Source organism: Schistocerca piceifrons, chromosome 8 (genome assembly GCF_021461385.2).
Source record: "Schistocerca piceifrons isolate TAMUIC-IGC-003096 chromosome 8, iqSchPice1.1, whole genome shotgun sequence".
Lineage (NCBI taxonomy): Eukaryota > Metazoa > Arthropoda > Insecta > Orthoptera > Acrididae > Schistocerca > Schistocerca piceifrons.
The window spans coordinates 117,318,240-117,390,328 of record NC_060145.1 but is presented as its reverse complement, the minus strand read 5'-3'; the positions used below and the strand labels follow the sequence as shown (position 1 = coordinate 117,390,328).

The 72,089-nt window shown below is 41.8% G+C and overlaps 1 long non-coding RNA gene across 1 annotated transcript; it reads left to right on the top strand.

Annotated features, from left to right (window-relative positions):
- The first annotated feature begins 18,402 nt into the window (after positions 1–18,402).
- LOC124711832 lies at positions 18,403–66,144 on the top strand. The gene is made up of 4 exons (XR_007005526.1): positions 18,403–18,451; positions 46,021–46,134; positions 56,888–56,978; positions 63,717–66,144. It is a non-coding gene; the product is annotated as an uncharacterized LOC124711832 (long non-coding RNA).
- The last annotated feature ends 5,945 nt before the right edge of the window (positions 66,145–72,089 follow it).

Here is a 72,089-nt window from a genome sequence, read left to right as displayed (position 1 = left end):
TACCATAAATTTTCTACATCCCCAGATAGAATCAGTACTTCTTCGCCATCAGCTATTCGATCTACTCATCTGGTTTTCAATAATATTTCAAAAGGTTCTCCTGTAATGTGGTCTGAATTGTTCACTTCGATACAAGACTATACTCCATACAGATATCTTCAGGAAAAATTTCCTGACACTATAATTTATATGCGATGTTAAAAAACTTCTATTTTTCCGGTATGCTTTTCTTATTATTACTATTCTGATGTTTGTATTATCTCTAGTTGTTCCATTGGCAGGTATTCTACTGTACGAACAGCGAAACTCGCGACTGCTTTAATGCCCCTTTTCCCAGTCTAATTCTGTCATCTCCATCTGGTTTAATGCAACTACATTCCATTATCCTCATTTTACTTTAGTGATGTTCATAGTATAATCTCTTTTCAGAATATTATTCCTACCGATCAGTTGTTCTCCCAAGTCCTTTCCGGTCTTTGACAGATTTACAACTTATCGTCATTCCTCAAAAGTTTTATTTCTTCTCCTTGAACCTTAACTCCTTATCCGAAGCTCTCCTTCGTTTCGTTTACGCCTTTCCCAATCCGCAGATTGAATAACGCTGGGCGGAGCCTACAAACCTTCCTCACTCTCTTCTCAACGACTACTTTCCTGTCATGGCTTTTTACTCTTGTAACTATAAACTGATTTCCGTGCTTGATACCTGTTATCGGCAGAATTTTGAAGAGTGCATTACAGTCAAAACTGTCACAAACTTTCTCTAATCTAACATGTTATAAACGTAGAGTCGTATTCGTCTCTAAATCTTCCAAGGTATGTCGCAGAGGCAGCATTGCCTCACATGTTCCCACCTTCCTCCGGAGCCCCAAGATTCCATCCCGCAGTTCATCGTGTAACAGACTTTCAGTTTTTCCATAAAAAACGTATCAAGGTTTTGCACCTGTGACAGATCAAGCTGATGTTTCGAGTATATTCAGAGCTGACAGCACCTGCTTTCTTTGGGATTTAAGTTATTACTTTCTTCTTGAGTTGAGAGAGTATTTCGCTTCCCTCATATATCTCGCACAACAGATAGCAAAATTTAGTCATGGCGGTCTTTCCGGACGATCTCAATAATTCTACGAGTATGTCGTCTTCTTTAGTAATTTTTTTTCGACTTACGTCTTTCAGGGCTCAGTCGAATTCGTCTTGCAATACCATACCTCTTATCTCATCTTCATCTACTTCCACAGCTTCTGTTCCTATGACATCATCTTCAAGGTACTTTCCCGTTCTTCCTTCCACCATGCAGGCTTTCCTTAGGACTTTCCACATGTGCTCTTAATATTCAAGTAGGTGCTTCTCTCTTCTCCAAGTCCCCCTTTAACTGTCTTATAGGCGGCCCGTATCTTTCACTCCGTTACAAGTGCTTCCATTACCTTTCTTGAGCTTTGCCAATACTGAACTTCCTGTCATTTTCCTCTTTTGGCTGTCTGTATTACCTTTTGCTGCTCATTTCCTCCAGTTATATATTCTATCGTTTCGTGATCTACATTCAGTACTTCCTGTGTTAACGACGTATTTCTACTGGGCCTTTGCCTTTCGCCTGTTTAATCCTTTGCTGTCTTTTCTACTTCATCTCTTAAAACACATCCACTCTCACAAAATTCGATTTCCTGCGTAGTGGTCTCCTTGAAATATCCAGTATTCTATCGCTATTTCAGTTTATCCATGTGTTTCCTTCTAATTTAATTTTACCTTTCTGCAATTTTTTCGTTTCAATTTGCATTCGATAACTAAAGAAATTATGGTCAGCGTCAACACCTGCTCCCGAAAATGTTAGCAGTTAAAAATCTAGTTTAGCAGTATCCAAGTTAAGGCCATCGGCAAACAAGAGTAATTAGTATTATTTAACTGTTAATTACGAAAATGACTATTATTTTTGTTCCGCAATCTAATACTGACAAGATGGTCAGTCCAAGCATAGGTAAATATTTCGGACTGCTTTATGCTGCTGACGCACTGGCGTGGGTCACCAAAGGCCGAAACATGTTCATAAAGCCAGGACAGACTGTTATTTGTTATTGGAATAACTGACGACCAACGTTTAATTGCTGAGTCTCGTTCATTACATCCACCTGGTCCCTCTCACTGCGTTATGTTGTTGAAATTGGAGACAACAGACACCAAGCGAAATTATTAAAATGTGCGTCTAATATTTATTGACACGACAGTACATATTACCAATATTCATGTTAATAAGACAAAATAGATTAGGGACAAGTACTGAGGAACATTTGCAAATGTTGTTCCTTCGGTTCATATAAGCGTGAAATGTGACACTATGGTATATCGTTAACATTGGTATGAAGTACCGTCTGCCATGCAGTCTTCAGTGGACAGTTCAGTATATTCTCAGGTGTATAGAACGAATTAAGCTAAGTGTTAATTCCATGTCATTGCCAGTTCTGTAAATTTTCAAGGCCGCGCGGAGTGGCCGCGCGGTTTGAGGCGCCATGCCACGAACTGCGCGGCCCCTCCCACCAGAGGTTCGATTCCTCCCTCGGGCATCGGTGTGTGTGTTGTTCTTAGCATAAGTTAGTTTACATAGTGTGTAAGTCTAGGAACCGATGGCCTCAGTGGTTTCATCCCTTAGGAATTCACACATATTTGAACTTTTTTTTTTAAATTTTCATAAGTTTAATGTAATAGTGAAGAAAATATGTTTCGTGTTGGTTTTTAGGGTTTCGGAAAACAAAATTGGTATTGAAGTTTATTTATTAGCCCTCTTTTTTGAGTGAATGATAATTAATACATTTATCAACAAAATTTACAAACATAAAAAAATTAACGAACATACAAAGTTTTTTTGCATATATGTGGTACTCTGTTGCAAGAGTGTCCATTTTCACCACCTGGAAATAATCGCTTAGCATGACAGCATTCCATTTCCCTGTATATCGTTGCTTCATAAGCGAAGTATCCTGCTGGAACCGCTCATCAAGTTCATCGCTCACATCAACACAATTTGGCGAAAAGAAATCTAAGTGTGATTTCAAAAAAATGCTATATAGTGACATATTACACTTAAGCCGTTCATAGGATCAAATCAGGTCATCCACACGTTATTTGACATTTTCAGCGTCAAGTTTCCCAGAAAGATTCTCACATGACTGTCATGCTCTTTTCTAGTTACCATTTTGTACTAATTCAAACTTGTTTCACTAAAAAAGTTGTTTAATTACACCTACTTTCAATTTTTTGAAACTGAGCGTAAGGAACGTTTATAATCACCACTGTTATATATAGTGCTGGTAGCAAACCTTGTTTTCTCTCTGCCAATGGTTCATACAATATTTTTCAGCTCAGGAGATAATGACTGTGTCATGGCCCAACATTACTGAGAATATTATATGCCTTTAGCAAAGCTATCTCATTCACAAAGGGTAGTCTGTTTGCGTCCCTAATAAAATGACAATAACTTTAAAACTTCCATCTACTTCCAACTACTACTAGTGTAGTCTGGTCCCACCAGGATATTTCTGATATTTGTACATGTTTCTTTTGTATTAACAGCAAACGTGGCAGGAATGGAAGGAAACTCGTTTCCATCCCGTAGAAGTATTTCCATTAGACTTGCCTTAGAAGCATCGGTGAACAGTCCCCATTGACCAGGACTGCGTTTCTTATTCAGTGCCTCCATCAGACCACTTTTGTCTTTGCAGTACGTGAAGTGTCCCTTAGTTTTACAAAACTGTTCAAATTCTATATTTTTAGCGAGTCATGTTGTCACTTTGACAGAGTCGTGTAGATAATTCCACTGTTGTAATGTGATGCCTTAGTTGTAGATGCCAGATGAGATCATTGAGCTCCCAAGGCTTTATCTTGTAAACTGAGGATTATGTGCTTGGAAGGAAGTATGCATCTCATAAATCTGATGACAGTTCCTCTTCAAATTCGGTTAGGGAAGCTCTGCTGTCTTCATAACACTTCACAAAAGCATTTTCTGGGGGTTCAGGAAGAGGATGTTTGTTGTCGCGAGGTACAGGTCGCATTGCAAACGTTGTTGTAAGGTATAAAACTATTGATTTATCCTTCGTAGTGATTCCTTTGTTTATAGTGGAACCGTTCAGAAATAACAGTCAGTAGTGCGGTTGTTGGGAACTCTTCAGTCGACCGTGACGACAAATACCATATGACGCCCTTTTCTATTCAGTCCTGCATTCAGATCTTACGAACAATTAGTGCAGCACACATGCGGTCCAAGTTTTTATCCTACTCCCCAATCTTACATCCAAAACACAAGAAATATACCTTTCATAAAGAACACATCACTAAAGACCTTGCAGAAGTAAGTTAATTCGCCGCGAAAATAGCAGAAGTCATTGGCATTATTTATGAGATTTTTTGCTTACCTGTGAATAGTAAATTGTCATTTGGAAGTATATCGGAACACAACTGTCACGGAAGCACTTCGAGGCACGTCAAAACAAGACCACTATCTTATTTGTAATACCTGTCATAATGACCTGTTCTAGTCACACAGCTGCTGACAATGTGATGGAGATCTGCACAGATTTAGCTGATCACGTGACGATACCGTTCTGTGAGAACGATGACACGCAGCCAGTTGCTTACATATTTTATGACAAAAAGGGTTAATGTAGGTAATGTTTGCAATTCGAAAGGTAGAGCAAATATGCGAATTTTAACGTCTGTTTCGAATTCAATGGCATCGAATCAACAAAGCTCAGCTCATTTAATTTTCATAAGATTTTGTGTACAGAACAGTATAATTTACTGTTGAAAAGAATCGCGATAACGCATGTGTCAACGTCCGGTACGTTGCATTTATTTTCATGCAGGCAGTCGCTGAGGTCTGCCAATGGCCTTTCCTCAGTTGTAACATCGTTTCCCGTCAGATCACCGGAATTAAGCGCTGTCGGACTTGGATAGAACTTGGATGGTTCACCGACCGGGTCTACCAAGCCGATAGAGATTGTCATTTCTGGACTTTGTACTGGACCAACCAAATGCAATGCTACATTTTAATGCAGTGCAGGTTGCAAGGGTGGTCCGTTTCATCCAAAAAGGGTGGACTTTCGATCGTGTTGCGGCAGATACCAAAGCCTCTCTATGTGTCACTCATAAACTGTCGACGAGCTACAGGGAGACATGTCAATGCACAAGACGAGCAGGACAGGGTAGCCAACGCATTATGACCCCAAGTGATATGTGGGCCATCTCTGCTTTGCGGCTTCGCAGCCGGACCACTGCAAGACGACCTAAGAAAGTCCACTGGAGCCACCATGACAGATTGCACTGTATTTAACTGGTTGCAAGAAAGGACCTTATGACTCAGACGTCCTGTTCGAATACCCCGCTTGGCGTGACATCGTCTTACAGCTCGCCCGCACATCTGCCGTGCCAATGTCAACTGGTAACCTCGTCACTGCCAAACGCATTATTCACATACGAGCACAGATATTCTTTGACGCAAGGTGATGGCCGTGTTCGTGGGCGGAGACTCATAGTGAACGGTACCTGATAATGTTGACAAGGGAATCGACATATTTATGAGGTTCTGAAATGTTCCAGGGAGGCTTCAGGGTTGAGAGCCATTAGGATCTTGTCGTTGTCGATGGTCGCCTTATCGCTAGGTAGTACCACAAACAGGTTCTGTTGGACCAGCTGGTAGCAGCTGCATACGGTGCTGGCCCTAAATTTCTTGTAACGCCGGGGCCCGTGTGGCGGGCGTCAGGTGGGATGTCTTGCGAAGCCTGCACATTGATGCAATGGAGTGGCCGGCAGTCAGTCTCAACTTACGCCGCATTGGGCACATGTGGGACGTCCTTGACAGTCGTGTTCATCATCGTACTGCTCCACCACAGGTTCTGCAGGAACTTTCCTGGGCTCTTGCTGAATGCTGGGAACGGATGCCACAGGATGACCTTCCTGGAGTTTTACGGAGCATGCCACGTAGGTGTCAGGCACTGATAAACGTTCACGGGCGGCATACACGTTACTGAAGCTCTCAAATCCCAATGAAAGGCACCGAGGATGGCGAGATGAACGATTGTCTCCACTCTGCTTTCGCCACTTCCTGGACATTTCACTTCATTTTACGTAAAGGATCTGGGGTATAATAATGTTTTATCGTATTTATCTTATAAAAACTTCTGGAAAACTCATCAGCCAAGGTAAAAACGTGCAGCGCTACAGTCTGGAACCGCGCGACCGCTACTGTCGCAGGTTCGAATCCTGCCTCGGGCATGGATGTGTGAGATGTCCTTAGGTTAGTTAGGTTTAAGTAGTTCTAAGTTCTAGGGGACTCATGACCTCAGAAGTTAAGTCCCATATTGCTCAGAGCCATTTGAACCATTTGTTTTCACATTAAAAGTCGAAGTCTAAGTGCTGCTAAATTATACGCTCAGTTGAGTGCAGCCTACTTGTATTTTACAAAAGTACTCAAGGAGAGATTTTCTCTTGTAACTATTAATTTTGCAGTCATCCAATCCCTGCCTTTAAATACCCCAAATATGATAATCGTTTAATTAAAAACAAATTTTTAATGTAGAACTTTTTAAATGAAACTAAAAGTAACAAAGAAATATTTGCCCTACGCTCATGTAGATACCAATTCCCATACAGGCAGTTTTGGAAATTCGTGACTGCGAATTTTTAATAGCCATAAAATTACTTGTAATATTTAAAATGGAAAACAAAGTGCTCATGCAGTAGATAGCAGTTATGGGGTCAACTGTTAATTAATCAAGTAAGCACATGCTCAAAAGTTTCCCTTATATATATTTTTTCATTTTAAAAACTTAGTATGTTAACGAACATTTAAGTAATTATTGTCTTCTTCATAGTCTTGTGTGTGGTTCTTACGCCCCTTGGCACCTTGATGAGCCAGAAAGACTTATGTCAAATTTCGAATTTATTACAGAGATTTTTCTACCAGAGCACTTCCGAAGCCGAATGACGTCCTATCTGCCTATTAATAATGTATTAACCTGTTTGGTTGATATTTCGCTAAAAAATATAAATCAGAAAGCCAAATTAATCTTTTGTAATTTTAACAAAAAAAATTGTTTAATTTTGGCAGATTATTGCGATCAGAATCTGGGAGAGACTAGGAGCCACTCAAAGAACGAAGAGAAACTATCCAACGGGCCAGAGGCCTTCAACAACGGTTAGCTGCTTAGCTAATGGTGAACAGGAGGAAAATAATAAGAGGAAAACGGTCAATGGAGACGGCATGGCAGAATAAAAAAGAGCAAAACTCTAAGACTTAGTGAAATCCGAGACCAGACCACTTTGAACCAAATTTTTAAAGATGAGCTGTGAGAAACCGGCACTAATCGATACATACGCCAAAACGAAATTCGGAAGTGAAACAGGAATCTGGAAGGAAGTGAAAGGTCTCTGTTGGATTCCTTTCATGTTTGATTTCGTAAATCTGTTGTCATTTATGGAGTAAATTCCTCTCCTAAATTTACTGTGGCGTTTCTGACTATCTGGGAGGAGACTGAGTAGTGGAACGTGTTACTTTTACACATAAACAAGAACGATCTGTCACACTAGTACACTTTAAAACACAGTTTATATGTAATTCATGTCACACAGTCTCATACGGAACCTACATCCGCTTTCTGTTATATACTGTGTATGATAAGATACTGTCATCCCCCTTCCCTTCTGTGTGAGAGGATGAATGAGCAAATGTATTTGTAGTTGCATGCTTGAGGGTAGCAGACAAGCCTGTCTGCTAGAGAACAGTAGGACCAACGTCGGAACAGGTAGCTACGCTTCCTAAAAGCAAAGAGGTTTCTATCCTTAGTATGGTTCTGTCCGTCCGTTGTCATGTTGGTATAGGAAGCTGCCCCTCTGGCCACTTCCGTTGGTCTTTGTGAGCCACCCTCAGGAAGCACAATCGGCAGTAGGGCAGTTGCAGGGTGGCCGTGGCGAGCGTCTGAAGTGGTAAGATCTCCGGCTAAGCGCGTGTCTGCTAAGTCCATAGGACAATGGATTTGTTAAGTTCAGCCTAACTGAAAATTTAATCATCTTTATTTCGGTTTTAACTCTAAAATATCTAAGGTCATCTTAAATTGCAGCGTAGTGTAATTCTCGTGTGAAGTTCATATTATTTTCCGGTTGTTGCTTTGTTACTACTTTGTGAGTAAAGTGGAACCACGTGTTGATCAGTAACTCTAACTAAGTTCATCAATCTTAAATGCGAATGCTTGTGTGATTATAACGTCTCGTCTTGACTATATTTTCAATATAGCAACTTTTCTTTATGTTCAGCCCACGTGGGGTGTACTTTGCGAGACCACTACCACGTGCTTATATAACTGTTTGACCCATCAGGTTAATAGTAAGACGTTAGTAACCAGTTCAAGGTTTTGCTTTTGTCAATTGCTTTTCGATCTAATGTATTTTAATTATCAAAATTATTGTGGAGTTGTACGCTTTGTGTAAACCAAGTTGACCACGTGGAGCATGTGGTGTAATCATCAAAGTAGCCCTCAGCTATTCTTTTTGCGAAGACTTCACAAAGAGTTAATATGAATTTAGTATACCAGTGTGTGGTAATTACATGACGGACAGGATTGTGGTATGAACGTAATTTCTTTGGGTAAAAACTGAATCTGTTGGTTGTGGTTAATTTCTTCTTGCTTATGTTTCAATGTTCTTCGTGAGTTATTTTATGAATGCAGTGTCGTATGCAGTCTCCCAATCTTGGCTCCATATTTTATGTGTTCCGTAAGATTACAATCTCACATTTTTCAATCGTAAATAAGGCACCAGCTGAGTTATAACTCACGTATAATATGCTGAGATTTCAATGAACAATCTTAAAATAAATTTCCAAATATAAACTGATTTCTTTCTTTTTATTTAAATTCTCTTTATATGTATATATATATTACCGGTTTTGTATGACTATTAAAAGATTATCATTAATGTTAGTCTGCTTGGTAAACCTAGACTAAATATCTGATGAAACAGTTGCCCAGTAATCCACGGTTAACGTCCCCAGACAGATCACGGCTTTTAATCCACTTTCATTGTCAATTAGCACCGATATCAGCATACCAAATTAAAGTTACAACATTACACAGCAGCTAGCAAAATTCTTGTTACAACATTACACATGGCGACCCTGTTCTGTGATTCCGCTAGACTCTGGAATCTCTGAAACGTTAGATTGCGAGCGTGTTATAATCTTAATTTTTTTTTTCCCTACAGCGCTCAAACAACTTCTGCGTTGTTTTCGAGCAGACTTTCAAAAGATTCACGGCGTTGTTGATCGGCGTTGCCTTGTTTGTCTTGTTGTGTTTTTTTATATTTGTGTGTTTTATATGTCTGTGTGTTTTTTTTATTCTCGCTTGTAAATTCCACTGTTTCGATCTAAGATAAAAATTTGTTTTGCGTGTGAAAAAGTGCGTACTAGGTTGGGTGTCTTTCGTGTGACTATCGTAATTTTTGTGAGACACATTTATTTTGATTATTGTGTCGCATACCGGTTATAAATTGCACTAATGCAGACACGTAACCAAACTAAAAGTAAGCGGTCCAACAACTTAAGCAACATGGACCAAGGGGATAATTTGATTTCCAATATTAACGCGTCGGGCGGTTCCGAAAATGCAATGGGGAATACTTCAGACGAAATGCAAAACAGCACGAACGGGCTCACAGCAGAGCCAGAAATTAATTTGCCTCCAACTAACCAAATTGATTTAGCAGAACTCATGAAAGCCTTATTGCAACAAAATAAAGAAAACACAGAGAAATCGATCCGCGAGCTAGGGGAACAAATGACGCAGAAATCAGAAAAATCGTTCGAACAAATGACGCAGAAATCAGAAAAATCGTTCCGAGAACAAAAAGAATCATCCGAAAAATCGATCCGAGAGCTAGCCGAACAAATAGACGAAAAACTAATCCAGCAGACAAATAAAGTCGACAAGTCGATGCAGAGAGTGTCCGATGTTATCTCACAAAGAATAAACATTCTGGCAAGTGAGATAAAAAGTGATATTATGAAAGAATTAGGCCGTACATTTGAACAAATCGATGATCGTCTGCAAGCCTTAGAACAGAGCAAGCGGAGGGGCGATGCCGAATCTAAAGAAAGCGAAGAACGGCTACTTAGGAATTTCCAAGAGCTGAGGGAAGAATGCCAAAGGGAGCACCAGCAGGTACTCTCGAGGGTCCAAGAGGCAGAAACGCATTGTCCCACGTCCGTTAGCAACACAATAGCGGACAACAGTTTAGCGATCCACGCGCTGGAACAGCAAGTAGAACAATTGAAGCAGACTGGGGCGGAGGACAAGAGACAAATTGATGATAAGATTGGGGCATTAGCGGACATTGTAGGCACGATGAAGCTGACGGAAAGCGAGAACAATACTACACCGGTAGCGGCCGCAGAGACCGAAGAAGTGCGTTCGCTTCTGAGATTTCAGAAGGGACAGTTCGAAGTGAACAGGCAAAACAGAGCTGTAACATGCGAATTACAAGAACGCGTGGCGCATCTGGAAAACCGCATGGCGTGTGATTCCGAACTCGTCAATAGCATTAAAAATAGCCGTACGAACAGTGCTGAGAGGGACTCCGGCCACGAGGGAGATTTTGACGACAGGGAAGAATGTAATTTGAGGGGCAGACATGAGAATAATAGAAACATTCAAGGGCCTCGCCAGGAGGAAATGCGGGGATTTGATTTCAAACATTTCCTTACGGTGAGAAAGTTTGAGATATTCCGAAATTCGCAAAAAGGAATACATCCACGAGCATGGCTCGAGCAATTTGAGTTCTGTCTTCCTCCCGACTGGGCAAGTTCACATAAGATAGAATATATGTGTGGCTATTTGGAAGGCGAACCGGCGATTCGCATGAGGTCGGCAGCGCGTCACTGCAACTCCACTCGGGAGTTTCGACAAGCCTTTCTGTCCGCCTATTGGTCGGAAGCGGCACGAGATAGGGTCAAACATGGCATAATTATGCTGCCAAATTTGAACCAGTCTGGTTTCGGCAGCCCTGCACGCCTATTCGACCACATGCTGCAGGCAAATTAATTCCTATACGACCCATACGGGCCTGCGGAACTAATTAGGATATGCATCACCAAATTGCCGATGCACTTGCGGCACGTCATTCTTGCGGGACGATGCAAAGAGGACGTGGAAACGTTTAAGACGCTTCTCCAAGAGTTGGAATACAATACAGGAGAATGCCCGCCTAATCAGGCACAAAGTTATTACGGGGCACAGCAGCGCGACCGCAGTCGTGGCCGTATTACTAATCAACGGCGTGACTGGTCGTCGCGACGCGAACGGAACAACAATCGGGACAGGCCGTATAGAAACTGGGGTAACAGTCGCGAACACAGGTGGAACAGCGGAAATGATCGAGGACGTGGACAAGATCGTGAACGCTACAGGTACGGCAACCAGAATCGATATCACGGTGAACACGGTGGGAATAGGACTGTAGGCGGAGCACCTCATGATGTGGAAATTCGGCCGGCTAACCCTAGACATAATCCAGCAAATAGAAATGAGCAAAACCGGCAATGACTAACGATCAGCGCAGAAGGCGCCCAATCGGAACAAATGAGCGACATGGCAAATGTGTAGAAAGGACAGTGGGGAGTAGAGAGGACGGTGGAGAGAATGAATTGATTAGTTTAAATTTGTGACATGCATTTTGAATAATATGTTGGTAAAAATTAATGATAAAAATGTTTTTATGTGATTGATTGAAGTGATGTTGTTAATTTGTTTTCTTTCCTTGTGCAATTAGGATTTAGTTTCATTCAAACGTAAAGATAAAAGGTTTCCTTGTGAACGAGTGAAATGCTGTTTATGTTTTTTTGTGTGTAAATTGAAAAGAGTCGCTCCTGAGGAAAGCAAGATCGTTGCTGAATTAGTGCATAAACTCAGGGGAATATCCGATCTGTGGGTATTATGGGTCTGGCAAACCCAGGTCCCCAGCTGTTAGTAGCCTTGTTTCCGATTTTCTGCTTTCAGTGCTACTATCTATCTATTACTATTCTATATCTGTCAGTATGAATGAGGATCTCTTACTATAGTACGCGTGCTGTATGAATATTTTAAGACAGGAGAACTCTGAGAAAGGAATGAGTAAATCTGGAATCTTGAAAACAGGACGCGATAATACGATTGTTTAACCATTGGCTTCCCAATATGCGATGATATGTTAATATTGATGATATATGTCTTTTTTGTTCTTTATAGCTGAATACGGAAAGTGCTGTCTGTGGATTTCGTAAGTAGATTGATTCCCTTCAAGGTGAAAGAAGAATTGTGGTTTGTGTAATTTACGTCGCCCTGAAATATTATTGTGGCAGTCAAATACGAGCAGTTTTCCAGCAAATGGAGAATGGAACGGAAATGTGGATCCTTTTTGTAGTCTTCACTGATGTTGAGCCAGAGCCTAAAAAAAAAATTATTCTGCGTTAATACTTGTCCTAGAAAAGCGACGTTTTTGTATTTTTGCTGATGCTGTGAGCATTACAGCTTACCGTTTTCGCTGGTGCGGGATGCACTGCAGCCTATATGATTTGTACTGAGGAAATTTCCCTCTTGAAGGTAGAGGATGATTAAATAATTTTGATTATGGGAACGAAGGAAAGCTTGGTTTAAGGTAATACGGATGAAGCAGAACATTTGTCATTTTAACTGCAGGAGGATTCGGATCTTTTGTGTCTGTTGTAAGTTCAATATGTTAAGATGATACTGTTTTACAGAATAGAGGTGACCACAATTTTGCCATTCATGAGAAATGAATCCAGAATAACCACCACAGGCGAAATGACTGATTTGGAAGCGAGAGGTAACTTAAAGAAGGAACGAAATCGCAGCAAAATGGGTAAGAAAATGTAGTATAACCTGTATAGTGCAGACATTTTTACCGTTCTCAGAGCCATCTGTGTGATTAATTCTTGTGATAACGTAATTTTAGATGAAATTTTCTTACTGTTTTATGTGTGAATATATGAGTATGATAAATGTATAATTGCGAGTCTCTTATCAGGTGTGTCAACTGGTATAAATGTTTTGGCGTGTAAATAACCATTGTTCTTTTTATTGTGTATGTTTAAGGAAAGTTTCTCCATATTTATCATGTGACAAGACGTATGCCGCGAGCGTCAAGAAGAGGACGAATTAGAACAATGTTGTAGTGGTATATACACGGTGTTGAAATAGCATTGAAGTAGCTTATTGGCTTAACTAGTAGTGGATAGAAGTAGAATATTGAGTAATGCATGTTTATGGGTAGTTAGTTTGTAGAATAGACAACAGGTGTGCATGTATGTGTGTGTAAATAACATGTGAACCCTATGCTGTCCTGACCTATACTTGCACAAGGCATAATCCTATTCATTTTAGTGAATTAATAAGTAGCATTAAATTTATTAAAACGTAAGTGAACCACATTAGTGATGTGGATTTAAATACTATATTGTCAGTTCACTTAATTTTTTATTTTTTTTACATTGTAAAGTCATTTCACTTTTATTTTTTTTACATTGTCAAGTCATTTAAATTTTATTTTATATTGTCGATTCATCTAATTATTTTTATAAAAAAAATTAAGTCTCACTTTGTTCTTAAAAATTGTGAAAGACAATACTAAGTGGTATTATGTATGACATTGTGTAATCACAGAAGGATGATGAAAAATTTCTGTGAATGCAGTTGAGAACGTGAAAGCGAACCGGCAAAACTCTTAAGAGACAGCGGGAGCAGCCGGACTAGTTGTAAACTGGCGGGTTTCCCAGCAGGACACGCTGTCAGCCAGGCCACTTCGGGAGCGCGGCCGACAACAAAAGAAGGTACGCGGCAAACACTTTCCCTTGCACCTGGAGCTAATGGGCGGCCGCCCCGGGCGACCCTTCCTCGAGGCGATGACCTGAGATGGGAGAGCGGTCCACTGCGCGGAAATCCATCTGCTGGCAACGCACCACACGCACGCGACCGTGACGAGACGGCCGCGGAGAAACAACACAAGGGGCGTGGAGCCTTTGGACACATACTGTCCAGAGAAACTTGCAGACGTCAACGACGCCTATCGACATATCCTGACGGATGCCTACTGTCAAGCGACAGTAAATCATGGTTCGATGTTCTCTGGTCGCTAAGGGTGGCACAAAAGAAGAGCCATTAAGTGTCATCCTTGCCCAGGAATATCAAACCGGCGAGTCAATTGAGGATAACTCAAGAATGTAAGAACACAAAGGGCGTGGAGCCTTTTGACACATACTGTCCAGAGAAACTTGCAGACGTCAACGACGCCTATCAACATCTCCTGACGGATGCCCACTGTCAAGCGACAGTAAATCATGGTTCGATGTTCTCTGGTCGCCAAGGGTGGCACAAAAGAAGAGCCATTAAGTGTCATCCTTGCCCAGGAATATCAACCTGGCGTGTCAATCGAGGATACCGCACGAATTTGACAACACAAACATGGAACCAAATCGAGATGTACGTGACACAGACCACCAAGAGAAACTTCATGAGAGGGCAGAGACGGCGGGATTGCACGCAACAGATGGACAAAAAAAATCCCTACTGACAGCTGCGGCGACGCACCCCCTTCCCCTCCCCTTATATTGTGCCTCGGAACAGTGGAACTAGTGAGTGTATCAGTGAACAGTGATTATACGGTTCTTAGTTCAATGCATATACGTGTGTTTCTGTCACAGAAACTTTGACTCGTGTGTTTTGCAGGGATTCGATTTATTGGTGTTTACTAGACTGACTCTTGTATTTTGCAGGTGTTCTATTTATTAATTTTTTTTAGACTTTGACTCTCGTATTTTGAAGGTGTTCTATTTATTGTTTATTTTAGACTTTGACTCTTGTATTTTGCAGGTGTTTTATTTATTGGTGTTTTTTTATTAGATATTGACTATTGTACTGTTTTATTGATCAATGTTTGTTCTTGTGTGATGTATTAGATTTGAGTTATTTTGTTTCGTAAATTCATTCATGTGGCATTGCATAGTTTATCAGTCAGATTGCTATTCATTCTCATTGGACTGTGATCGATTAGCCTTTGCATGGGGCATATTTATTGTGAGGAACCCCTTAAGGGTAACAATCACATAATTATTGAAGTTTCAGTATAATGACACAGTGCTCATTGTTTGCTAGCTAATTGAAATATAGGAGAGTGATTAAATTGTGCCACATAGTTATTTTAATTCTACAAATTACTAGTTTTATACGATATAGAATTTTTTTGCGATAACCACTTTGTAAAACATGTTTTTTCTCTTATCATTTTTTTGCTTTTGCGGATTGTGCATTGTAATGTTCTGCTTTATAATACCGATGTTATTTGATGTTCTTTTTTTAATTGCTGTGGCATCTTTGCTATTTTCATAAATTTTACTTGTTAATAAACAGTCATAAATTTTCCTGTGATCAGTTGGCTCTTGCAATGAGCAAATACTGGTGAACTCCATAAGGGTAACAACAAGAAATTGTTATCATATTAATGACACAGGAACCATTGTTTTTACTTTCTGACCGAATTAGGTCTACAATATCTTTTAAATAGGTGTCACAGATTGTTTTTTTGTTTCCTCCTTGAAATTGGTAGATTCTAAAGATGTGTTGAAATTATTGTGTTTTAGCAAGTAGCTGGTGACCTTTTGCCTTTTTTTACATTTTTGGTTTAAGTAGGGTGTGAGAAGCCTGCTTGGGAATGTCCTAGCATGGCCAGAAAATTCCCTGCACAGTCTTTTCCCGGAGCGTTGGGGTTATGAAAGGTCTCTGTTGGATTCCTTTCATGTTTGATTTCGTAAATCTGTTGTCATTTATGGAGTAAATTCCTCTCCTAAATTTACTGTGGCGTTTCTGACTATCTGGGAGGAGACTGAGTAGTGGAACATGTTACTTTTACACATAAACAAGAATGATCTGTCACACTAGTACACTTTAAAACACAGTTTATATGTAATTCATGTCACACAGTCTCATACGGAACCTACATCCGCTTTCTGTTATATACTGTGTATGATAAGATACTGTCATCCCCCTTCCCTTCTGTGTGAGAGGATGAATGAGCAAATGTATTTGTAGTTGCATGCTTGAGGGTAGCAGACAAGCCTGTCTGCTAGAGAACAGTAGGACCAACGTCGGAACAGGTAGCTACGCTTCCTAAAAGCAAAGAGGTTTCTATCCTTAGTATGGTTCTGTCCGTCCGTTGTCATGTTGGTATAGGAAGCTGCCCCTCTGGCCACTTCCGTTGGTCTTTGTGAGCCACCCTCAGGAAGCACACTCGGCAGTAGGGCAGTTGCAGGGTGGCCGTGGCGAGCGTCTGAAGTGGTAAGATCTCCGGCTAAGCGCGTGTCTGCTAAGTCCATAGGACAATGGATTTGTTAAGTTCAGCCTAACTGAAAATTTAATCATCTTTATTTCGGTTTTAACTCTAAAATATCTAAGGTCATCTTAAATTGCAGCGTAGTGTAATTCTCGTGTGAAGTTCATATTATTTTCCGGTTGTTGCTTTGTTACTACTTTGTGAGTAAAGTGGAACCAATCTTAAATGCGAATGCTTGTGTGATTATAACGTCTCGTCTTGACTATATTTTCAATATAGCAACTTTTCTTTATGTTCAGCCCACGTGGGGTGTACTTTGCGAGACCACTACCACGTGCTTATATAACTGTTTGACCCATCAGGTTAATAGTAAGACGTTAGTAACCAGTTCAAGGTTTTGCTTTTGTCAATTGCTTTTCGATCTAATGTATTTTAATTATCAAAATTATTGTGGAGTTGTACGCTTTGTGTAAACCAAGTTGACCACGTGGAGCATGTGGTGTAATCATCAAAGTAGCCCTCAGCTATTCTTTTTGCGAAGACTTCACAAAGAGTTAATATGAATTTAGTATACCAGTGTGTGGTAATTACATGACGGACAGGATTGTGGTATGAACGTAATTTCTTTGGGTAAAAACTGAATCTGTTGGTTGTGGTTAATTTCTTCTTGCTTATGTTTCAATGTTCTTCGTGAGTTATTTTATGAATGCAGTGTCGTATGCAGTCTCCCAATCTTGGCTCCATATTTTATGTGTTCCGTAAGATTACAATCTCACATTTTTCAATCGTAAATAAGGCACCAGCTGAGTTATAACTCACGTATAATATGCTGAGATTTCAATGAACAATCTTAAAATAAATTTCCAAATATAAACTGATTTCTTTCTTTTTATTTAAATTCTCTTTATATGTATATATATATTACCGGTTTTGTATGACTATTAAAAGATTATCATTAATGTTAGTCTGCTTGGTAAACCTAGACTAAATATCTGATGAAACAGTTGCCCAGTAATCCACGGTTAACGTCCCCAGACAGATCACGGCTTTTAACCCACTTTCATTGTCAATTAGCACCGATATCAGCATACCAAATTAAAGTTACAACATTACACAGCAGCTAGCAAAATTCTTGTTACAACATTACAGAAGGTTTCATATCAATGAAAATGTTGGCTCTGAGCACTATGGGACTCAACATCTGAGGTCATCAGTCCCCTACAACTTGGAACTACTTAAACCTATCTGACCTAAAGACATCACACACATCCATGCCCGAGGCAGGATTGGCAGGATTCGAACCCGCGACCGTAGCGGCCGCGCGGTTCCAGACTGAAGCGCCTAGAACCGCTCGGCCACACAGGCCGGCAACGAAAATGATCTCACCCGTCCTAGTAGAAGTATTCGTATTATTACATTGGAAAACGAAGAATAAACACATATAAACGTATCTAACTTCAAGTTACTTCGTTTTGATGATATTTTACCGTTTCCCTCTAATGCAGATAAATATCAACAACCAGTGGAAGAACAGAACATAGGGCGTTATAAAAACCCTAAGCAGAACTCATATAAAGGCAAAAATTTCGCATAAGGAGTACATCCATAAGAAAGGTGACCAAATTTAAATAGGAACTATTGATTCGTAGTTATTTCGCCAATTCTCTGTGGAGACAAGTGCCTGTAGTACGCGCTATTGAGACAACTTCGTCTCATTATTTGAAAGTTAAGTTACGTAAATGGTGTCGAGCGGTATTATGCTGCCGTAAGTCAGCTGTGGATGATGACTGCTGGGAGCTCATGTGACGGCAGTAATTTAGCCGTGAGCTTATTGATCATCACTCTGGCTTCATGTCTCTGCTGACCTTGAAATGAGGACCATCTAAGTATCTGCTTGCGTACTTGCTAATCACGCCACAGACGGGTTCTCGGCAGCGTGGTGGCCTCGCGGTTACTACGTTCTGCGTCAAGAGCCGGGCCCTCCGATGACGTCACGCGGCCTTGATACGACGCTAGTGCCCGTGAGATGGGCACGCGCAGCCAGCAGTCAGTTGTGGACACGTGGGCCGCATGGCTGATTCTCCGGCAGACGACGCAAGCACAGGTAAGCAGCACACACGGCCGCTACCTGTAAACAATGCCTACTCCATTGCTGCGCCTTCGTAGTGCATACCTAGGCCACTGAAACTCCTACTGCCGCGTTCGAGTATATCTCCGACAGTTAATGTACGTGGCCCGACTGATTAACAGATAGTTCAGAGCCTATAATATGAATTATACATTTCATTACTCACTATATGTACGGTCTACAAAAAGGTCTGTGTAATGCGTGGTAGGGAACACTATCTGAAGCCTGACACTATGAAATTCAGTACGGACGTCCTGTAAACTCTACATCTGTAATTCGTACGCCACCGTGTGGATTGTGGTCGGAGCTACTTGCTATATTTGTACCAAACTATTCGCAGATGATGTGCGGATAGAACATCTGTCAGAAAGTCTGGGTATAGGTCCACATTTATGTAACTTATAGCCAGTCGTTGCGGCCGAACGGTTGTAGGCGCTTTAGCCCGGGACCGCGCTGCTACTACGGTGGAAGGTTCGAATTCTGCCTCGAGCATGGCTGTGTGTGATGTCCTTAGGTTAGTTAGGTTTCAGTAGTTCTAAGTCTACGGGACTGATGACCTCAGATGTTGAAGTCCCATAGTGCTTAGAGCCATTTGAATCTTTTTTATTTTTTTAAATTCATAAACAGAGCAGTTGAACGGAATGGACAGTGTATTGAAAGGAGGGTATAAGATGAACATCAACAAAAGCAAAACAAGGATAATGGAATGCAGTCGAATTAAGTCGGGTGATGCTGAGGGAATTGGATTAGGAAATGAGACACTTAAAGTAGTAAAGGGGTTTTGCTATTTGGGGATTAAAATAACTGATGATGGTCGAAGTAGAGAGGATATAAAATGTAGGCTGGCAATGGAAAGGAAAGCGTTTCTGAAGAAGAGAAATTTGTTAACATCGAGTATAGATATAAGTGTCAGGAAGTCGCTTCTGAAAGTATTTGTGTGGACTGTAGCCATGTATGGAAGTGAACCATGGACGATAAATAGTTTAGACAGCAAGAAAATAGAAGCTTTCGAAATGTGGTGCTACAGAATAATGCTGAAGATTAGATGGGTAGATCACATAACTAATGAGGAGGTATTGAACAGAGTTGGGAAGAAGAGGAGTTTGTGGCACAACTTGACCAGAAGAAGGGATCGGTTGGTAGAACATGTTCTGAGGCATCAAAGGATCACCAATTTAGTACTGGAGGGCAGCGTGGAGGGTAAAAATCGTAGAGGGAGACCAAGAGATGAATACACTAAGCAGATTCAGAAGGATATAGGCTGCAGTAGGTATTAGGAGATGAAGAAGCTTGCACAGGATATAGCATGGAGAGCTGCATCAAACCAGTCTCAGGACTGAAGACCATAACAACAACAACAACAACAACAACAACAAACCGATTTTAGAGAGTAGGTATCTGCACACCTTCATTACATTGAAAGGAAGGAAGGTTGTATTTTTCTGTGGTAATGGACTAATAATTACTCTTTACATAGGTATAAGAATGTTTCCAGATATTTTGTGGTTGGTAATACTTCTAAATTTTTATTTAAATTTTTGTTCTATTATTAATTTTTATACCCCAACTCAAATGATATTTCCTCAAAATCATGTAATAGTAAAATTGGCACTTTATCTTTCTTAATCCACAATTTTTCTCTTTTCATTTCACGTTTTCTGACAGTTTCGTCCTGATGATTTTATAGTTGCCGCTTACATTTTCATGTAAACCTTTCCGCAACGCATAATATTTTTCCAGAAATGTTCTGCACAGGTTCTTGTTTATTATTAATGCAACGTTCTCGCGATGCCAAAATAACCCATTAAATAATTTTCGGCTTTTTCCTCAGAATTTCCTCCCTCTTACGCTGATCTAACATGAGAAATGCACCACACTCAAGAAATATCACTAAAGCATCGATATAATGAAAATAAGTTAAGCGATTTGCTATACAAGCGAATTAAATTCCCCTAGAATTTATGAGATGAAACGGTCTCGCAGTCTGTCTTATGAACAAGCAGATTTACTTGGTATTCCATGGCAAGTCAAAAAATGGTTCAAATGGCTCTGAGCAATATGGTACTTAACTTCTGAGGTCATCAGTCCCCTAGAACTTAGAACTACTGAAACCTAACTAACCTAAGGACATCACACACACCCATGCCCGAGGCAGGATTCGAACCTGCGACCGTAGCGGTCGCGCGGTACCAGACTGTAGCGCCTAGAACCTCTCGGCCACTCCGGCCGACCATGGCAAGTCACACAGGATGGATATCCCTAGACTTTGGCAATTGTGATAAAAAGTAGTATTAGATTCCAGATGTTCGAATCAAACACTTTTCGATATTTATAGTTACTTACCTTTCTCATTGTGGATTGTGACATTACAAAGACGATGCCACCTTGGGATATGCAGTTCAGTGAATGCCGACTCATGCGGAACATTAATCACAAGCGGCGTTGGATAGGTAATGGAACACGTTTTTTTCTGAAAGCAGGTCGGTTTAATCAGAATTCCAGTACAGTATGGTATTTCCCTATTTTTCTTTCTATAGAACCGTGCTTTTCAACATCATCTCCGTTCAATGTGATGGCCCTACACCACCTTACTGGGAGGGCCTGAGTGGCCGCATGGTGCCTCTCTATTGGCAGACGTCTTGCTGCGTCAATAACCTCTGCGTCATCGACACAATGCTTCCCACGGAGTGGATTCTTCATGGGACCAAACTGATGGAAGTCGAAAGAGACGATATCCTGGTTGTGGGGTGGCCTCAAGGAGTGTCCCCTATGTTCACCATCGCATGAGTCACAGTTGTGTGCCGCCGTTTGGCATGCGGGAAATACTACAGGTTTGCACGGCATTGTTACGGTGGTGATACACGTCTCGCCCAACGACTCACGGTGCTTTTGTTTATTGGCATATCTACGTAGACACTCCGCAACCACCTATGAATATCTGCGAAGCTCTGATTTTCCACCAAGAGCAACTCGAAGACAGCTCTCTGCTTGGAACGCACCTGCGCTAGAGACGAAATTTAATTGAAGGTTACGCATAGCGCCGCCAGCAGTCGGAGCTTCATGGAACTATAAGGACTGAAGCTGAAATGTTTTACGATGTTCCAAAATAAAATCCGCATTTTTCGACCGAAGTTGGCAGAGAGCAAAAAAAAAAAAAAAAAAAAAAATGTGTTGCGTTACTTATTGAACGTCCTCATAGTTGCTACTAACAGGTGGTTGCTCTATGCAGTGGGACTTGGTCAAAATTTTTGCGTCCATTAATCACTCTGAGACCTGATGCTGAAGGAAACAACAGAAATTTGTCTGGCGAAGCATTTCATTAATACAGACGGTGGCTTCTGCCTGGAAAAAGAAGGGCTTCGGCGCTTTCTTTGTTCAAGTAGTAAGTATGTCGCTAAGGGACAGCTCGTCTTCATGAACTCGTATCCCTGCATGGATCGAGCTTCTAACAAAAGATTCAATAAGTGCACAGCTCTTTCCCGTCGAACAACATCTCTGGCCCTTGTGAGTGTGTGGGTGCATGCGCAGTGGCATGACCTTGAGGTTTAACAACACGGACGCAAGTGCTGTAGATTTCGTCTACCAGTTCATTCGGAAGGTAACCGATAAGTATACGGTCGAAATATCAGTTTAAGAAATGGAGCTCCTGCAACTACAATACCGAAATACAAAGGATATGTCATTGTATTGCAAAAAGAAAACTCATAGACCGAACAACCAATTCCTCGTCCAAGGTCGAGCTCGGAGGACCACTCATTGAAGTTGTTAAGAATAAAAACTGGATGTCTAGAGGAGCATGGATTTTTATCGTGTTCTTTTATTTTAGGCAGAAGGAAGGAAGATAAGTTTTAATGTATCGTTGAAAAAAATGGTTCAATTGGCTCTGAGCACTATGGGACTTAACTTCTGAGGTCATCAGTCCCCTAGAACTTAGAACTACTTCAACCTAACTAACCTAAGGACAGCACACACATCCATGCTCGAGGCAGGATTCGAACCTGCGGCCGTAGTGGTCGCGCGGTTCCAGCCTGTAGCGCCTAGAACCGCTCGGCCACTCCGGCCAGCTAATGTATCGTTGACGTGGAGGTCGTTATACATGGAGCACAACCTCAGATTATACGGGAATAGGGAAGGAAATCGGCTGTGCCATCTCAAACAAAACATCCTGGCATTTGCTCGGAGCGATTTATGGATATAACGGAAAATCTAAATCAGGATGGCGGGACGCGAATTTGAACCAGCGACGTACCGAATGCGCGTCCATTGTGTTAGTCACTGCACTAACTCGCTCGGTTATTTTGATATGGCGTGGTATGGCGATCAGAGAATAGTGACGACAAATGAAAGGCGAGGGGGGGGGGGGGTTCATACGAAAGGAATGCAGAAGAAAAGGAATACTGAAACAGTGTTTCTGTTAGTAGACGACACTGCGACTTGTCCCAATCGTTACAGGATCAGAGCAATGAAATCACCCAGCTTCACAGGAAGGCAGCTAAAGCAAGGATAAGGGTCTCCCCCGAGAAGCGTTTATTTATTTGCAAGTTCTGTGAATAAACACTGCGTCCTCTCGCTGCCATGTGCAATGACGCAGTGTGAGGACACTGCAGTATACTTTCTCGTTTGGGAATCAGGTATGATATTAGTTTTTCTTTGAAGTTAATTTTATGATACCAGAATGAGATTTTGACTTTACAGCGGAGTGTGCGCTGGTATGAAACTTCATGGCAGATTAAAACTGTGTGCCGGACCGAGACTCGAACTTTGGACCTTTGCCAATTTTATGTTATGTTAAACTCTTTACAACACTGCATAGATTGTTAAAGATATCTATCTTTGATACATGATTTGATAGATGATATCAAAGATAACGTATCTTAGAATATCTCAGTTCTTTCTATGCCACACATACCGTGATCAGAGGATCTCCTTGTAGTATGAAATTTATGAATTTGTGGTTTTGGAATTGTGTTTGATTAATGGCAACAAACCTCAGGGCGGAGCGAACGCCCTGTGAACCTTTTTCAGTATAACCAAAAGGCTGTTATGAAGAGGTTGTAGAGAGGACTTCTCGTATTATCTTTATTAGACACTTCTGTGCTACAAACACTTACTCCTAAATGGCGAAGTACCCTAAAACCTCATGTCTTAAGCATTAATGAACGAAAATGGGAAAAGTAAATCATTTTTTTTTCATTTTCACCCAAAGAATTTATTTTTGTAATGAAGAAGTTGCCGAGCATAGATGTTTAAGAAGATCTGCAGCATATGACTTGCTCTTTGTGTTTTTTATAAATATAAACACCTGACAGTACAGAATATCATGTTTAATTTATTATTTTGATTTATCAACGTTCAATGGCAGCACAGGTGCAGGGTAATCCTGTTTTATACACGTTTTCAACTATTGAATTAACTACTGAAGTCACAGTACAAGAATAACATCAAAACTAATGAAATCCTCTCGGGCTTCCGTCCGGGTAGCTGCGTCGAAAATCCGCGTCGTTTCGACAAGTGTCATTGTCATCATCTTCGCCAGAAGATGATGAGAATGACACTCATCGAAACGTTGCGGATTTTCGACACATCTACCCGGATGAAATCCCGAGAAGATTTCGTCAACAGTATACACCGGGAAAGTCTACACTCACATAATATCAAAACAGTGTCTGGATATAAAACACTATAAGCGAAATATGCAGATGGAGGATACAGCTAAGTACATCGCAGTGCCAAAGCTAAGGCCGAGATAAGTAAATAGACGGAACATATTAACTGCTCGATTGAAATGAATCGAAGAGGAGGAGCAAGTTGCCAGAGGTTTCTAGTTCGTGTACGGCAAGTTGGACGTCACGTGGGGTGAGATAAGCGTGACTACTGGTCTCATAGAACGAAGCAGCCGAAGGATCCAGAAAAGACAGTGTGCGTCAGTCAGTGAGCAGTTACGGTACACTGTAGGGGTGTTCTTCGTTACAGCATGGTACAGTGACGACATTTGGATGACTTCACGCGGAGAGGAATCATCGGGAAACGGGAAGGACTAAGTGTGACGAGTGTAGCCCAGGAGTTTGGCATTGCTCACATTTTTGCTTAATGTCCATGAGGTGCGTTCCGTATCACAAGCACTGCTGCCTGAAGGAGAGAAAGTACTCAGCCGCGATTTTCTACAACAACTGATGACTACTTCATTGTGCAAACAGCGCAAGCTAGAGAGGATGGAGTATTTGTGTCACTGAGGAGTGGCTCTACTCTACGATGTCATTCAGAATCACCGAATTGATTCTGCTCTTCCCGAGTTGTCTGCAATATTCAGCTCCGTAGCATTTGCTTAACAACTTCGCCTTTGCAGCTTATTCAAACTTCCGTTAGTCGATGCGCCCTACCTGGTACCCATTGCGTGGCATTATGGAATTAACAAAGTCTGCGCCGTTCGAACCACTTTCCGCGGAGCTGTTCGCAGTCTCTTCTGGGAGTGGCGAAATAGACGTTCTCCCTGACTGAGAATCAGCGGTGAAATATTTATGCTTTTTGGCTGGTGCGTGGCGACGCTTCCGTGGAACAACTTCGCCTTTGCAGCTTATTCAAACTTCCGTTAGTCGATGCGCCCTACCTGGTACCCATTGCGTGGCATTATGTAATTAACAAAGTCTGCGCCGTTCGAACCACTTTCCGCGGAGCTGTTCGCAGTCTCTTCTGGGAGTGGCAAAATAGACGTTCTCCCTGACCGAGAATCAGCGGTGAAATATTTATGCTTTTTGGCTCGTGGGTGGCGACGCTTCCGTGGGGTTAAGTAATGCCAGCTGTTTTGCGCTAAGAAACGCGCTACTCTCGCATTCCCTTATTAGTTTTCATACGTACAATTCACCCGCATTTTAATAAAAATTCGTTCTGAATTTCACCCTTTTTCTATCTGTTTGATGAATTATCTTACATATTTACATTTACTTTGATATTTTTGTTGCAGTGATCCCAAAAAAATTTATCCTTGTTTAACATTGTTTTCCTAGATCGCTTCTTTACCATTTTATTCTATAATCTCTTACTTACTAGAACGAATCCATTCCGAAGGAATTTCATGATTGGTTGTTCCCTTTGCACGATTTCTTGCCTTCTGAGGAAAATTAGGCTGCACACATAAAATCTGGTACCACCATACCGCTAGTGGTTGATACACTGATTGCTACGATGATTTTTTTTTACGCTTCTCTAGATCTCTCCGAACATGCTGTAACATTTGATCTAGCGAAATTTATCCCTCTTCTGCAATGACTAACTCATCTATTGTTCATACTAAAGTGAGATCTAAAGCATTATTCAGAAAGGTTAGTTTTTCCATGGGTAACACGCTGAACGATTTCTCCGGCCAGTACAACATCGGCCGAGATCGGGACCCTGCTATGGTGCCTGTAATCGTAACAGGAAGCTATAACTTTGCTCCGGCTATATCACACTTCGTCTTAACTCTAACTTTGCCGTACTCGTTAATTTCGTACTATTAATGGATTAATGTTTTTGGAGAAAACATAGCGTAAAACAAGCGGCTGCCATTCCTTCGAAATTGTGGCTGCGGCATTAATACTACTTCTTTACACAGTGGTGCTTCCACATTGCCTACAAACAGCTGAATTATACTCGATAGTTTGTCAGTACGAATTACCTGTGCTGCAAATGGTCGACTAACTCCTTGATAGAGTTGCTGAGGTCTCTTACTGAGAAGACAAGATGTGTATGTCTTTGTTCTGCAAAAGTATTACTTCATTCATTCGCACTTATACCCTCTTGTCGATAACTTTGCATTGACCGGATATGGATGGATCATCAAACATTGCAAACGGGAATTCAAAATTGCAGCTGGAAATAGCATGTTAAATTCACAGGGAGTCACAAAAAGGTACGGCCAAACTTTCAGGAAACATTCCTCACACACAAATAAAGAAAAGATGTTATGAGCACATATGTCCGGAAACGCTTAATTTCCATGTTAGAGCTCATTTTAGTTTCGTCAGTATGTACTGTACTTCCTCGATTCACCGCCAGTTGGCCCATTTGAAGGAAGGTAATGTTGACTTCGGTGCTTGTGTTGACATGCGACTCATTGCTCTACAGTACTAGCATCAAGAACATCAGTGCGTAGCATCAACAGGTTAGTGTTCATCACGAACGTGGTTTTGCAGTCAGTGCAATGTTTACAAATGCGGAGTTGGCAGATGCCCATTTGATGTATGGATTAGCACGGGGCAATAGCCATGGCGCGGTACGTTTGTATCGAGACAGATTTCCAGAACGAAGGTGTCCCGGCAGGAAGACGTTCTAAGCAATTGATCGCCGTCTTAGGGAGCACCGAACATTCCAGCCTATGACTCGCGAATGGGGAAGACCTAGAACGACGTGGACACCTGCAATGGATAAAGCAATTCTTCGTGCAGTTGACGATAACCCTAATGTCAGCGTCAGAGAAGTTGCTGCTGTACAAGGTAACGTTGACCACGTCACTGTATGGAGTTGCTACGGGAGAACCAGTTGTTTCCGTACCATGTACAGCGTGTGCAGGCACTATCAGCAGCTGACTGGCCTCCACGGGTACACTTCTGCGAATGGGTCATCCTACAACGTGTCAATCCTCATTTCAGTGCAAATGTTCTCTTTACGGATGAGGCTTCATTCCAACGTTATCAAATTGTAAATTTTCACAATCAACGTATGTGGGCTGACGAGAATCCGCACGCAATTGTGCAACCACGTCATCAACATAGATTTTCTGTGAACGTTTGGGCAGGCATTGTTGGTGATGTCTTGATTGGGCCCCATGTTCTTCTACCTACGCTCAATGAGCACGTTATCATGATTTCATACGGGATACTCTACCTGTACTGCTAGAACATGTGCCTTTACAAGTACGACACAACATGTGGTTCATGCACGATGGAGCTCCTGCACATTTCAGTCGAAGTATTCGTACGCTTCTCAACAACAGATTCGGTGACCGATGGATTGGTAGAGGCGGACCAATTCCATGGCCTCCACGCTCTCCTGACCCCAAGCCTCTTGACTTTCATTTATGGGGGCATTTGAAAGCTCTTGTCTAGACAACCCCGGTACCAAATGTAGAGATTCTTCGTGCTCGTGTTGTGGACGGCTGTGATACAATACGACATCCTCCAGGGCTGCATCAGTGCATCAGGGATTCCATGCGATGGAGGGTGGATGCATGTATCCTCGCTAACGGAGGACATTTTGAACATTTCCTGTAACAAAGTGTTTGAAGTCACGCTGGTACATTCTGTTGCTCTGTGTTTCCATTCGATGATTAATGTGATCTGAAGAGAAGTAATAAAATGAGCTCTAAAATGGAAAGTAAGCGTTTCCGGACAATTGTCCACATAACGTATTTTCTTTCTTTGTGTGTGAGGAATGCTTCCTGAGAGTTTTACCGTACCTTTTTGTAACACCCTGTATACCTTAGCTTGATCTGAATAATCCTTAGCTGTAGAAGCATGAGCAAAGAATGTTATTTACTTTTCAGTAGATGTAGAATGTGTTGTGTCCCTGTGGGGAATTCTTTTTCCACTTGCAATAATCCCAATCACTTCAGCTTCACACAGGTGCAAGGAAAATATACCTTTGATAATATATTGCGACGTCGTCTTCTACGCCACCTAGGAGAAAGGAATTACCACGTATCTCCTCGCTCCTTAGACAGAAGAAGACTGCTAAAGCAAACTAAAGGAAAAATAATATTAATCTATGTACCCCACCACAAAATTAAACGCAATAGTCTGCGTTCTTGACACTTATCACTAGACCTAAGCTCATAAGCTACACTCTGTATTTTTCTCTTTCCGCGTGGTAATTTCTTTTTCGATGGTAACGATGTGGGTATTTGTGTTAACGAATCAGCTGTGCCTTAAAAGGCTTAACTCGACTAACTTGCAGAACCGATGTTTTCGTAGGTAATAGTGACTTAACACTGACCGGTGAAGTCATTCCCGCAGGCTGGTACGGTCCTTGACATTTTGTCAAGAATTTCTTGGTTCGACACTTCGAGGTATACATATTTTCTAGTAGAGCCCACTGTCCTATTCTGTACTGATTAATATACTCGTTCCCTGCCAATTCGCTCTTGATGCTCCAGTGCCTTAATGTTTGCACGTTCTACTCGTTTACGAACTTCTGTTTGTGAATTGCTACACGTGTTCACCCAGCATTCCTAATTTTCATGGCACTAAATCAAAAGTCGACGGCAGTTTTCATCCATACACCATTTCGTACAGTGAGTTGTACACATTCATCACACAGCCAAACAGACATCCCCTTCTAAACGTTGACTTTTCACATAGTGTCATAACTTATTCCGTATGGCATATTGTACACGTTCCGTAAGATCATTACATTGTGGATGGAAAAGAATAGTCCGCAATTTCTTTACACGCAGTAGACGACATAACCTGTTTCTCCAGAGCAGGCATAAAATTTAGTTTCTTGATATGACATGTGGTATAACTAACTTAAGAAATCAATGGTTCGCCATAGCTTGAGCTACTGTGCTTGCTTTCTGATCTGGTACTGCTATCAGCACGAGGCACCTTGAGAAATAGACGATCATCGCCAGTAAATACTTTTTACCCGCTAAACTTCTATTAACGGTCCTAATGCGTCATTTTCAATCATTTGAAATATTTTCCGATTATGGTAACCTATGACGTTGTATCTTTTTAATACTCAAATCTGTTAGTTGAACATAAGAAATTCAATTATTATTTTCATATTGCTCCACATCACCCAGCCGTATTCTACACCAAAATCTCTTTGCGACTCAGCTGCCAGTAGCTTTAAATCTGTCAAATACTTTGCCTATACGTTCAGCATGTTCAGCTAGATCTTTAGAAAAACCTATGATTTCATCCAAGCTGACCATGGAGTTTTTCGCTTTTAAAACTTTTGGGACTCAATCTAATAAACGATGAAATGTTGCAGGCGGGTTTTTGAACCCAAAAGGAATTCTACAATACTGCTAGCACCTGGATGATGTTGTAAAAGCTGTTTATGGACTATCTTCTGGACATACTTCGATTGAATCAAGTATGGAAAAGAATTTACACCGTCCCATGTTATGTGTTCTTTGAGCTGTTGATCTATGAACTGTTCTATTATTGGCTTCAGATGTTTTGGTTACCTGCTACAGTTCACTGTTGCATGACTGCCTGTTGGAGTACGATGCTGTGTTATGGGTGTGGCTGGCCCAGAACCTTCTGAATTAAATAAATCCTTGTACCAAACTAATGACTCCACGACCTATCGATCATTTCCCGTTGAGAGACGAACCTTGTTATGGAACGCAGACTTTCTGACAGTTTACATGACATCGTACTCTATTTCTGACCCATCAATGTCTTCTTCTTCTTCGAGTACATGACTTGTAGCTATTACTAATCCCTTCAGAAGATTTACTTCATTCGTTGTGAAATCATTCATGGTTACTGGCACCATAAGCTGTCCATTTATTTCCTTACGATATTTTATACTTCTTCGTATAAAACAATGCTGTTCACCCAACATATCATTACTTCACATAGTTTCTATTAAACACAATGCGTATTGTGCAACATCTGTGCCTATCGTAAACCAAACTAGGTTTCCTGTACTTGCTGGTACTCTTTCATGTGAAACAGTTTTTAACGTAGTTGTACACAGCTTTGTTCGTACAACCTTAGCAAAGGGTTTACCTTTGACACCGAAACATTTGCACCTGTTGCATCCATTGGAAACGAACCCCTGTTGAGTTTAACTGTTCGTTGCGAAAGGCAGATTTTAGCATGGAGGCCAACCGGATAGTCTCAGCAGAGTACTGTAGAAAATCTTTGCCTCACAGTTGGAAACAATTCTATTTGTTTGTGAAGCCATGTGTTCCCTGATTTAAACTTGAACTGTGTTCAGTATGAGATTTTCACTCTGTAGCGGAGTGTGCGCTGATGCGAAACTTCCTGGCGGATTAAAACTGTGTGCTGGACCGAGACTCGAACTCAGGACCTTTACCTTTCGCGGGCAAGTGCTCTACCATGTGTGCGCCGGTATCTACTAAAAACATTACTTCGTTTTATTTACCCAAGCTGTCAAGCAACAGTCTGAATCTGTACACGTTTTCACAGTACTGTGATCTATTGTGAACGCTTTCCGATGGAAGGAACTTTCCCATTCCCGTTTAACTGTTTCTTTCTCGCACTGTACTTGCCCTCCTAGTTCATAGTTTCACAGTCTCGAGCCTTATGCTCATAGTGTTGGAAATTACAATATTGTGCTTGACTATACTGCGCCTTCAAATGCTATAAAACTAACGTTCTTCACCAAATCAGAATATTTTCTGTTCACTGCGCGTCCTAGTGCACTATCCACATCTTGTAAACGGATACTAACACTAAGTGCCTATGTTGCATCCTCAGCGTCCTTAATTCATACTTGCAGCGTAAGAAGTCACTCTCATTTAACCAACCGCCTTGTAAAATAGGATGGAGGAGCCGATAGAGTTTCAGGGCACTCTCTTGCCCTTGGGGTAAATGGAAATGAGCGTTTGGCGTCATTGGCCGGGAGGCCCTTTACGGGGCAGGTCTTATTACATTCCACGCCACAATGGGTGACCTTCGCGCCGGATTGGGATGAAATGATGATGAAAACAACACGTCACCCAGTCCCTGAGCGGAGAAAATCCCCGCCCCAGCCGGGAATCGAACCCGGGCCTGTAGGACGGCAATCCGTCACGCTGACCACTCAGCTATCGGGGCGGACGCCCTTGGGGTGGGAAACTGCATCTAAAGGCGAGGAATCAACAACGATCAACGGTAGGAGGACGCAGAAGGCAATAGGAGCCACTGCATTAAAGACACAATGTGTATCCACAGGACACGTGACCTGTAACTGAGAAAGTGTCTTGATGATTTCTCCATTGGCAAAAGATTACGAAATACTCTCTCATTCTTACCTCCAGGAGCGAACTGCCAAGTGAGAGGTGACTATGAGAGAAAGATTGAATAACCAGCGAAAGGACAACGTTCTACGAATAGGGACGTGGAATGACAGAAGCTTGAACGTGGTAGGGAAACTATAAAATCTGAAAAGGGAAACCCTAAGGCTCAATCTAGATTTAGTGGGAGTCAGTAAAACGAAATGGAAGGAAGATAAAGAGTTTTGGCCATACGAGTATACAGTACATCAGCAGTTGCCGAAAATGATACAACGGGACTAGGATTCGTCATGAATAGAAAGGAATGACAGAGTAAGTAAATGTGAACAATTCAGTGACAAGGTTATTCTCGCCAATATCGACTTCAAACCAACACCGACAACAATAGTTCAGGTATTCATGCCGACGTCGCAAGCGGAAGATGAAAAGATAGAGAAAATATATGAAGATACTGAACTTTTAATTCAGTACTTAAATGGAGATGAAAATCTAATAGTCATAGGAGAACGAAATGAAGTTATGGGGGAGGATGTAAAAGGAAGGGTTACAACATGGACTTGGTAGTAGAAACGAGAGAGAAAAAAGACTAATTGAGTTTTACAATAAACATCCATTAGTAATAGCGAATACTCTGTTTAAGAATGACAGGAGAAGGATGTTTACTTGGAAAAGGCCGGGAGATACAGGAAGATCTCCGATATGTTACATCACTGTCAGGCACAGATTCTGAAATCGAATACTGGATAGTAAGGCGTACCCAGAGGCAGATATAGACTCAGATCACAATTTAATAGTGATGAAGAGCAGACTGAAGTTTAAGAGATTAATCAGCAAAAATAAATGCCCAAAAAACTGGGATACGGAAGTACTAAGAAATGAAGAGGTATGTCTGAAGTTCTCTGACACTGTAGACACTGCAATGATGAATAGCTCAGTAGATAGTACAGTTGAAGAGGAATGGATAAGTTGGAAAGAAAACCGTAGATACAAGCAACACAGATAATAATAATGGCGTGTGACGAGGGCCTCCCGTCGGGTAGACCGCTCGCCTGGAACAAGTCTTTCGATTTGACGGCACTTCGGCGACTTGCGCGTCTATGGGGATGAAATGATGATGATTACGACAACACAACATCCAGTCCCCGAGCGGAGAAAATCTCCAACCCAGCCGGGAATCGAACCCGCGCTCTTAGGATTGATAGTCTGTCGCGCCGACCACTCAGCTACCGGGGGCGGACAAGGAACGCAGATGCGAAGAACCGTCGATAAAAGGTGAAATGCTTCTGCTGATCAACGTCAGAAGGAAGTACAAAAATGTCTAGGGAAATTCAGAAATAAGGAAATATACGTCACTTACGAACGAAATGAATATGAAGTACAGAGAAGCTAAGGCAATATGGCTGCATTAAAATGTGAAGAGATCGAAAAAGAAATGATTGTGCGGAGAACGGACTCAGCATACAGGGACATCAAAACAACCTTCGGTCAAATTCAAAGTGAGGATGGCAACATTAAGAGATCGGTGGGAATTCTACAGTTAACTTTAGAGGAGAGAGTGGGTAGGTGGAAGCAGTACATCCAATGCCGCTATGACGGGAAAGACTTTTCTGATGACTCAGTAGAAGTAAAAACAGGAGTTGACATGGAAGAACTTTGGAAGACTTAAGATCAAGTAAGGCAGAAGGTATAGACCACATTCCATTGGAATTTCTAAAATCGCTTGGAGAGGTGGCAACAAAACGACTATTCACGTTGATATGTGGACCGTATGTGAGGCGATACACCAGCAGACTTTCGGAGAAATATCATCCACACAATTCCGAAGACAGCAAGAGCCGACAAGTGTAATAATAACCGCACAACCAGCTTAACAATTCGTGCATCGAAGCTGCTGATAAGAATAAGACGCAGAAGAATGTAAAAGAAAACTGCGGATATGTTAGATGAAGATCACTTTGGTTTTAGGAAAGATAAAGGCACCGGAGAGACATTTCTGACGTTTCGGTTGGAAATCAAGACACGTTCAAAGGATCTGTCGACCTGGAAAAGGGTTCGACAATGTAAAATGGTGAAAGATGTCCGAAATTCTGAGAAAAAATAGGGAACAGCTATAGGGAAACGAAGGTAATAAACAGTTGTGTATGTACAATAACCGAGAGAGCACAATAAGACTGGAAGACCAAGAACGGAGTGCTCGGATGAAAAAGGGTGTAAGACCGGGATGCAGTCTTTCGCCCCTATTGTTCAATCCGTACATCGAAGAACCACTGTGGACAAAAAAGGAAAGCTTCAATAGTAGGTTAAAATTCAGGGTGAAGGTATATCAGTGATGAGATTCGCTGACGACATTACTATCCTCAGCGAAAGAGAAGACGAACTGTAGAGTGTGTTATGTGGAATGAACAGTTCGATGAGTACAGAAAGTGAGCTGTAAGTAAATCGAAGAAAGGCCGAGGTAATGAGAAGTAACAGAAATGAGAACGGCGAGAAATTTTAACATACCAATGTGGATCACAAAGTATTTGAAGTTAAGGAATTCTGCTACTTGGGTAGCAAAATAACCTATGACGGATGGAGCAAGGAGGGCATTAAAGGCTGACTAGCCCTGATGAAAAAGGCATTTCCAACCACGAGACGTCTGCTAGTATCAAATATAGGCCTTAATATGAGGAAGAAATTTTTGAGCGTGTTTGATTGGTGCACAGCATTGTGTGGTAGTGAGACATGGAGTGTGGGAAAACAAGAACATAAGAGAACCGAAGACTTTGGAATGTGGTGCTACAGAAGAATGTTGAAAATTAGGTGGACTGATAAGGTAAGGAACGAGAAGGTTATCCGCAGAATCGGCGAGGAAGGAAAACTATGGAAAACACTGAAAATAATAACAGACAGGATGGTAGGACATCAGTTAAGGCATCAGGCCATAACATCCATTGTAGCAGAGGGAGCTATAGAGGGTAAAAACAGTAGAGGAAGAAATAGATCGGAATACATCGAGCAAATAATTGGTGACGTAAGTTGCAACTGCTATTCTGACATGAAGAGGTTGTCGCAGAAGAGGAATTCGTGTCGGGCAGCATCAAATCAGTCACAACACTGATGACTTATAATAAATAAATGAAAATGTAAAAAATAATAAGAAAAACCTCTGAGAAACAGAGCTCATCCAGCGCTCTATTTTACGCTTTTTTCCACATCTGGCTTTTGTGTCGTCTCAAAGTCTGTGCATTAAACTATCATATTCTGTTGGTAAATGATTCCATTGTTCCATTCACCTTTTATATTAAGACTATTTAGTTCCTGCCTAAAAATGCAAGTAATGTTGTGTTTGTTGTGTTTCCTATACATCTGTTATAAATCTGCTGCTAACTCACGGACTATGGATACTTTACTGAGTCCGTGATACGAGATGAAGGTTTCGCTTCCCCCCGTGATACGTAACTTGGCCATTTGCAAGCATGTTTTATCTGACCAGCAACTTAACGTGGCCGTGGCTAAGACATCGTCTATAGACACGGTATCATGCTCTGTTGTTTTTCCCAGAGAGGAGAGTCGTTAGATTTGCGGCTGAAGGATCAATGAATGGTGAAGGAGCACTATTCTTTTAGTGTCATACAAACCACACTGAGGCTGTTCGTTAAGAATGAAACAATTACACTTAATTCCCGTCCCTAATCATTAAACAACGACACTCTGAACAACCTTCTGCCGGCTGTGTGACCGTACTCTCTACAAGTACTACATGTTGCTGGTACAAATGCAACACTGTGTCCCGTTAAATTACAGATTTTGCAAAGAACCTGAACAGCATAGTTTTGCCTACTGTTGCCTTAAACTGCGAGTAAATCCTCCGGTTTTCCTGGTCTACACAAGCTCACTTCAAAGCCTTTTAGTCCCAATCTGGACATAGCAAAGAATAAAATTTCTCTTTTGACAACAAATAAGAAAGTCTTGTCTTTGACTCACCCTCAGTAACAGTTGCTGATGTAGGTGTGCCGGATCGTTGGAGACACCTCTTATTGGCACTGGACTGGGGCATTCCAGTACAGAAAATGGGAGCGACCGTCCTTTGCTAAGATGGAAATTCTTACCAGTTCGTCAGGATGCAGATCGAGGACCTATGTGGCTTCGTTAGACGAAATAAAACAATATTAATGATTATTGAGGGAACTACAAGTTGTTGATGCTTCTTCTGCGCTGACTGACGACTTCGAGATCGAGAGAAGAATTCAGTAGCGGACACACGGGTTTCAAGTACGCTGCATCAGCTTGTAGTGGAGGCCGACGACTCGCTGATGCGGCGGTTTTGACGACCGCTAGAGTGGAAACCAAGCCCCGTCAGTAGCTCTGCTTCGGGAGACGGCCGTGACCAAGACGTGTGTGATTTGGAGTGTTCTCGATCCCCCCCCCCCCCCTCCCCCAAGATCACTGCTCGCGTAGTCCCCAAGATGGACCGCGATGTTGGATGCCATGTAGTCGTGAGACTCAAAGGACGCTGGAGTTTTAGGACAGCTTCCGCCCTGGAGGGGTGTTCATCGACCCTGAGTCTACCCACCAGTGCTGGATGCTGTGCTGACGTCAGTACTGGATGCTGGATTCAATCAGCCGTGGCATCGTTTCGCTGATCGACTCGTCGGTCAGCGTGTGCGAGATCAACATTGGAACAGTGTCACGCACGAGATGTCACCACACCACAATGAGAGAATCGAGTGTGAACGACATGAACGCTGTCAATCCTACCGATTGAGTGCGAAAACCTAGTTGGGGTGCCGTATATGTTGCCGAAAAGAGTCTGCTCTACAGTGTCATTGATAATGACCGATTTGATTCAGCGTGAAATGTATTCGCAGATGCGGATACGGAAAACCTGCTGCTGTATAATGGATTGATGACAGTGAAAATTTTTGCCGTGTCTGGACTCTAACCTGGATTCCCCACTTGTCGTTAGCGCTCGCCTTAGCATTAGGCTATCCGAGGATGCCTCAAGGTCTGATCGAAATTTCCATGCGTTGGGTTGGGGTTTGGTTGTTTTGGGAGATGAGACCAGATAGCGAGGTCATCGGTATCATCGGATTAGGAAAGGACGAGGAAGGAAGTCGGCCGTGCCCTTTCGGAGGAACCATCCCGGCATTTCCCTGGAACGATTTAGGTAAATCACGGAAAACCTAAATCAGGATGGGCGGAGACTGGATTGAACCGTCGTCCTCCCGAATGCAAGTCCAGTGTGCTAGCCACTGTGCCACCTCGCTCGGTTTAACATGTGACGTCAACCATGTGCCCACAACCTGCACTCTAACATCCATTATGTATATTCCCGTACAGAGAAGACATATTAACTGAAAGTTGCTGACTTGGTGTTGGCAAATAAATACGATATAGCACTGCCTCCAACTTTCGGGAATACGACGCAATGTTCCTCAGGACATGGTGTATGTCCGAAGGTACAGACACTGCAGCGACTACAGCCGTTATCAAATACGTGAAATGCATTCGCAGTTGCGATTACGGACAACCATCAACTGTGTAATGGAATAACAACAGTGAAATTGTGCCGGGCTGGGACTCGAACGCAGATTTCCAGCTTCATCGCTAGCGGTCACGCCCTTAGACTATCCGAGCTCACCACAGGGTAACACGCGGCAAGTGACTTTCAATTAACATGTCTCCCCTGTACGACAATATACGTGCTCGACTACCCCAACTGTAGGGCGACCGCTTGCGATGAGCAGGAAATATGGGTTCGAGACCCGGTCCGGTACAGATTTTCACTGTCGTTGTTCCATTATACAGCAGATGGTGGTCAATATTCACAACTGTGAATACCTTTCATGTATTTTATAATGGCTCTAGTCGCTGCAGTGCCTTTTTCTTCGGACGTGTATACATGTCCGAAGGAACTATGGATCGTATTTCTGAACAACAGAGGCATTGCATTATTGAATTGATTCTGGTCTTCTCGTTTCGTCAGTGGTCTACAGTTTCGCTACTTAGCTTAACGAATCTGTTGCAGATTCTTTACTCCTTAGTGAAAATCTCACCAATCGTTACTGCGTCCTACCCAGTGTCTCTTGCGTAACATTGTGGAACTAACGAAGGCGGTTCTATCTGCACTATTCTAATCACTTTCCTCTGAGTTGCTCGAAGCCTCTCTTTAGAATTGCAATCCAGTAAGAATGATGAAACGCTTATGCTTCTCGACTGAAGGCTCTTTCGCGTGGATAACACCGGCTGTTTTGCACTCACACGAACTTTTACTCGCCCGTTCCCTTACTTATATGGTAGAGTACCAGAAGCTTGCAACTACTCGTATTAAGAATGAAAGAACATTGGAAAATGATGAAATAAACTCAGGTAAGGATAAAATCTGGAATAAAATATGCTGATATTAAAAAACCTGGGCCATAGACTATCAAAACTAGAAGTAGGATAAGAAACTAGAAAAATGCAAAAAAAAAAATTTGGGAAGAAACTTCTTCAAATGTAGGAAATGTACTGAAATGTATTATAACATAAAAAATACTTATATATTCAAATGGCGGCGGAGAATGGTTGTTTACATGTATTGAATCATGATAGATTAGGCAAATATATCTTCAAATTCCTCATGTAAGCATAAGTTAAGAAAAATCTGGATATCGAGAGATAATGAAAGAATTACTCAGAAATTTTGATTTTAAAAGTAGAAGCAGTAAATAGACACAATTTTAGAATAAAAGTGTTACTGTTGGGAAAATGTAAAATAGTTAAGCCGGATCATAAGTTAGCGTGGTGAAAACATCGATAAACTACCTGCTGGGCTAGGAATATCACCAGACAATAGCGTGGAGTCTTTATAGCAATTTGTATCTTGAACGAAAGATGTATATGTTACACCATTAATACCTTTTTGTGATGTATTATATAAAGAACACCTTTTCACCAAGATACATGCTGGTGCACAGAAATGTCGTTCCCAACGATGGATGAGCTTAGTCTTGCGACTAGTTCTGGAGAAACAGATTATTCTTTCAAGTATAGTGTAGTTAATTGCAGGTGTCTTCTTTCCCCATGGATTGTTGTATATGTCTATATATTCTGAACATCTTGCTCCAATTTCGACTTTGTCGTTATTGTAAGATGTTACGCTGGTAATGGACAGCCGTCATTCTTGTACAAGTTTTCGACATATTATTCCAAACCTCCCAGTTAGCCCTAAACTCAAGATTTAACAGTGTTCCAATATTAACTGGTTTACTTCTTATAAGTTCTGAATCGTTTCTCACCTTCTTCAGGCGTCAGTCTATCTTACAACGATTTTGTTTTCAATTCTTATGACATATCTCTTTACCAAATAGCTTTTTAGTTGCTGATAACTTCGAGTGGCTGCCATTTTGTTATAGTTTTCCTATAGTGAGTGTATTATTTATTTCGTCAAAGCCGTCTACCTAATTACGAGGGTTGCACAGAAAGTAATCCACACCTAATTTTTTCTCTGAGCCGAAAACAATGCTACGAATGCGAAACATTAGGTATGTATTATTTGTAGTCTCCTGAATGAGCACGCCAAGTTTCAGTAACTTCTGACAGATAGCGTAGCTGCAGGACAGTTTCAAAATGGCGTCTGTAGGTGATGTTCGTTACAAGCAACGTGCCGCATTGAATTTCTGATTGCAGAGAAAGAAACTGCTGCGAATATTCAAAAACGCTTGTGCAAAGTATATGGAGCCTGTACTGTCGATTGAAGTACAGTTATTCGCTGAGCAAGGAGGGTAAGAGCATCAGAAGACGGTTCGGCGGAGTTCCACGATTTGCAACTGTCTGGGAGGCCTTCCACGGCTGTCGGACCTGACATACTGCAGTGATCTGAAGTCATTCACGAGGGCAGACATATCACTACTCATCATTTGGTGCTGCATCTCTCAATCAGCAAAGAAAGTGTGAATGCAGATATCTGCACTCTTGGGTATTCAAAAGTGTATGCAATTTGTGTCCCACGGTGTCTAACGGTGGATCACAAATCGTACAGAGAAAAGCATTTGTCTTGATTTCTTCCAAAGTTTTGAATCTGAGGGGAAGGCTTTCTTGTCCTGGATTGTGACAGGTAATGAAACTTGGGTTAACCATTTTGAGTTCGAAACAAAAAGATAGTTGATGGAACGGCGCCATTCCCACTCCCCACAGAAGAAAAAATTCAAAGCAACTACTTCCGCCGGTAAGGTCATGATCACCGTGTTCTGGGACTGTGTTGCTGTGATTCTCATTGATGTGATGCCAAGAGGCGGTACGATTAATTCAGTAGCATATGTCAACATACTAACAAAACTCAAGACACACTTGATAACGCTCGGCCCCCACAAGACTGAAGACTGCTGAACACATCGCAAAACATAGTTGGACAGTGTTACCTCATCCACCCCGTAACCCTGACCTAGCCCCCACGGACTTCCACTTGTTTGTGCCATTGAAGTATGCCATTAGTGGAAAACATTTTGAGGACGGTAAGGAGGCGATTCATACAGTGAAGCACTGGCTCCGTCACCAGGATAAGGTGTGGTGTCACCGCCAGACACGGTGCTGGCTCTCCTGCCAACCACAACACAAGGATCTTTACCGACAGGCCATACACGCCATTGTTTCGCGCTGGAGGAAGGCCATAGAACGGGACAGAGATTACGTGGAAAAATAGAGTATTCAGATAAAACACCATTCATTCGTGTGTATCGTTCTAAATTATGTTCAATAAAGAACTGTTGAAGAAAAAATGCTGTGCATTGCTTTCTTGGCAAACCCCGTATTTTTTAGGTTACTCGCAGTGCTTTAGTTTCTTTCTTTCTTACAGTTTTCTGAAATACCTTCCTCCAACACAGACAACATTAACACAACTTGTGTCAATATGTGTATTACCAAAGAGATAATTCGATTCGTGACAAATGGCGTTAGTTACAAGTTGCCTATCTAACACCTTCCGGGGCCAACAAAAACTTGATTAGTTTTACACATAATTACTGAGCGTATTTAAAAGGCTATCATATTCTACTCATTAAGATGTATAGCCGTATGTCAACACAGTAAGACAGAACGTCTGCACGGCAGCGTAAGTCAGGGCGTTTAAATTACCCAGACTATATTCTGCCAGTATTCGAGAATAGCGCGCTTACCGAATTCCAACAAGCTTTGCCGATAATTTCAAACCTTTCCGAAACTTTTTCTCACTGACACCCCCAAAAAATTATAAAAGAATTATATTATCATTTCCATTTCCATTTCCATGCACAATACTTCAGCATCGTGAGTGACGTTTTAATTTATTAAATCTTAACTACTAACTCCATTCCCAACACTTAATTCAGGGTGTATCCATATAATTCACTGAATGTACCTGAAAATGATGTTGTTGTACGACTCATAGTTCAGGAGATACGATATTATTAATATTAAGAAGCGTGAAAACCTGGCTTCTTCTTAAAACTGAGCCGGAAGTACTCAGATTATATTCATCCAATGTTTTATAAAAACTGCACGTAGCGCCAGCCAACAAACTTAAAACGTGATTTCAGATCTTTCTTCCAAGGAAATTTAAACTTAATTCCAAGATTTTCTGAACTTTCTTTTGCTTATTCGCTCAGTGTCAAAAAATTAACACATTAAGTCATTTGTAAATTAATAAGAAGTTTGAGGCTGTTTTAGACATGGCAGTTCGATTCTTTACACAAAAGTGAGTTTACTGAACAAAACTAAGTACAGCTTCCATTTAACAGAGTGGAACAATTATTTGTACACCTACATCATGACCGAAAAATATTGCAATACAAAAGAATTGAATCAGTTTTCATTTCTGCTCCGGCTGTAAGTGTTGTGACTTGGCAAGACAGCCAAGCCACTAGGACAGGAAGCCGAAAGGCACGCGTTTAAGCTCACGCAGGCTGGCGTGAGGTCTGGAACAGGTAAAGTAATTATACTAGCAAGAAAAGTACGTAGCTGCTGGAATACTTAACTTTAATCCATAATTGGTGAACATCGGTCTGACGGTACATGCATCACAAGATAAATAGCAATTGATAATGGCGGCTTGCTAGGTCGTAGCAAATGACGTAGCTGAAGGCTACGCTAACTATCGTCTCGGCAAATGAGAGCGTAATTTGTCAGTGAACCATCGCTAGCAAAGTCGGCTGTACAACTGGGGCGAGTGCTAGGAAGTCTCTCTAGACCTGCCGTGTCGCGGCGCTCGGTCTGCAATCACTGACAGTGGCGACACGCGGGTTCGACGTATACTATCGGACCGCGGCCGATTTAAAGGCTACCACCTAGCAAGTGTGGTGTCTGGCGGTGACACCACAGTAACAGACTTCCGAATTCGATACTTTGGATCATTTAGCTGACGTCTCAAAGGCAGCGGGATAGCGGTATGCATATATACAAATGGCGATATTAAGTATACCCAAAGTGTACAAGGGCAGTACATTGTCAAGGCTGTCGTTTGTACTCTGGTGATTCGTGTGAAAATGTTTCCGACATGATTATGGTCGGACGATAGGAATTAACAGACTTTAAACGCGAAACGGTAGTTGGAGCAAGACGCAAGGGACATTCCATTTCTGAAATCGTTAGGGAATTCAATATTCCGAGCTCAGCAGTGTGAATAGTGTTCCGTGAATACAAAATCTGATACTTACCTCGCACCACGCGCAACGCAATGGCTGACTGCCTTCACTCATGGACCGAGAGCAGCTGTTTTTGCATACAGTTGCAGTGCACTCAGGCAAGCAACACTGCTTGAAATAATCGCCGAAATCTATGTGGCACGTACGACGAGCCTATCCGTTAGGACTGTGCGGTAAAATTTGGCGTTAGTGGCCTATGGCAGCGGACGATCGACGCGAGTGCCTTTGCTAACAGCACGACATCCCCTGAAGCGCCTCTCGTGGGCTCGTGACCATGTCGTTTGGACCCTACACGACTGGTAAACCGTGGCCTGGTAGGATGACCCCCGGTTTCATTGGTAGGAACTAATCGCATGATTCGGTGTGGTGCAGCCCGTGAAGTCATGGACTCAGGCGGTGAACAAGCCACTGTGCAAGCTCGTGGGGGTTCCATAATGGTGCGAGCTGTCTTTACATGGAATGGATTGGGTCCTCTGTACGTTCCGCAACTAGGAGACTATTTGCAGCCATTCATGGTCGTCATGTTCCCAAAGTCCTAAGCAACTTCTATGGACGACGATTCGCAATGTCATCGGGGCACAGCTGTTCGCGACCTGATTGGTGAACACTGTGGACAGTTCAAGCGAACAGTTTGGCTCAGCATGAATCCCACCGGAAATTTATGGGGCGTAATAGAGAGGTCAGTTAGTGCACAAAATTCTTCACCGGCAACGCTTTCGCTATTGTGGGCTGCTATAGGGGCAACAAGGCTAAGTATTTCTTCTAGGTACTTCCAACGAATTGTTCACTGCGTGTCACATCGAGGTGTCGTACTATGGCGGTCAGAAGGAGGTCCGACACGATGTTCTGAGGCATCTAAGAAATGGTTCTAAGTACTATGGGACCTATAATCTAAGGTCATCAGTCCCCTACACTTACAACTACTTAAACATAACTAACCTAAAGACATCAAACACATCCATGCCCGAGGCAGGATTCGAACCTGCGACTGTAGCAGCCGCGCGTAGGAGGTATCCCACGACTTTTGTCACCTCATTGTATTGTAAGAATATTTAGCATATGGCAGCCCCGTCAACAACTGTCATAGACTAATATATTGAAAAATCCGCCTCAGTTGCGAAAATTTTCAGGTCTTGACCCAGGTTTCGGCTGGGATAATCTAGCCTCCTTCAGAAGCATAAAATTGCTATAAGATGCCAGAGTAAGGCACAGTCAACATTATTCATTGTAATGTATGCATTGATAATAATCATCCAAAATCCAAACGTCATACGCATAACAGAATATAGGGAGCCCATTTACAAACGGAAGACGTTAATGAACTGTATATGATGCATACAAATTAGTTAAAAAATTGATTTCCGAAGATAGGTAAGAATCTGATTTTTTCCAGAAAGGCTAAGAAATAGTTGCACTAAATAACAAGCCGGAAAGTGAATTTATTTCTTTTCTAGATGTTATTTGTGCAATTGAAAGAATAAAGTGAATTACTTATTGAAAAATTGTCTTGGAATATGGAAAACAAAAAATACTGGACATTTGGGATACAGAAAATGAGGAATTACTAAGAACTTGAAAACCCTGGAAAGGAAGATCAGACCCAGAAATGCACCACGCTTACGACCATAATAAAAATGGAATGATAATATAACATGTTCATCGTCTCTGAAAAAGTAGGTTATCTTTCGTTGTCTGTTTTTACCTAGCAACATTACCTGCGCAGACGGTCATAGTACCGTATTTTTCTAAGAAAGAGCAGTAATTTAGTGCAGGGTAACCTAAGTTAGTAAATTAAGTTTTCAGGCGCTGTATCTAGCGAATTATCAGCTACATCACATGTAAGCGCATTATGTTGTTTTTGTTGTTGAGAAACGCACTATTATATAAGGTAATTTGTAGAGCCTCGACTAATTTGAAATGGCTAGTTGCGGTTGGACGAGCCGCGAGGAAATCCCCGTACGTGTACACCCGCTGACCCTGAAGAGCAGATGTCCAGGCGTGATGTTTGCAGCAATAATGCCACATTCGTGTTGCCAGATGCTTGTGTGTACCACCTTCACGATGTTCAACTCAGAGGAGAGGTGACGAAACGTTGTTACTCCTGATTAACTGGCCTCTTCCATACTGTCGTATAGGCCATTTTAGTCCTAGTATCATACAAAGAATTAGTACTGTTTTTAAAATCTGACACACTTCGTAAAGAACTGCTTGTAACCTGAGGCATTTGTTATAATGTTTGCTTGTTCAGAGAGTGATGCGCAAGATTCTACGGCGTGTAAATTGCATACGAACCATTTTGTCGGTAAACTGTGACTTATCGAATTTATTTGTTGTCATTTGGCGATACGTATGTGCGAGAAAGTACTACAGGATTCTGGAGTTAATTCTCGTCGTTTGTTGGACAAGTAACATATGTTTATTTTAATGAAATGGTACAAGCTAATTTATTGAAGGTAGTGTCACTCAGTAGCTATAATCTCTCCCTACCTTCGGGTAACAAATGGATCCCGCAATGAAAAACTTCAGGTTCTTTTGATGTTAGCTGCTCATTGAGCCAGTTTTCGAGATCGTTAAAAGATTTGAAGTGGTTTTCAGGAAGGCCATGGTACATGGCCCGAAACAAATAGTAATAGGAAACGATCGATATCTAGTGTTTTCATAATGGCCATGCCTTATGGACCGAATCAAATGTGATTGTGGCTTAAATGGTTCCAATCACTATGGGACTTTACTTCTGGGGTCATTAGCCCCCTAGACTTAGAACTACTTAAACCTAACTAACCTAAGAACATCACACACATCCATGCCCGAGGCAGGATTCGAATCTGCGACCGTAGGAGCAGGACGCTTCCAGACTGAAGCGCTTAGAACCGCTCGGCCACAGCGGCCAGCGAATCTGGTGATATGGTGGGTGGAATAAGACATCACAGCAAAGTCCCTTCAAGGTTTCCTTCACTCGGTTTGCAAGACGTAGTTTGGCAGCTTCGTCAAGCAGAATGACTTTATTACGTTTCTTAGCATACTGCCAGCGGTTGCCTTTTAAGTGCGCGATTCAAACAGTATACTTTTGTTTCGTAACGTTCAACATTCACCGGTTGTCTGGGTAGCATCGGTTCATGTACACCACACACACCAGGACGCATTTCGTCACTCACTGGTAAATCGGTGACTTTGAATTGGGGAAACCGATATCTGCACTTCGTTTCTGACAGAGTATGTTCTCCTTACGCTCCCACTACCAGACGATGATATTCCGCAGCAACTTTCTTGACATGAGAGCAAATGAGTAAAACGTTCCGCAGTTGCTGTTTTATAGGTGGAAACATGATCCTTCATCTCCACTCGGAAGTGACACACAGATCTGAGAACGTAATACTTCTACTATTAATTAGGTCTCGTATCAACAGCCAAAATGCTGCTCTAGCACAATTACTGATTCATATCGTCAAAAGCGAGAATTAAATCAGTTTCGCAATATCTTGCGGCCCTGGGTATCAAGACCCTAGGGCTTTTTCATGTCACTATGACCACAACAGTCATTTCGAAACCATGTCCAATCAGGCCACAAGCAAGCCTCAAGGATTATATAAAAAATCTCATCATATTTTTTCAGTTAAAACCAAAATTCGGTAGCACGCTATTGCCTGATGGCACGCTGCATACTGAGTCTCAACGTCAAGTTCAAGCGAAGTCTACGCAACGAATACAGGAGGCTTTGAGATACCTGAACTGAGTCCACTAGCTCACGTTACATCCTTCCATCACAGAACCCATCCGTACAAACTACCATCTGTCTTATTGTGTTGGCTGAGAAATCAGACTCGACAATTATGGGTCACCCTCTGTTAAAAACGAAAGTAGAATTTGCCATATTTCGAAATTTACACTGTTATGGTCAAGCAGTGTCCATCATTTTACTATCATATGACGATGTGTTTGTGTTTCTGTCGCAGGAAGACCGTCACGAAGGGCTCTGACGACACGCTGTGCCTTACTCGTATTCGTGGTCATAGGTAGCCTGTTGTTCCTTGGAGGAATGTTTTTCAAGTTCGTCTCTAGCTCCACAGGTGAGGTACACCGTTACGGCTATGTAGCAGCAAACGTTGATCATAAATATTTTTAGTGTTGTTTTTGTACTTTTTGTTACATTTCAGTAAATATCTCGCTTCATACGTATTAACCGAAATTTCAGGTACTGCAGAATTAATTTTTAAGTTCGTCGTTATGGTTCTTCCTTCATTTCTTAATAATACTAAGAAACTGGAATAGCAATTCCTTCAATTTGTTTTATCGAAGCTAAATTCCGTGGTCAGCAAATCTCAAATATTATCGGAAGTATTTAAAAATTACATCTTATAGACATCTACTGCAAAATAAAACCTGGATATGGGAGAATATATTCAGTAGCTTGTATAATTGAGTAGAACGTCAGTGCACGAAGGGGTATTCGTTCAAATATTTTACTCGGTACGCATTCTTTAAAGATCCTGAGGCATCAGTTTACAATTCGTATGTTGCTTTACGATGTTGGTGCATGATAGCATTCAATCTAACTTCAAGAACTGATCGCACTAATTTCCCATTGCAATGTGAGTAAATTCTTGCTTTGAATAGAATCCTCTTTGTCCTTAGGACTTGTCATTGTATGAAACTTAATGGCCAGTATAAAACAAAATCCATATGACGAAACTACATTCCTTTCTAGTTTTTTGTAACACCCATTTACTTTAAGAAAGACGCACAGACTAAAACTGGAAAGTATTTGATTCTGGCTGCGAACGTCTACACGCTTAAAATTGTTTTTCGTCCTACAGTGATCTTATAGCCCTTATAAGCTGGCTTGGATACGTCATTTTTCTTTATATCCTTCATAACAAAAGTGTTCTTTATTTCGGTGTGAAAATTCCATTTATACATAAACGTCGATTCTTAAAACCAGCTTGTTCCACAGAAAATAAAAGGTTTGCAATAGTTTTTAATCTTTAATTTAAACCTTGCACATGATTGGTATTAGTTACTTCCTATGTAATTAGTAATCTCTGGACCAACAAATTTCTTAAAACTAGATATTTCTTTTTCCTGAACCATTACTTCATATTTTTCAATTCCTCTAACAAAAGATATGGAATTTCAAAAGCAATTGACAGAGTAATGTCATTGTAAAATGTGAATTTTCGTCGTGTGTACTAAATCTTTGTTTTTTTTTTTTATTTTGCTAAATTATGAAATCTGGAAATCCACCGCTACCTCTAGTAATTTAGTGAATCTTGTCTGTTGACAGAAAACATAGAAACACTGGTTATTATCTTACGTTTCAAGGATATTACACTAAGCCATCATTTCATGACGATGTTAACGTTGTTCATTTTATTCAAAAAACGATTATTATGAATCTTAATATTCCTTTCCTGTGATTCATTTTGACAAGTTTCTGGTCTTTTAGTATTCTGCTTATTTTTATGTGGTCGTATTTCGATTTATGTTCCTAACCCAAGAATGTAGTCATGAATTTAATATTCAGCAGTGGGAACATCACTATATTTAACGCAGTCCACATCTCTTCCCTTCTTCCTGCGGTGCCTCCCTCCCCGGTGGTTGCCTGATACGGAAGAGTCGCCAGTACATAGCGGACAAATCGGTTGCGCTTAACAGACAATTCCAACATGGTGCTGATTGTTCAAGGTGGCTAGCTACACAAAGTCGTGAACCTCTGCTACATACCTCGTCAAAGTTACTTTTTACCTGGCCTCACGCCAGAAGACCAGTGACGTGAAATTGTCGACGATCACCTGGCTAGTAACTGAATCACAACCTACTCCTACGTTTTCTATCGAGAAGCCACCATTACTGAGGGAGATGGCCTCCAAGAAAAGACATTTTTTGTACAGTCAAATGACTACTTGCTGGAACGGGTTAGGCATCCTGGAGCGCTTTGTAGCCCGATGATCAGACCATGTTTTCACTATGGCATGGAAACACATGACGCTTGAAAATTGATGGAGGTCTTCTAAAGTGCATTTTATTGTACAGCTTAAAGCAGAGAAACTGAGGTGGGCATGAAAGAGTCATTGAGGAACCAGTAAGATATGCGAATCATGAACTGTTAGTAACAGCTTTAATTACTGACGTGAAAGCAAATTACTGCTGGTGAACGGAACGCGAATGAGAAGCGCTGGTGGCTCAGTGGATGTTGAAAAAAGGAAACCGAAGGATTAATGGTTCACAGTTGCTACAAATTTCTAAAAGGAAGTGATTTTTCTTTGTAGAGCGTCTCATATTTCGAAACAAAGACTCCAATGGTTACGCTAACGTATTTTAATGTGTTATGTATCCTGACGCAGTGACAAAAATAACATAAGGGTTGCACTTTTTCCATTTTACATACAGACTTCACTTCAGAGGTAGATGTACCTGTACCTACAACTTTTTTGCGGGAATCTTATTAGTTACCTCATGGAGCGTTGCTCTTCCTTGCACAGACGTGTGGAATAAAATATACTGTAAACGTAACAGTGGTGTGGTTTGATAGTGTACAAGGGACTGAAATTAGCTAATTGACCAATAATGGAATAAAGTGTTTCAAAATAAACGAATAGCCTGTGCAAGTAAATGTGATCGTCAATCCTTGCCTTTTAGTTTCGTTGGAATTGTTCAGCTATTCACTTTTAATGTCTAAATCGTGCCATTCATTTTCAGTATCATCACCCATTGGTCGTCTATGCGTCCGGACGACAGACATCGAGTAAAGATAGTAAGGCGAGGCCAGACCCTACGACTTACAGTCAGTTCCTCAGGGAAGTGTGTACCATAATGTTAAACGTAACTTCCGCAACGACATCTCTGGCAGTGGTCTCGAATCTGTAATCAAACACAGTGTATTGACAACAGTGTGAGAGTTGAATGTTGTGTTTCGTCGGTTGCAGCTTAAAATGAATGCAAAATGTCTGAAGCGTCACGAGGCAGTGTTCCTTGTAAATCATCCAAAGGGGCCTAAGCTTTCATATGGAGCGGCTGCTAAAATTCTTAGAAAGTCACAGACATTCGTTGCGACGTGCATCAAACGATAAGTAGAGTTTGGAAACTTGGTTGATTTACCTGAGAGAGGTCTCAGGTTATAATCGATAATGGTGGCTATTGAATTATTAATATTAGGTTATTGTGGAATTAGTAATAACATGTGCTTTCATGTAAATATATATTTACAATACTGTCCTTCATTTCATACGGATAACGGCGTACAGTTTCTTGTGGAACTGACTGTACTTATCTCCTCGAGCTTCGCCATACTAGTCCCACCACTTGGAAGCAATTCATGAGTGTAAAGGACGCAGTGGACACCTCTACGCTTCTAAAATTCTTTTTTTTTTTAATCGATAGTCATTTGCTTTCCTAACGATGACGGTGACAGATATCGTCGAGAATTGAAACGACAACTCTGCGGGAAAATGTTTACTGCAGTGCTGTAGCTAATAGTCTTGTTTTATTTGACAACTAATGGCACTTGTGCAATGCCGTCAATATGCCGCAAGTATCAATCACCACCATAACACGAGTCTGTATAATTACGAAAGCATTATGTCGGAGCTAACTGAATTCGAACGTGGGTAAATTCTTGGTGCTTGTAAGGTGGGTGATTCCATAATGAAGTAACCCAAAGTGCTTCTTGCTTCAACAGGGACCATATCGATGATTAATTCCGGATACACAATGATGATGATTTGACGTGAGAGGCGCTCAACATCAAGGTCATCAGCGCCCCGACGGAAAGTCAGCATGCCTATCTTACGCGTGGGAACGAAGACTGCCCCCTCATGCGTAGCAGTTTATAATGTATTAAAGTCTGACTTCCTTCCCCACCAATTTAGGGATGAGGCCTGACAGCTCACAAAATTTCTCCGCTCTTGTAACACTGGAATCAGTATCTAGGAGGATGGTGGGAAGATCTCCATCGAGACTGAGTGTTGCCCCAATATTGGTAAATAGGACACACGTTGGCAAAATACGATGAACCTAAAGTGGCACACCACAAACTTCACAGGGTGGTGTGTTGAAGGGATATGTCCGACGTGCAGCCTGGTAAGCAAAACCTATTTCCTGCAGTGAGGCTGATATGAATTCCACCTTGCCTGTGTAGTCGACTTGAGCGACCGCAGTTTGTTTTCTGTCACATGCAACCATTCAGTCTCCCACTGACGCATGATGCGTCTGTCAGAAAATGAGATGATGACTTGCAGCAGAATGGGACATTGATTGACAGCAACATCCCAACATGCTACCTTGGCGGCTTTGTCGGCCAGTCGTTTCGCTACATCCCGCTGTGGCCAGGTACCCCGCAAAACATTACCTCCTTGCCACGGTGCGGGAGCCGCTGTGAGGAGTCATGGATGAGCTGAATCAGCTGGCCTCTTGGATACTTTTGGTGAAGTGCTCGCAGTGCGCTAAGAGAGTCGGAACAGACAAGAAAGTTTCCACGGTGATGTCTGTGAATCCTCGTCAGTGCCATCAGAATGCCATATAATTGTGCATCATTGTTTGTAAATTGTTCCAGAAGAGGTATTGTAAAAGCCCTATCAGGAAAAACAGCAGAACAACCGGAACATTCTCTTGCCGTGATCCATCTCTATAAACAACGATAATACTGTGGTACATACTTAGAAGAGTAGAAATTTTCTTGTATTGTGTCGAGCTTAAAATCACTTTGGGCCTCTAAAGACACCATGGCGGTAATACGTTCCATCCCTGGCTGTGTATTTTGATGCATGATAGATCCAGATCCTTGAGACAGTCTGTAGCACATATACCAAATGGCTTGGTCGCGAAGGGCTGATTTCTATACAGCCGTTCAGTGCCAATGAATGAGGTGACTGGTCCCGGCGGAGGTTCGAGTCCACCCTCGGGCATGGGGGTGTGTGTTGTTCCTTAGGATAATTTAGGTTAAATAGTGTATAAGCTTAGTGACTGATGACGTTAGCAGTTAAGTCGCATAAGATTTCACACACATTTGAACATTTTTGAACTGAGGTGACCCAGAGGTTTTCAGTGCAGTGCTTGTCGAGCCTAAAGTATACGTCGCCGAATGCATCGTGGTGGTTCACAGTCTCTGCACACAGGCTGGGGGCTAAGAAAGTCCGAAAGGTCACAGTCAATATCTGAAAGCCCTCATGGTGGACAGCGTCTAACATTCTTAAGTAGGAAGTATGAGCTGGTGCACAGACCAAGCTGCCATAATCTAAAGGAGATCGGGCTAATGCCCTGTCAAACTGTAGGAGGCGGGACCTTTTAGCTCCCCATGTTTTTCCGCTAAGGCTTTTCAAAATATTCAATGACTGGGATCCCTTTGTTCGCATGTCTTTCAGGTGTGGGAGCCATGTCAGTTTCGAGTCAAATAACACACCCACAAGACACACAGTTCCTCGAAAACGTTAAATATTGTCCCCCTTTGTGAGCACTGGTAGATTAAAACTTCGATGAGCACTTTTAAAATTAACACATGTAGTATTGTTTGGTGAGAACCGAAAAGCAGTTGCCCTGGCCCAGGTTTCCAGCCACCTAATAGTCAGTTGTAGCTCCCTCGTCGACGTTGTAAGATCAGAGGAAGAGTAGAAGATTGCAAAGTCATCCACAAACAAAGAGCATTTGATAGCGCTCCGACTTCGGAGGAAACGCCATTGATAACGATAGCAAACAATGTGACATTGAGGACACTGCATTGGAGGGCCCCATTCTCTTGAACATAGCAGTCAGACAAGGCATCGGCTACGCGATATCGAAAACGCCGGTCCTCAAGAAGGCATTGGATAGGAAGTGGCAAGCGTCCCCATCCATTAAGTTGGCAAAGGACGTTGTACGTCCTAGTAGTGACATATGCTTTTTCGAGGTCAAAAAACACACAAACCAAATCGCTTCAGCGCCGTCCCCACTAGAATCAGCTTGTCAAGGCTGGAACGGTAGCGCCTGAAACCGCACTGGGAGCGACTCAAGTGACTTCGGCATTTGAGCAGCCAGACGAGATGGTGGTAGACCATGCGTTCAAGAGTCTAACCCATACAAGTGGTAAGAGCTACACTCTGTTAACTTTTAGGGCCACTACGGTCCTTGTCTAGTTGCCAGAATAAAATTACACTACTGGCCTTTAAAATTGATGCACCACGGAGATGACGTGTTACAGACGCGAAATTTAACCGACAGGACGAAGATGCTGTGATATGCAAATGATTAGCTATTCAGAGCATTCACACAAGGTTGCCTCCGGTGGCGACACCTAAAACGTGCTGACTTGAGGAAAGTTTCCAACCGATTTCTCATACACAAACAGCAGTTGACCGGCGTTGCCCGGTGAAACGTTGTTGTGATGTCTGGTGTAAGGAGGAGAAATGCGTACCGTCAGGTTTCCCGACTTTGATAAAGGTCGGATTGTAGCCTATTGCGATTGCGGTTTATCGTATCGCGACGTTGCTGCTCGCGTTGGTCGAGATCCAATGACTCTTAGCAGAATTTGGAATCGCTGGGTTCAGGAGGGTAATACGGAACGTCGTGCTGGATCCCAACGGCCTCGTACCACTAGCAGTCGAGATGACAGGCATCTTATCCGCATGGCTGTAACGGCATCATGATGTGTTTGGCGACATCGCGGTGAACGCATATTGGAAGCGTGTATTCGTCATCGCCATACTGGCAAATCACCCGGCGTGATGGTATGGGGTGCCATTGGTTACACGTCTTGGTCACCTCTTGTTCGCATTGACGGCACTTTGAACAGTGGACGTTACATTTCAGATGTATTACGACCCGTGGCTCTACTCTTCATTCGATCCCTGCGAAACCCTACATTTCAGCACGATAATGCAGGAATGCATGTTGCAGGTCCTGTACGGGCCTTTCTCGATACAGAAAATGTTCGACTGCTGCCCTGGCCAGCACATTTTCCAAATCTCTCACCAATTGAAAACGTCTGGTCAATGGTGGCCGAGCAACTGGCTCGTCAAAATACGCCAGTCACTATTCTTGATGAACTGTGGTATCGTGTTGAAGCTGCATGGCCAGCTGTACCTGTATACGCCATCCAAGTTGTGTTTGACTCAATGCCCAGGCGTATCAAGGCTGATATTACGGCCAGAGGTGGTTGTTCTGGGTACTGATTTCCCAGGATCTATGCACCCAAATTGCATGAAAATGTAATCACATGTCAATTCTAGTATAATATATGTGTCCAGTGAATACCCGGTTATCATCTGCATTTCTTCTTGGTGCAGCAATTTTAATGGCCAGTAGTGTAATATTGCCTCCTTCCAAGTTGTGGGGTACCGTCCATCAAACGACATCTGGTTGGAAAAAGAGAGACGTTGTCCCTACGCTTCAGGGCACAGATAACCAAGCATGGCATAATGGATTTCATCAGGTCCTGGAGCAGTGTCTCTGGCTGCAGACAAAGCTGCTTTCAGGTCCCACATGGAGAATGGAAGGTTGTAGACTTGCTCATTATGCGAGAAGAAATTGAGCTTCCTTATCTCCACAGTCCTATGGAACACCTGAAAAGCAGGAGCTTGTCTGGATTCCGTAGTGACACAAAAGAAGTGTTCAGCTAAAATCTGAGCCATATCTTTTGGTGTGTCCACCCAGTGCCCATTACCTAACTAGACCACTGTCCCTGCAGAATGTCTGTCTCCGTTGACGAAGCCACAACCTAACATGCACTTCAACCACATCATCTTTATCCTCATAGGCGTTCCTTAAGGCCGCGCGTGATAGCCATGCGGCGACATAGTTACGTTACACACCACCATATTACACGTTACTATTCGGACCCCACTGGCAGCAGAGGGCTGCAAGTGTGTAGATATGAAACAATAGAGATGTAGAGTGTTAAAAACGTTTGCTTTATGTAAAATGCATTAAGAGTTTTCACATAAAAATTCTAAGTCTTTACTCATCATAACGTCCTCGTATGCTGTGTAGTTGGTCACTTATGATATCGTATGATCTTCTTGAGACGACGTTTAGAGATTTCCTACAAAATTAGTAGCTATTGTAGCTGTAAAAAATTCATTTGTCAACTAGAGGGGCTATACTCTGTCAGCATGGTGGAGCACTTGCATGTTACTTACGATACGCAGCTTCAGATTTTTGGGACTAGCAACGAATAAATAGAACATAAAGGATAATTAAAAACCAAAATCCGACAGGTTATTAAAACAGCAGAAAATTAAATTAAAACATTCTCAAAGAAACTACGAATATTTCACAAAATTTCGTTCAAAGAGATCTCCATTACCAGGTATTTGGATTTTTTCTCAAGCACATTTCTTGATAAGATATATGTCATTTTTAAAGTATTTAAAAAATCTGGATACATCTCGTAAACAAACATTTTAGGTCGGCAACGGCCTGATCGTAGATTAATTACAAATTAGGAATAACGCATGCATTCGTGTTGTTTGTACACTGTGTGAAACCTGGTGTAGCCGCGTGGTGAGAAAGGATTTCATATTTTTGATGCTTCTCTAACAATCGTACAAAACGATTTAGCACTGTGGTTAAGTCACTTGGCTCACATTCGCGGTGAATTAGGTTCAAACTATTCTTGACGTCTTAATGTAAGCTTCCTGTGGTTGCCTAAATTACGAAGGTAAAGGTCAGTATGGTTCTTTTTTAAAGCCACATCCGATTTCCTTACACATCTATGTGCAATTTCAGTCCCAGGGTCATCTCAAATGAATTCACTGTTGACAGGGCGTTAAACCCTGATGTTAGTTTTCATAGGTATTTTGTTAAATCAATGTTTTTAATAACCAGAATCAGACTGCCTATATTTTATTTTATTGCAATATTTAATTAGCTCTTCCACGTTTATATATTGTATTTACCATATATACTTGCAGCCACGGCTATTTATTTGCTAGTTGTGAACACACGAAACATTACTAAGAAATCAAATATCATGGTGCACCGTTTGTTTGTACGTCTCACAGGGATAGAGGGGGAAACGCGGCGGATGTAGGAATTGTATCCGCTCTGAAAGAAAGGAGACTAGTAAGAAAGACAGAGACGTACAGTAAGTAGGCTTCCATCTGATGTTTGTATCACTTGTCTTCACCTATAGTTATTAAGATTTCTTTCTTTCATCGAGATGCTTTAGTAGCAATCTCGTCCATGAAGCACTGCGCTTGATGACGTTCAAGCATAGTTTACCTAAGAAAATCATTATTTGTTATCGTAAGACACACTACACTCACCACATGCAACAGTTTACTATGTGTCACGATTGCTGTCCACAATGTGACATTGAAATGTTACTTTTAACCACGCTAGAAAAAACATTTACTTTCATTCTGCCGACGACATTATGGTTCTACACATTTCTCTCTCCAGCTTCAGCTACAAGAAGCTTGTGAGATAAAGGTTAAAATGGCGAGCTCGATTAAATACAGTATCAGTGGTATTACTGAGGTGAAATGCTCTACGAGTCCATGTTACTCTTGGAAGGTGTGGAAAGAAACAAGTGGGAAAGAGAAATATTGAGCTGGTCCATGAACCTTGGTGCGATAGTGCAGTTGGTATCGTACAGTGTGCGAGGCTGGATATCTAGCTTCACACACCGTTGCGCTTCGTTAAAAGTAACACAAATAAATATATAAGACTGTTCGATTGAATAAATCACAAGCTACTAAATAAATATTCATGTATAAAACGCAAGACTCTACCCAGAAGGACGTCCAATCGTTTTACTTACAAATTTAGTTGTGCTAGCTGTAGGCATTTAATATCACGGAATAAGTGATAAAAATTTCTGCAGTATAATTTTCACACATACCTGATGTAAAGTTAGATTTAGCCAAGATTTTTCACTTGTGGCCATACTTATTATTTGTGAACTGTAATCGACTATACAGCGTGATTCAGCTGCCCCTACCGATTCGTTTTATGCAACCTGCACTAGGTCTGTATCAGGAAGGGTACCCAGACAGGCGCAGCCGCCTAACCGATATAGGTTTTTTCTCAAGAGTTTTAGGCGGCTGTTAGCAAATGGAATGGCACTGTCTAAAACAGATGTGAGGATTGGCTATTACTTATGAGATACGGTATTTCTGGACTGAGGTATACATTACTTCTGACCTTCTTGTCCAAGTGTCTGCAGTCTCTCTCTGTGCAAGTAGGTGGGAAGTCATACAGGTTTCATTTGGCTCTGTTAAGTTTATTTCATTTAATGTACTTAACCTTTCCTAAATGGTTCAGATATAATGTATTCGAAAGTTCTTACTCCTGTTCCTCCCTTTTTGGTATCTCCTGTTAATTTAATTGTTTCTGATGGTGAACCTCACTTTACATGGTAACCATTTTTAAACCATTTTCTAATTATTAGGTACCATAAACAGGAAATACTTAGAGTTCATATGTTACTCCTAAAATTAATACGATATATCGTAAATAAATGAAAATAAACAAAGTAGGATGGGTTTCTGTCACTTCGTTCAACAGATTTGAAATGATGCAAAGTGTAAAAGTGGCTGAATTCAGTATTTTGGATTCTTTTGATGGGTTTTTATAATTTAAATACTCTGTAACATCTACACCTTAACATTTAAAATATCCTCTTTAATGTCAGCATGTTGTCCATTCTTAAGATTTATCATGAGGGTAGTGTCTTTGATGTGTAGCAGTAAATATTCAACGATTTTGACTGTGAGAGATATCATTTGCAGATATCGAATCAGTAATTTTTAAACACACTATTTTCAGTTCCTCTGTTGCTGTATGTTTACTGTCAGTGTCATTATACAGATAACAATGTTGTGAGCTAATACATGTGCTGCTTTGTTGCAGATGACAGAAACTTCAGCATGCAGAGGCACAGCAACACTCGTGTCTGAGAGTATTACTTGATAGACATCTCATCATCTGGTGATTAATACAGGTAACAGACAAAAATGTTATGCACCTGTTTTCAGAATATCAGAGGAGTGAGTGACATAGATTTTATCTATCAGAGACTTTAAATTTAGTACATTACATACAGATTCGAAAAGTTCTGGAAAAGAGATTAATTGTAGTTTTTAAATAATATACAGAATGTGATGTTGCAACATGATAACACTAACCCCTACAGTGTGTAGAATTTCAAAAAGGCAGAGAATGGAGTCACGCCTTATTAAGAAAGAGGCGAAATTAAGATAAAGCTATAGATACGAATGTGCGCACTGGCTTTACCCTACTTACACAAATTATTCATAGAAGCGCAACAGAAACACAAGAAAAATAGCACAAAACATACTGCATAATGTGAGTATTGCTGACAGACATACTAATGCTATTATAAACTTAGGAGTGAATTGGGTGCTGAGATATATGACAGGTTTAGTAACAAAACTTAAGATTAAGGAAAAGAAAAACAAATAAAATCCTACTTACGCAGAAACTGACTCATGCTAGAATAATGACAGTAATGAGAAACACATCTACAATTCAAGTAAATTTTGTTGCTAGTAAAGTAACAAATGGAAACAACTAGCCACTATTTGTGCTTTACAGAGCGGGAAATTCTCTGACCACCACATTCGGTCATCGGGCGTAAACGTCTAACATTAATCAGTATGCGTGTTGTGAAACATGTGCCCAAATACCCAGATCTGAAAGAGGACTCTGCAGCCTTTTTAACAATCAACACGGGATATAATATTTATACGACTTGTCATTCTCCCACATTAGTGTGTTACCCACATTTGTAAAATTCCGCATGCCCCAAAGAGAAAAATTACAAATGTGTTTACTAAACGATAATGTTCAAAACAAACTGATATTGCTATTGTTAGATAGCCTAAAGGTGCTATATTCCGAGCTGGAAATAGACGAACTACATTGAGGATACAGGGTACTTAAAAATAGTGGAAAAATCGAATTTTTTATGACTTTATTAAATTCTGTAGTCTTTCCTGGTTACATTGATATTTACATTATAGGGTTTCAAATGAAAAAAGACATATATATACAAAATTTTAAAGGTACAGTCATGTATTCCACCATGCGCCCTTTATTTCTGTTACACATACCACTATTATATCGAAAAGAACTGTGAACATCCTGTTTCCAGCGATTATACGTATGATGCATTTATAAGTTGGTAACAGGGCCGGTTTCTAGTGTCTGTAAATGATATCTTTACTAGTATTTACTTTTGTTTCGCTGAAGCAGTTTGTTCACGTATTACTGAATGTTTGTTACCCAGGTACTACATATATTTGTGGAAGTACACATCCTTTAGTGTGCAATAAATACAAACTATGCCACCCATCAAGAAATTCAATAAAACGAAATTCTGTGGTAACCAGTTCCCAGAAGAAGCTAGCCACACTGTTGAAAGTAACCTATGTATCAGTTTCTCAGGGAAGAAACTCACACATGACACACCTCCTAGTTCTAATTTTTGTGTTAACAATGACGCTATTTGTAGAGGATTAATAGTTGTTGATATGGGCATCTTATCTTCTTTGATAAAGGAAGTGGCGAAATGTAAACAATATGATGGTGTAAGCTGTCTGGAAATAACTGAACAACAAAGTAGCATGAAGGGTTTAGCGTCAAAATTAGTTGTTCTGTGTAGATCCTGCAATAAATCTACATCGAAAATGACTTCGAACATTCTGCATTATTCATATGATGTGAATAAGAAGTTAGTATATGCAATGGGTGCAATAGGAAAAGGAAAAAAGGCTGCTCAAAAGTTTTCCGGCTTGATGGACCTTCCTCCTCCTCCCAGTAGATTCAGAAAGTACATAAAAATACTATTAGGTACCTTGACGGTTGTGTCTAAAGTATCTATGAAACGTGCAGTAGAAAAACCTATAAATATTAGTGGAACCAGAGACATTGATGTTGCACTTGAAGGGACATGGAAAATTCGAGGACATTGTTGCTTGAATGGTGTTGTTAAGTGCTACTTCTCTGGAGAATGGAAAAGCTGTTGATGTTGAGTGCTCACCTAAGTACTGCCACACCTCCCATGGTAACACAGAAGGACATATTGAACATCAGTGTTCCAAGAATTATGATGGTTACAGTGGAGGTATGGAGTGTGATGGAGCTCTAAAAATGTTTCAGAGGTCAGTGCTCGTCTATAACGTTAGATATACGAAGTAACTAGGTGATGGACACTCTAAAGCTTTCAATAAAATTAATGAGTTAAATGTTTATGGTAATACCTTGGTGATAAAACTGGAGTGTTATGGACATGTGCAAAAGACGGTGGGTGCTAGATTGAGGATGCTACGAAGAGGAATGAAAGGAAAGTTGCTATCTGATGGAAAATCTCTGTCTGGCCGAGGCAGATTGACATAAACTGAAATAAACCTTCTTCAGAGTTATTATGGACTGGCCGTTAGAAGACGTGCACCTCAGAATGATGCATATGGGAAAGATTATTCAAAAATACACTTGCTGTAGCTGCGATTCACAGTCATAAAAATGTTTTTGAAACACATCATCTTTACGCCAGTGACTGCTGTAAGTTTTTATTACATTATTGCAATTACGGCATTAAGCCATTATCAAGTGCTGCCATTGTGACTTTAAGCCATGTCAACGTAATGTTACCTGACAAATTTGTGTGTCGTTGTCAATCCTGTTAAATACATTCGTGACGTTGTTACACAGTGCGACCACACATATACAAACATCGTAAAACAATATAATCTGTGAATGGACATGTTCATTAACCTATCACCAGTCACACATGCATTAGACCAAAGATGCAGACTACTGTTTGCAGGCTACTAATAGCCATAATATCAGCACTTGATAATGGCCTATGGCCGAAACTGCAGTAATGTAACAAAAACTTACAACAGCCACTGGCGTAAAGATGATGTCCTTCAAAAAATTACCAAAGAATGTTTTTGCAGGACTATATGCATTAAACGTTGGTGTACTAAATGCAGTGATATGTTTAAATGCTGAAGTGATAGGAAGGTAGGAAGTCCTGAAAAATTTAGGCATAGAATGTGGCTCTAATATGGAAGATCAATTGCTTGCGTGTTACTGACAATGGGTGCATGAAGCTGAAAGATTCACTCTTCAAGTTACCAAAGAAGCAAGAAGTGCTAAAAGGAATGCCAAGGGGGAGCTTGAAGATGAAGAACAGCTGCTGGTTGAAGACTATACTTCTGAGGCACAGTTTAATTGGACTCATATCTTCACTCACAATTTCCCACTAGTTGTATTTTTCAGAATTCAGATACAAATATTTCCTAAAGTTTATAAAGCATTGCTTTGAAATTTTTCTGCAACTTGCAATTGTCAATACTTATCTAGAAGACCTAAGCTTTATTGCAGAATCAAGTAAATTATAGAAAAAAATTACATTTTTACTAGGAAAAAATTATAAAAATTTAAATGTAAGATGTGATATTTTTCATCCTTGTAATATATATCATAGGTGGAATTAAATAGGTCTAGTAACTCAGCCGTCATGTCATACATATCTGGTAAAAATTTGGTCCGCTTCAAATTTATAACATCGGATTAAATTGTACCCCAATATGGGAAGAATTTTGGAAAGAAGTTGCATCAATTTATTTGCAATGTTTTTAATAACACTAAGCAGGCTCAAAAATATTCTAAATACTTTTAATTTGTGTAGAAATAGTGCTGAATTACCTGATGTCAAGGAAAATCTGTAAAACACATACATTATCAACAGTGCCTGAAAGAAATAGGTGTTGATTTTTACTATATTGAGCCAGAAAAGTACCCTGTATCCTTAAGTTCAGAGCTTGCCAACTAAGCTTGTAATATGTTTTTTGTAATCTAAACGTAGTGTACCGCAAATCTCTTGGGTATTAGTGTTTTAGTGGATTTATTACATTTCGTGACGCTTAATGAGGAAAATAAAAAGACTTATACATCGTAAATTTTAAACCATATGCCTATACTATCTGCTGGTATTTACGAATACAGAAATAGCTACCGAGAAGATGAAGTGGGTTATTTGCGAGACTTCAAGTAGAAGATAGTTAATGTATATTGAACTCAACAAATGACTGAAGAAGTACACTGAACTGAATTTCAGCTGCTTTCATAGTTCATAGTATGTAGGACAAATACTAATGAATGTATTCAGTATTCCATGGTGTTTTTATGTTTTGCTTGACAATGTTATCATAATTCTCGCATTAGCTATATTTGGGTCAGTTAAACTAATTCCAAATGGTGAGTTTGATTATTTACCCTAATGTACAAGGAGTGTCATAATTAATAGTGAAAGTACATGGATGGAAGCTTACGATAACAGAGCCCAAAACGTACCAGTAAACAGAGATCTGTAAACTAACAGTTTGTCAGACAGTTGTGAACCGTCACTGACTTTCAGTATGAAATATTGGCGAACTTAGGGATAATGTATACTTTTCGACTAAACTCCCATCTAATTGGGCTAAAATTTCAGGAGCGACTCTTGATTGGCGAGTGTTGTAGGTGTATGATAGGGCAACTCTGTCTGTTGACATAAGACGACGTGCCGCATTAGGTCCTAAGATGAACGGGTCGAGCAGTGCCTTTTTCATGGGCTCCAATATAACCAGATCAGAATCTTCTTAGTTTATCAGTCGGGGGTTATATCAGAAGTGAAGTCTATAGCATTCCCGTCGACAAAGTTGGAGAACTGGAGCAGCGAACTGTACAGTATTGTACAATCTTGCGAAATGATCCGATGGTCTTGGTAAGAATTCGAAATTCACAGCAAACCTCAATACTGACCTTCTGCATCAAAACGCGCGAATAAAACTTGAAACATCTCATTTAATAGGTAAAATCGAGCAGTGTTATGGGCAGCCAAATGAAAATCGAGCACCCTCCAGAACGGGACCATGGAATTGTTCCATAGAAATGTAATCAGCACACGCATTAAGACGTTTTTTCATCTGAGACACGAGACGAAATTTCCTGTTTCGTAGAACGCGGTCGGCCGCTGACGGACATAGAACCGCAGCCTCTCTTGCACTTCCTCGTTAGACTGAAAACGACGTCCTTGCATATTTTTCATCAGGTCGACATAGATTTAAGGAGAATGTTGAGGTGTTTCCCAGACAAATTGCTGAAGAGTATCCTTCGTCCGATTGGCAGTCTAGGGACTGGAATTACCGTGCAAAAGGATGATTCTGTGAAATAGCGTTCCTGGGCGTTTTGACCTTATGGTCCTCGCACTGCACGTTGATTATGGCTCCACGCTCGAGGAACTTGACGAGCAGAGGATGCATCCTGTTGCACGACAACTCCCACTCCCACACTGCCAATTGGATGAAGGCTAGCTTCGGGAATTTTGTTGGGAAATACAGCTACATCATCCGTACAGGCCTGATCTTTCACACTGTCATTTTCACATCTTTGTGGACATGAAGGAATGGACGTCGGTTTCAGTCCGACGAGGACGTGCAAGAATGGGTGCGTTTGTGGATCCGTCAGTGGCCGACCTAGGTCTACGAATCAAGAATCGACGGTCACGTTTCTCAATGGGATAAATCTCTTAACGCGTGTGGTGACTGCTTTTGAATGGAACCTTTCCGTGGTGGCGGGTGTTCGGTTTTCATTTAACTGCCCCTTATAAATGGTAACTGAATTTCTTGATAAGATAAGTCATGGATCAAGTATGAGTCCATTTCTTAGGGGAAATAATTGTAATGTCTACAATTCAACTAGTTTTACTAACTCGGACAGTTTCATACTAAAGTCCGTGGCGGCTAGCAACCATATAGAAGTAATATCTCATATACCTCTCCCTTCGGTAGCAGGAATCGATTGGTTAATAATTTGTTATTATTTTCATTTCAGCAGGATTTGTATCGTTATCGCTGAGAGTTACTTCCATTCACTTTCGAATCTCCGTAATGTTCATCCAGATAAATTGTTGTCGCTGGCTTACTCTGGTAAAACAAATGACAAAATTCTCAATGTAATACTTGTTTCTCTGTCGTTGAACGCAGCTGACTTGTTCGTAATTCTAGAGAATAATTGCTGGCTATAAAGATAAACAAATACTTATAAAACAACAAAAAATCAATAAAAGATGGTGAGTAGAAAAAGGCGTCTCGTCTAAATAATTCAACATCATTCAGTATCTGTTTTATGTTTATAGCTTCACGCGCCTAGTAACGTCGGTAAAATATATATTTAGCAGGATGTCGTGAAAAATATTTGACAACACACTCGCAGTTATCTCGGGAACGGCCCGACTGCGTTCCAGTGTTTATTAGAAAGATTCTGTTTCTGCTAGAGTTTACTTTCCCCGTGTGATGCCGACCCATTTGGCCGAGAGGTTCTAGGCGCTTCAGTCCGGAACCGCTCTGCTGCTACGGTCGCAGGTTCGAATCCTGCCTCGGGCATGGATGTGTGTGGTATCCTTTGGTTAGTTAGGTTTAAGTAGTCCTAAGTCTAGGGGACTGATGACGTCAGATGTTAAGTCCCATAGCGCTCAGAGCCATTTGAAACATTTGAGCCCCGTGCCATGTTTCGTTATTATGATACTCCCTGTATTACTTGTCAATGTCAAAATAGTTCGTTTGAAATCCAACCTGTTTTGAAACCATGTAAATAACCAGTACCAGTGCGGATTAGATTCATTTCATGATGCTTTAAACTGACTGTATTACTGTATTTTTATCTTCAGATGAGCAGCAACACAGCGTCTGTGTTGGCGAGAGTGGTGTGGCTTCTGCTGCCGCACGGATACGATGCCAGGAATCGCCATCGCTACGCGGACAACGGCTGCCGCCATCTTCTGCCCATGTTCATCTCCCGGCAGCAGTTTCCCTGCAATGAGTGCATGTGCGTCCAACACCAAAGCCAGCCTGTATTCAGTGTGACGTTCCTAACCTTAATACAGTGAGAATCGCAGACGGCACCACAAGACTCGCAATGGCTCATGTTTCACCTCTCTAGGCAATATACTCGCTTAGGATTCGATGTGAAGATATTTGAATTCTTGAGCAGTTTGCGGCAGTGCCAGCTGCTCGTCAACGAAGAACATATCTTGCAGATCAGAGTTAACCCGTTAACGAAAATAATTCTGTATCGAATTCCGTCTTGTGAAGGCAAAAGCAGTTTTGATTGAATATTTTCGGAAGCACTGACTCTGTTGGAACAACAATGTTGTTAAGCCGTGGAAGGCATCGTGTATAAAATGAGACCTCTTAACAGTACTAATGCTCAGAGGAACTATGTTCTTATGTAAAAGATTCCTTACTTTATACTTTATTGTATTTATACTTCTTCCTTATGTTATTTATTGTTATTAATTTTAAATTTAATCGCCTAATCGTTTTCATCTAAGATTTGAGTATTAAGTATTTTCTTGAGTAATTTAAGGTACGCATTAGTATTTTATATAGTTACTCCTCGATATCTGTGTTCTACAATCTCTCTTTCGCAAAACTGTCATCCAATGGGTCTGCATCTACATTTATTCTGTTCAAACCAATATAAAGTGCATGGTAGAGGGTACATGTCATTGTGCCACTTTTTAGGATTATATCTCATTCCATCTGTGAATGGAGTGCAGGATCAGTAACTGCTTAAACGCATAATTGTGGTCGTTTCGGAACCGTTAGGTATCGGGCTCTAATATTTTTGTGGATTCCTTACTTTATACTGTTCCTTGGAACTGGCATTCGCTGGATAGCTGACGTCTATCTTCCAGCTTATACCGCAACTGGTGTCTTATTATCTCTGTGCCGTATTTTCATGGGTCCAAAACGTGTGACCATTTGCGCTGTCCTTATTTGTATATGTTCAGCTATTGCTGCCAGTCGTACTATTTTTCTAGAATCACAGTGTTAATGGGTTGACCCGAGTACTGACCATTGCCAGACAACCCCCCTGTCGATAAAGCAACTCCGCAGAGGCCATCACTTCCGTACTGCTGTTTCTGTATGCCAAGAAACTGGAACAGTAACCAGCCTCGAAGACGATTTTGCAGTTTAACACACTGTCAACAGACACACGACAATCACCGACCCTGACCGAGACATTTCCAAAATGCCAAAAAATGCATTCCTTCCGCAAAGACAGCACCGAACATTTGAGTTTAAACTCCTACCCTATCAGTTGTCATCATTGGCCACCTGGGCAACATAGCTGCACTCAGTCTGAAGTCTTCCCCTTAACAATGTCGCAATCACCACGGCTGGCACTGGGATCCAAACCACGGACCACTGCCTAACTCTTCAGACCTCTGGCAGCCCTCGCTCTTCTTCCATCTGAAGGAGATTGGTCGCCAATGTTATTGCCGCCCCACCATGGCCAAGGCGTGAACTGAAAAACGTACCAGCACTGTGCTGTCCCAGTCTTTCCGCCACACTCAGCCTCTCTCCAGCTTCCAGTGTTAAACACCAGGTAGCATCGTGACCTGACACAAGTGATAAGACGCCACTGCCTTTACATGTACAGTACTGGGCCGCGACCAGGGCCTTGCCTGGCACTGTTGACTGAGCTCCCAGCGTGCTGGCGTCCTGACAGTGTGCGTTCGCTACAATCTGTGAGCAGCCATGCTTGCCGGTACAAGTCAGAATGTTACGAGCCGATACAAAACTGCGCCAATGGTAAGAAATGACTGACCAAGTTCAATGAATTACTAGGGGACTATTTTACGTTCATCATCTTGTTTACCCACAGACAGGTCCACCGTCTGAAGTCCTAAACGATGTAGCGTTTTGTTGAAAGTAGTGAAAAATAAATACTGTATGCCCTTTTTCTTACGTAGAGGAGATACTTTCAGTAATTTGAACTTCGTTTCTTAGATTAAGTTTCTTGCCATAAGATACACTGAAGAGCCAAAGGAAATGGTACAGCTGCCTAATACCGTGTAGGCCCCGCACGAGCACGCAGAAGTTCCGCGACACGACGTGGCATGGACTCGACTAATGCCTGAAGTAGTGCTGGTGGAAAGTGACACCATGAATCCTGCAGGGCTGTCCTTCAACCCGCAAGATAACTAGGAGGTTGGGATCTCTTCTGAACAGCACGTTGCAAGGCATCTCAGATATGCTCCATAATGTTAATGTCCGGAGAGTTTGATGGCTAGCGGAAGTGTTTCAACTCAGAAGAGTGTTCACGGAGTCACTCTGTAGCAATTCTGGACGAATGGGGTTTCGCACTGTCCTGCTGGAATAGCCCCAAGTCCGTGGGAATGCACAGTGAACATGAATGGTTGCAGGTATCATACAGGATGCGTACGTACGTGTCACCTGTCAGAGTCGTATCTGGAAGTATCAGCGGTCCCATATCACTCCAACTGCACACGTCTCACGCCATTACAGAGCCTCCACCAGCTTGAACAGTTTCTTGCTGACATGCTAGGTCCGTGGATTCATGAGGCTGTCTCCATAGCCGTACACGTCCATCGATACAATTTGAAACGAGACTCGTCCGACCAGGCAGCATGTTTCCACTCATCAACAGTCCCATGTCGGACGGGCCCCAGCGACGTATAAAGCTTTGTGTCAAGCAGTGATGAAGAGTACACGAGTGGGCCTTCGGCTCCAAAAGCCCATATCGATGAAGTTTCATTGAATGCTTCACACGCAGACAGTTGTTAATGGCTCAGCATTCAAATCTGCAGCAATTTGCGGAAGGGTTGCACTTCTGTCACTTTCAACGATTGTCTTCAGTCGTCGTTAGTCCCGTTCTTGCAGGATCTTTTTCCGGCAGTATCAATGTCGGAGATTTGATGTTTTATCGGATTCCTGATATTTACGGTACACTCGTGAAATGGTCGTACCGGAAAATCCCCACTTCATCGCTGCCTCGGAGATGCTGCGTCCTACCGCTCGTGCGTTGACTATAACACCACGTTCGAAGTCACTTAAACCTTGATAAGCTGCCATTGTAATAGTAGTTACCGATGTAACAACTGCGCCAGACACTTGTTGTCTTATATAGGCGTTGCCGACCGCAGCGCCGTATTTTCCGTTTATCCATATTTTGAAAACGCACGCCTATACCAATTTCTTTGGCACTCCAATGTATTTTAGCTACTGCTCTCATACAGATCTCCGGTTGCCTCTGTAATTGTTATCTGCATTCCACGGTGGACAGTGCATGTTTAAAGTGTACACTCTACTTGTTGATATGAATGGTTGCACGATATTTCTGCTCATCAGATTGTATCATTCTTTAAGTGCCATTTGTAAATCAATTCTCCTCGCCATGCATTAAATTGTTTTAATAATACCAGTTCTGTGATTAGATCTACTACAATTATTTAAAGCTGTTGGCTATAAAAAACATGATGGTTATATGCTTCTTGTAATGTTTAAATTCTTAGTGGTGTTTGTTTAAATTACAATTACTTTTATGTGTTAATTGCGGTGGTAGTAGTCATGACGTGGACAGCAACAACAGGCAGCAGTGGCAATGAACTGGCCGGGATGGGCGTTGGAGCCTGGCCGCTAATTACTCGTACATCAGGCCGTGGGAATATGTCATCTTAGAGCCGGCCGCTGTGGCCGAGCGGTTCTAGGCCCTTCAGTCCGGAACCGCGCTGCTGCTACGGTCGCAGGTTAGAATCCTGCCTCGGGCATGGATGTGTGTGATAGGTAGGTTAGTGATACGACCACTAAACGCGATAGACAGAACAGGCAATTGGGATTGTGGAAACGGGCAAATAAGGTTGTGGTCAATTTCACCTTCTAGTTGTAATTTATTGTAATTTAATAACACCATTACAACCACAGCGGCACATAGCCGGACCTATACCGAATGCAACTCTTTCACTGCTGAAGGCCTCCAAACAAGAAATCTTAACAAATCAACTAGACAAAAGTCCAATTAAGAGAGCAATAAAATAATTTTAAAAAATATAACAGCAAAGTAGACAGAACAAACACATGCAAGGTGCAATACAAAAATCTGAGGGCCACAATTGAGATACAAAATTTTAAAAAAATGTACTACCATAATCTTTTAAAGGCAGAAGGCCGCAATGTTTTAGCTTGAAGGACAAATTTAAGAATTAATTTTTGCCAAATTATTAAGGAAAAAAAAACAAAAATAATCGTAAGCCTTAAATTTTAAGTAGCTTAAAACAGATAATTAAACACTGGTGGCACTCAAAAGCCTCCAGGGAGGCCGGTCTGCCCTCGTTCACTTAGCCGAGACAGGTGGTGAGCCCAACTATACTTGATCCCTCGGAACCGAACCAGGGGACAGCCACAGACCGACCGACACAACGACTTGCTTCCCATCAATCAGTAAATGAGATCTCAGACAGAAAAGGCTACAAACGTGATAGTCTACAATGTGGTATGTATTAGCTGTCAAAATTACACACCATGTTGGACAGTGACGACAGAGGAGGAAAGGACGCTATCTGAAACTACGTTAGTGGCCAGGTCAGGTAACCGGAACACTAACGGCCACTAGGCAGAAAATTCCGCTGGTGCACTCGAATTGTAGTCAATCAAAATAGTTAACTGCACCGCATGGCGGTTAAATTTCATCAGTAGGAACACTCGGTGTTGCTCACAGGAAAACCTCCCCAACAGCAAACCACCGAAACGAACCACCACGACATAGATGGACGTGGCTTTGGTAGCTGAAGTCAGTACTCAACTTTGACGTCCTGTGTCGGTGAACCACGAAACTCTTAGCTATCTGACAGCTCCACACGCCGGCCGGGGCGGCCGAGCGGTTCTAGGCGCTTCAATCCGGAACCGCGCTGCTGCTACGGCCGCAGGTTCGAATCCTGCTTCGGGCATGGATGTGTGTGATGTCCTTAGGTTGGTTAGGTTTAAGTATTTCTAAGTTCTAGGGGACTGATGACTTCAGAAGTTAAGTCCAATAGTGCTCAGAGCCAATTGAACCAGCTCCACACACGCTCCGATAGTGCGCAGGGGCTGCCAGCGGACCCAGCCGACTGCACCGCACGGAGATAACTTCCCTCGTCCGCAATAACCGACGACCGATTTCAGAACGCGGACAACATCTAAAATAGTCGTCAGTGGAAATAACACCAACTACACACACAACCTGACAAACACTTTCACGAAGACCTGAACGATATCCAACAGTAACCAAGCACGCACGAAGACAAATCGGGAGTTGAAACACACACACAGCCGACTCATGAACGATCGGCGAGCCAAAACGCGCCGTCCGGTAGGACGACCGACCGACGATCCACCAAGACCGTGGCCCGGCTCATGTGATGCGTAGCGGCAATGGTCGGGCGAGCCATGTCGACATAGGTCTCACTGCTGCTCCAAACCGACTGCACTAGTGCCACATTGCAACTCCCCGACTGTGAGGTCCGGACTGTACTCCAGACGCGTTCCAGCTGACTGGCAGACCCGCACTCGCGATCGAACTCCCGACGCAACTGGCTTGCGACAGACAACGACCGGGAAGTAATAGCAGTCGAGGAAAGATGTTACGGGAGGGGATATATCGATACGCGCTGCTAGCGCCGGTCACGGTCAGGCAAAGCAGCAACTCAGTGACAGTAGTAACTTAAATTAACGTAGTGAGGTGAAAGTACTTTAAAAACAGGGCGTGAAATACATGATGGCGGGAACACGAGCCAGGCACGGGTCAGTTTGGTTTAAGTAGTTCTAAGTCCATGGGACTGATGACCTCAGATGTTAAGTCCCAGAGTGCTTAGAGCCATTTGACCTAATTTTTGTCTTCTTAGGCAGCCTGTGGCACTGTGGCTACAGCCTCCAGCACTTATCCACCAGGAACCCCTGTACTCTGGCACCTACCAAATAGACCGAGCGAGGTGGCGCAGTGGTTAGACACTGGACTTGCATTCGGGAGGACGACGGTTCAATCCCGCGTCCGGCCGTCCTGATTTAGGTTTTCCGTGATTTCCCTAAATCACTCCAGGCAAATGCCGGGATGGTTCCTCTGAAAGGGCACGGCCGACTTCCTTCCCCATCCTTCCCTAATCCGATGAGACCGATGACCACGCTGTCTGGTCTCCTTCCCCAAACCAACCAACCAACCTACCAAATCCGAGCTGATTTTTCTTCTCTAAATGTATTCCACAACATGAGTACAGGCCAATACTCTCATGATGTCATTCTTTTCATCGCCTGTATTTACAACCTTTTTTTAAGGTTGAGATTTACCTTGTCACATTGCATCACCATGTATTGCTGCCATATGCAATGTGTATGTGCTGCGTGGATATGCACTGAGGTCACAAGGGCCATGGGATAGCGATTCGCACATGTAAAGATGGCAGTGCTGTCGCGAGAACAAGGTATACAGAAAAAGGGCAGTACATTGGTGGAGCTGTCATTGTACTCAGGTGATTCGTGTGAAACGGTTTCCGATGAGATTGTGGCCGCACTATTGGTATTAATACACTTTGAACGCGGAATCGTCGTTGGAGGTAGGTGCATGAGACATTCCATTAACGATACCGTTAGGAAATTCAATACTCCCAGACACACCGAGTCAAGAGTGTGCCGAGAATATCAAATAACAGGCATTTCCCCTCAACACAGACAACGCAGTGGCCGACGGTCTTAACGTAACAACCAGGAGCAGCGGTGTTTGAATAGAGTTGCCAGTTCTAACAAACAAGCAACACTACTTGAAATAAGCGCAGAAATCAATGTAGGACGTACGAAGATCGTGCCGGTCGGGTAACCAAGCGGTTCTAGGCGCTACAGTCTGGAACCGCGCGACTTCTACGGTCGCGGGTTCGAATCATGCCTCGGGCATGGATGTATGTGATGTCTTCAGGTTAGTTAGGTTTAAGTAGTTCTAAGTTCTAGGGGACTCATGACTTCAGATGTTAAGCCCCATAGTTCTCAGAGCCATTTGAACCATTTGAATGAAAATCGTACCGGTTAGGACAGTGGGATGAAACTGGGCGTTAATGGGCTATGGCAGCAGACGGTCGACGCGAGTGTCTTTGCTAACAGCACATCGCCTGCTGCGCCTCTCCTGGGGCCGTTACGAAGACGGTTGTATCCTTGATGACTGGCAATCCGCGATCTGAATTTGTAAGAACTGATGGTAGGTTCCGAGTAAAGTGCAGACCCAGCGAACCCATGGATCGAACTTTGACAGCAATGCACTGAGGAAGCTGGTGGTGGCTTCATAATGGTGTGGGCTATGTTTATATGGAATGGACTAGCTCATGTGGTCCAATTGAATTGATCGTTGACTCGAAACGCTTACGTTCGGCTGCTTGGAGACCATTTGCAACAATACCTGGACTTCTGTGGAACTGTTATTGGGACACAATTGTTCACGATTGGTTCTTGACATTTGGAGTGAATGATTTGGCCTCACAGGTCGCCCGGCATGATTCCCATCGAAGTTTTATCGGACGTAATCGAGAGATCATTTCGTGCACAGAATCCTGCACCGACAACACTTTCATAATTATGAGCAGCTATACAGGCAAGGATCGCATATTTCTGCTGGGGCTTCCAATGACTTGTCGAGTCCATGCCACGTCAAGATATCGCTGGACTGCGCCTGGGAAAAGGAGGTCCGACAGGATATTTGGAGTTATCCCACGACTTTTGGCACCTCACTGTAAGTTGCGTATGTTTTTGGCAGTTCCGTAGGTTGGCAATCAAGATTGCCTCGAGACACTCTCTAGTGCGTTTTTCATGATGTACGTCCTATCACGAATTAGACTGGCTAGAGCTATTCTCTAGTGCTAGTTCCGTGGCTACCACTTTAATTTTCCGTCTGATGATCTAGACGGATAAGAGCCAGTCTCTAGTACTAGTTTCATTACTTAGAATCATGCTTTGTGCGGGTAGTGATAATTCATTAAATTCTCTATAATGAATTTAAAAATATACTACCAGAACTTTCTGTAGGACAAGTTCAAAAAAAAAAAAAAAAAAAAAAAAGTTCAAATGGCTCTGAGCACTATGGGACTTAACATCTGAGGTCATCAGTCTCAAGAAATTAGAACTGTAGCACAAGCTCCTTCAGATTAAAAGCGTGTTTTTTAATATTCTTCTTTTGTCCGTCTTCTTCGATTTTTCAATATGTCTGTCACCATTTTAACTTA